Here is a 65,022-nt window from a genome sequence, read left to right as displayed (position 1 = left end):
GTCCTGCTAACAAATGGAATAAAAGTAAAAGAAGGCTGAGAACTAATCGCCAACTTTTTTGAGGAATTACCACTCGGAGGTTGTGATTGTTTGCTACTCTCTTTGCTCGTACTCCCACTAACGGGTATCATTTAGATAATAGGTGCTGTACTTTTGCGATTTCCATGCACTGGTACCCCAGTCCATTTAGTAGATTACTGGGCCTACCAACAGTGATGCCATTAGGTTACTTCACAAAACCAGCGGCGAGACGGAAACATACTGGAATCACAAAGTGTGATAGAGATATATATATATCAAATCGAAAGCGACACAAGCATGTCTAACAAGTCAAAAAGCTTCCAAATATTCCAAATATGCGTCAGCGCCTCGAGGAGAACGGAGTCACTTATTCTAGGTGGACCGACAAACATTTGTCGAATAAAACATGGAATGGATCAGAAATACAGTGTAGATGTTGTTAATGTTGTTAAAAAACGACTGTAGCTGAAAACAGCTAATTAATAGAACGTCTTCCTAGACGTACAGAGGCCCGTCATTCCCATCAGTCCTGTGTTCCAAAGATGTGTCAGCTTAGCCAAGTTTATATTTAAAAGGCTAATTGATCATTAGAATACCCTTTTGGAATTATGTTAGCACAGCTAGAAAAGTAGTACGGTAGTGTGTGTGATATATAATTATACACACACTTTGTTCTAAATTTGACCTTGCTTGAAATGACATACTTGTCCAGTCTTGCATATGTAGGCCTTTTTGCCATCATAATTTCATTGTCCACAGCCATAATGGACGAGTGCCTCTCAATGCAATTGATTTACTAAAACCACAAAGGATATCTCAAAAAAATGGGCCTCAGGCGACAAGAGCATCAAATTGAATGGGTTCAAGCACTCAAAGTGTGATAGGAGGTAGTCTGCTTGGCTCATTCAATAAACAGGCCCTGGCTTCCCAGTGCTCAGTAGTAGCAGGATACAGTTTCCCAGTTTTACTGGTTTCCCAGGAGAAGAATATGATGCTCAGGATACAAAATAGCATGACAATGATTTATTTAGGACCATACGAGAATGGCACAATTGCAGTTGCGTCGCACCATAAATTAGAAGTATAGGAGATTACAGTCTACAGAGAATTTGGCATCCTTTTTACACGATTCATTTGATGCTTAGCAATGAGAAATCGGTAACATCAGAATCTAAACATAAACATGCATGGGATGGGCATATAGTTAGCCTGAATCACATTAGACCAACGACTGAATCTTATCAGGAGAAACGGGCAGACTAGATGGGCGAATGGTTCTTATCGGTCGAATTCTGTTTCTAATTCCATATAGATTGTTTGGGGCTGTGGATGTATTAAAAGCATCACTAGAAAAGTTCAGAAAAAACCATGCGCTACTTTGTTTTGTTTTTGTTTGTTTTTTTAAACAGAACTTGGAGACTGTGCCAGAAGCTACAAAGGAACCTCATTGCTTAACAGGGCAAATCACATGAGGCATTGAATACGGCCATCTCTTTAATGGGTGCATTCATTCTCTATTAGTTCTGTTGATAAGTTTGGAACACAAAAATCACAGGATAAAAACAAGTGATATAGAGGAGGCATATGCGCATTTCGCTGCTTCTGTTACTACAAAACCACCCCCTCTGGGGCAAAAAACAGAACAGATTAAATAATAACAGCTAGAAGCACATGCTCCGTAAACAGGGAACTTAGCTTTCGTTCATTATAGGGCTGCAACAACTAATCGATAGAGAAAATCGCTGCCAATGAATTTCATTATCGATTAGTTGATGCGATTTTATCAATTAGAAGATGAGGGTTTTTTCAGATGAAAAATACCCGTTGTTTTGAGGTCGGATAATAGCACTGCAGTGGACCCGGATTCTCCTCTGACAGTCGGTGGGGGGTTGTCTGTGTGATGCGCGCAGACATCCTCCGCTACTGTTCTCCACTTCCGCCGGAGCTTCTACGATGGAGCACCAGCGTGATGTTACCTTCCGGTGCTCCACCATAGAAGCCCGGCAGAAGTATCAGCCAGCACAGCGGCAGGCGTCTGTGCGATGCGCACAGACATCCTCCGCTACTGCTGTCACTTCCATTGAGGCTTCTATGATGGAGCACCGGTGTCACATGACCTTCCGGTGCTCAGTCATAGAAGATCCAGCAAAAGTGCCAGTCAGAAGCAGAGGTTTTCTACGCACATCGCGCAGACGCTTACCGGCTGCCCCTACTAGACACCAAGGAGTCTGGAGCACGGGGGGCATATCAAGAGCACAGTTGTATATAGGGGGTTATAAGGCATATTTGGAGTGGCACATAGAGGGTATAAGGCATATCAGGGGGGCTGAGTGGCATATCAGGGGGTACAAGGCATATCTGGGGAGGGCTGAATGGCATACCAGGGGGCATAAGGCATATCTGGGGAGGGCTGAATGGCATATCAGGGGGCATAAGGCATATCTGGGGAGGGCTAAATGGCATGTCAGGGGGTATAAAACAAGAAATGCATTTGTATTAAAGTTTTGTTTATTCTGCTGTTTGTTTATAAAATTACTTTAAATAAATGAAAAATTGTGATTTATTTTTTATCCGATTAATAGAAAAAAAATCGGCCAACTAATCGATTATGAAAATAATTGTTTGTTGCAGCACTAGTTCATTAGTAAACATCAACGAGAAACTATGCTGCCTCAGTTTACTAAAATCAGGTACACAGTGTGCATTTAAACAACTTTTCCTCTTGCATGACATAGCAATGTTATGACATCATAACATACACAAGCAGGGCACACATGATTCACTGATTTGCACAGAAGGCTAAGCATGGAGGGGAAACGTAAAAATGTCCTTCACTGTCCCAATTAAATGTCAGATTATATCACAGGCGAGTTCATTAACAAATGTTCTAAATATAACCTATTTATGTGATATGTTTAGCCAAAGAAACTACAATGTAACTCACAGGCTCTCATCAAGAACATATAAAAGAACATGATTTGAGGAACATTGCAATTAAAACATTACTTCCAGCATTTAAAGGAGCCAAATACTCAGCGACTGTTTAAAGATAATATTGAACCTTTATATAGATGTATTGATCCAAGAGAAGCTCTTTAGGTCTCTTCCTTCCATTGGGCCAATATAGAAAGTGCTGTGGTGGCGCAAGCTTTTGGAGCCTGAGAGGTCTCTTGAGCAGGAAGGTCCCAAAGACTACATCTTGTTGTAGGTGTGACCGATAAAAAGTACCAATGTCAACACTCCATGTTATACAGAACATCTATCTAAATAATGTCACTGAACTATAAAGTTACTCAGAACCCGGCCTAGCGGAAACAATGCAGGGGACGGCAGACAGATGACAGCCTAATACAGGTAAAAGGTGGCTGTTTCGGTGAATTCAGATTAACATGATGGCGCGACAGCAATCAATGAACATACAGAAACAGCTTTATTCACAACCGATCTCAAATCCAGCATACGAGTCCCACCGAGCTCTACACACAGTGGGGACAGCACCACACGTCGGGTGTGCGCAGGATATAAAGCTGTGGCCGTACTGCCACCCCTCCATGTCCCGTACACTTTCCTGTGTACTGCAAAAGTTCACTGCGGCTAGGAGCCGTTAGGAGGCCTCCGTGGACCCCGAGGAAGGTCGCGTAGTCCACACACCACAACCCGAGGACCTAGCGCCACATACTTGCCTTTAGCCGGCTTGCAGCAACCGACGAGCTCCGGGGTGGAGGGCAGGTATGTTCGCAACGTAAACGAAAAACAAAAAAGCGGGAGAAACCGTGCAGAGCGAGCCAGCGGTCTGCGAGAACAAGTCACTCGCCAAGCTCTAAGAGAGGGGGCGGAGCCAGGCTAAAGATGGTAGGCGGTGCAAGCAGTACAAACTTAGAAGCCCGCGTCATACACTTAACTCTCAGCTGAGAGCGAAGGGGCGGGGTCAGGAATATAAAAAGCAGCTCGTCATGAGGCAGAGCCATAGAGGTCAATTACTGAAAACAGAGCTCAAAACGCAAGAGCTACAACGCATATTTGTACGCGTCATTACGACCCCTTCATACGAGTGGCAGAACTAGCTCATGTGTTTTGTTCTTTTTCAGAATGCTCGGGTGGCGCTACAGTTGGTGCCGTCACAAGGGGCGTGACTTTAATCTGGGATTTAACCGCGGACGCGCGCACCTTTTAACGGTTAAGTAAAGGTAGCGTACACGGGGGAGCGCCTTGATTACATTACATTACATTACATGATACATTATACATTATAAAAAGCCAACCCCAAGTAGTTTCTGCTGCAAAAACGTTTGGCAGGCCCTGCATAATGGTTAAATTAGTTCGTTTTCACCCTTTAAATTATGTTATATAGGGCCAGCTCTGTCTTTTGCTGAAGCAACTTGCCTTAATGAATAGTGAATAAATACATTAGCTTTGCTATAGAGTCAGCTCAGTGTGATGTATGAGCAGAGAAAGGCACACCCGAAAGCAATCGCATCCTCCAGGTCTGCAGATTTATTGGAACAAAATCAAATAAAAAGGAAACATTTTCTTTACCATTAACCCACATTACAGCACTGTATATTTTTGGTCTTCCTTTTATTATTACCATTTATTTATTAAGTGCCAACAAATTACGCAGCACTGTACAATTTAAGTGGAGCGGTTTACCTTAATGCACACGGACACATCAGGAGTTGAGAACCCTACCATGAGCTTGCCATCGAGCCTTATGACACTTTCATACAAAGTTCCAGTCAGGAATGGTGGGCTTTTGAGGGCCCTGCCCATGAGCTTGGCATCAAGTCTTGTGGTACTCTTATACAAAGTTCCAGTCAGAAATGGTGGGCCCCAAGGGCCCTACTCAAGAGCTTCACATTAGAGCCCATAGTGGGCTTTCACTCTGGAAAAGCTAAAGCTTGGGTCTTTTAAGTATGAAAAGGCCCTTGGTTTTCTATCTCTGCTTTTAAGAATCCAATTGCTAGAAAGGATGAGTCCACATAAAACCAATGAGGAAGCCATGAGAGCACCTATGAGCCCAGCTGCATATTCTCATGCTGAATTGTTTATCTTTCTTTCCTCTGTTAATTCATTTCTGCAAGGAATGTATACTTGTGGTTCCATATCCCGACAGTATCAGTGTTTAAAGCAAATTCTTAATTTTAGAGAACATTATGGTGTCATTAGATTGAAGAATGGAGATGGGATCCAGTGAGGAAGCCGATTGCTATTATGGACTCAAGAAGGAATTCTTCCACTTTTTTTGAGGCATGATTGCTTCAGTGTGAGAGTTTTGCCTTCTTCTGCATCAACAGCAGGGTTGAACTTTCTGAGTGTTTTGTTTTTTTAATTCTATGTGAATTACTATGTTAGGTCTTTTTGTTTTTGTATATCGCTCCCACCACAGGTGTGCCCGCCGTTTTAGTCCCAAGCTCTTGCGTTTTGAGTGACACCTCCATCCAGAGGCATTAAACATCAAACCTCGCACAAAGACGAGAAAGAGAATTGTTCTCTTGTGGTTTTGTGTGTAACATCTAATATATAAATGTTAAAATATATAAACATAATAATAAATAATGTAAACACATACTCATGCAGCATTTGCAATCAAAATGTGAGAAAGCAGCTGTGTGTCATATCTATTTTATTCAATTAGTATTTTAGAGGGGACTTTATGCACTTAACCTGCGAGCTACTACTCAGCATTGTACATAAACCAGCATGTAAATTGTTTCATAAACTAAAAATATAATATATATATGTATATATATATAAAAAAGCGTATGAGATTAAGAATGCTCCGATTTCAATAATCTGCCCTTTGTACTACAAAAACATCACAGAACCTGCTTTCAGGTTAGCTATTTTTTATGATTATACAAACTGAATAAACACTTAAATAAGATTTTATAATTCAACAATGCTTCAGATGACATCTCGTTGCAGTACACACAGGAATACAATTTAACAATTGTGATTAAATCCCAAATTTGTTACATAGAATATGGCGCTCTATCTTCTAATTTGAAAATTATTTGAGAAGAGTTCATCTAACCAAAACAATCTCTTTTCGATTTTTCACATCATAGCAGAAGATTGGCTCTTTGCAGTAGACACTCAATATCAAAAGTAACCTCTGCTTATTTCATTGAATACCCTGTTAAGTATCTTTTGGAACGAAGACCTCTTAGGAACAAATATCAGGGATTTCCGACTATAGTATAAGCATGTTGGGAATATTACTTGCAATATGAGACATCTCAGCTGATGCCAACAGGAGATCCCAATCTGAGCCTGTAAATTAGTGATCAACTCGGGTTAAGAGATGGATGGCAGCCTATAACCGGAAAGGGCAGGTTCATTTCTATAATCTTCCATGGGGTTCCTAAGAAAAATGCTTCTTCCAAATGAAGTTGGTTTTAACATGCAGTCCAAACAGAATTGAAAGAGGAAACAGAAAAAAAGGATAAAAAGGTAGCATGTATGAATAATAGGAGACGCTTTAAGGCAGTTTTTCATAGATGTAACTATACACCTTGATTTTCAAGTAAGGTTTTAAGAGGTGGGGGTCTGTATCGTCTGTGAGGGTGTATAGACGATGGACTTGGGTCTGCATCACAAGGGTGCTCAACCAGAGGAGGTGGAGAAATAAAGTGTGCATGACTGGACCATCTTGATCCAGGCTTTGTGCTGTCCAGTGGGGGAAAGATACACCTGGAACAAGGGAAAGGAACAAAAACACCAAAAAAAAACGAGAAGGGGGGGGGGGGGGAAAGTATAGTAAATGAAAAGTACTGAAGGGTAGTATACAGACATGCAGAGAAACTTTAAAATCATGCCAAAACAGAACAAATAGAACAACCATGGGACACGCGCCTGCTACATCGATTTAGAAAATCATACAGCCCCTTTGTATTAGGAGATCAGGGCAAAAACCTAGTGATAAGTATAATAATACGTTCACAATCACTTTATAATACATTCTAACATTTCCACATCATTTAATATGACATTCCAGATCTCCATACTAAAACATATACAAACAGAACAAGGCAATATTTCCAATACCATTCAAGTGGCTGCCCCATCTTAAAAAAAGAATGCTCTGTGCAGATTTAAACTGTATTCATTGAGCACTAAAACTGGCTAAAATAGTTTTATTTTATTAATTGCGCCACTAATAGACCAGGAATTTTGTACATCATTACATGAAAAAAAGATTGAATCAATTGTTAGCATTTCGATCGAGCAGCCAGTGCTCAAGCCCAAATATTCAACACCCCTGATCTATCTGCAGCCTTTGGGACCTGGAACACTGCAAAGCACATGCTACGCTGAATACAAATTTGGTCCTAAATGATCACATATACAATAATTGAGTTCAGTCACACAGTTCATGTTGTATTCTAGGTACATACTAAGCACACAATTTATTAGATGGTCTTCCCACTACATCTGCTGAATGGGATACACAAAGGGAACCTGGTAACTCAAGATACATTTTATTTTCACTCCTGGAAGGCAAAATAGAGTACACATACACAGAATGGGCTTAGATTTGTATTTAGTAGTAAGCAGGCTGCCCGTGTATCTTTGTAGAACTCAAACTGCGCTGGGGAGGGGGAAAAGATCGCCATCCATTCCTGTGTGCATGCAACAAGCAGCAAAACAGCTAAGTTACTCCAGTTAGCTTGGAATCAGCTGTGCTTTCTGTTAAGGACATAATACAAACGGAAAAGGGAAAAACATATGCATCATCCATAGAAACAGTGTTATTGTCACAAGCAAAACGTGGATCTTTTTTTTTTTTAATCGTACATAATATTAGATATCAAAACTGAAAACTAATAACACAGCAGCTGTGCCCAGATGAATAAAGAATGCCATTAACAGTCACGTGGGCAAAAATAAAGTTCCTTTTAATATGCTAAGAATAAGGGCAGTCAAGGGATGCAAACTGAAGTATAATATATATATATATATATATATATATTCATATATATAAATATAAAAGCAGTGCATGTGGGCTCAGGTATGTTATATCTGTGCAGCACAATGCAGACAACACAACCAAATATATTTCCATTGTTATCCATCATTAAGGGCTCTCTATTTAAAATTATATATATATATATTTTTTTTTATTAAAAAAGGAACAATTTACGCATTGATGATTCATCGAATCCTGTCTATGCTATTACAGAATTAACACACCCTGTATGCAATTTAAGTGATTTTTATTCACTACAATTGTCCATCATCCCGCAATGTGTTAATTACCATCCAACCACAACCAAGTCACCGTACCGAAAGGGTTAAAAGGAAAGGGGGCAGATTAATATAACAAAGGGACAGAGAGGAATCTCTCTTTCGTAAACAATTAAGAGGAAATGAATATGGCACACGACATTTAAAAATGAATATGTGCTGTTATTCAACACAGGGTTAGCATACGGGACATAAGTCTACTACATTTGGGGGATAGGAAATCTGTTGCCTTTCAGCAGTTCAATGGAAAATGTCATCAACTCCAATGTGGATTAGTATGGTGACAAATGAAATTTTTTTTTTTAAATATATAAATAGGAGATTTCTTATTCATAAAGGTTTTGTTTATCGTTCTCCCAGTGGATTCCCGTGTTAGTAAGGAGTTGAATTAATGTGGTGTGATAGTGGATGGGGGTTTTCTTAAATAACATTGATGAGCAAACACTACTCATCTACTAGACTGATCGCTTCCGAAAACATTTTGCCATTTCCATGATATACTGAATAACCAAAATATGCTGAAACTAGTACCCCTTGGATTGACTCCTACAAGGATGTAGGTTCCCCAATTATCAGAAGAGGTTAGGAAATTAAATGGCAAGAACTGTACACCGCCCCAAGCTCATCCTGACATCTTACCTGCTGGCAGAGGAGCCATTGACGGAGTTCTGCAGGCTCTGATTGGTCGATCCAAAGGACGAAACAAAGAATCCTTGCTGGGTAGAGTTCACCGGGTTCCCATCGCCCTTCAGAACCCCACTGCACTTCCAATTGTCCATGTAGTTTGCTAAAGAAAATGAATACGATGACATAAAAAGACAGAATTAAGCTTGTAATACTAATGAGAACTTTACGTCAACCATTCTGTCTTTAGCTAAAATGCATGACCTCTGGAAACTACAACATATGTTTTATTCACCCCTATAACAAAAGTTATATAGAGTAAAACAAGCATATTTTAACATTCCATTAGAGGATCTCACTTTATATCCCACTGGGCTTGGGCGCCTAAACCAAGCTACACAACAGGTGGATCATAAAATACCACCAGATAATTGGTGCTACATGTAAAGGGGAGAGTAGGAAACAGACCTGTTTACATTTTCATTAAACAGGCTTCCCTATCACCAAAGAACAACATTACATGATTTATTAAAACACTGCTGCTGCAGGATAAATTTTCGCTGTATATTTATTTTTCACGTTTTGTTACTTCGAGAATCTCTTCTATCATTTTATCATAATGGGTTCTCTATTAACGAGCTGATCAGGAGAGAATGCTGTATAAATGAATCATAGCTTTTATTAAAAAAAAAAAATTGTTCACATAGTTTACATAAATTAACATTTACTGGTAAAACTTTTTTCCTATAGGGTCATCTTATATTCAGGCTTTTTCTTTTTTTCATAAATTAATATTCAGATTTTGGGGGGTCGTCTTATAATCGAGCAAATACGGTAATTTAAAAGCCGCTAACCATTCTAATGGGATTGCTACACAATGCTAAAGCTTATTCAAAATAATTTGCATCATATTTTTATGCACAAACTGATTTTTCATTTATCACAGACAGAATACTTATCCTAATATTTTAGACAAACTTTATAGCAGACACATGTGGAGGTTTACCTTTCCAGAGGCGAACGCTTCCATCGTCTCCTGAAGATGCCAGCACCGTACCAGTGATGTTCCAGCTGACTCTCCACACCTGGGAGTTATGGTTATCAAACTGAGCTACCGTGTGGATTTCAAACTTTGTCACCGCTCCAGATGCAGAACTCAGCTCCTTTCTGCGTTAAAAGAAAACGAGTGCGTTTATTATTATTATTATTATTATCCTTTATTTATATAGCGCCAACAGTTTACGCAGCGCTTAATACAATACATAAATTCAAGGGATATGACAAGACAAGAATTGACAGACTAAGACAAACCGATACATTTGGTGGAGAGAGCCCTGCTCGCAAGCTTACAATCTTGAGGGAATGGGGTGACAAACATAAGGCATAGAGAAAGGATGAGAGGTAGTGTGGGGGTTGTATCGATGACAAGGAAGTTCTAGCAGCTAAGATGGTATGCTTCTCTGAAGAAGTGGGTTTTTAGATGTTTCTTGAAAGTTGGGAGGGAGAATGCTGAAGGTTCGGTGGAAGTAGATTCCAGAGATATGGGGCAGCTCGAGTGAAATCTTGTAGACGGGAAAAGGAAGAGGTGATGAGTGAGGAGGAGAGCCTTAGCCCATGGGAGGAACGTAGGGATCGAGTAGGAGAGTATTTGCTAATGAGGTCAGAAATGTACGGAGGAGCAGTATTATGGATGGCCTTATATGTCAGTACCAGGATCTTAAATTTAATTCTAAAGGTAATTGGGAGCCAGTGGAGGGTTTCACAGAGGGGGGAAGCAGAAGAGGAGCGACGTGCAAGGAAGATGAGCCTAGCAGCGGCATTTAGGATAGACTGTAAAGGAGAGAGTCGAGACAGTGGAGTGCCAACCAGAAGAGTGTTGCAGTAGTCAAGACGGGAAATGATAAGGGAATGAACGAGGGTTTTTGTGGATTCTTGGGTGAGGAATGGGCGGATACGAGAGATGTTTTTTAGGTGCAAGCGGCAGGATTTGGCGAGGGACTGAATGTGAGGGATGAAGGAGAGGTTTGAGTCAAGGATGACCCCAAGGCATCGGGCCTGGTTAGTAGGAGAGATAGTCGTGTTGTTAATGGTGATAGAGAATTCAGGTAGTGGAGTGGAGATGGAGGGAGGGAAGATAATGAGTTCAGTTTTAGAAAGATTAAGTTTCAGGTAGTGTTGTGACATCCATGAAGAAATAGCAGACAAGCAATTGGTAATACGGGACAGGAGAGATGGAGAGAGATCAGGAGAAGACAGGTAGATTTGGGTATCATCTGCATATAGGTGATACTGGAGGCCAAATGAGTTGATTAGTTTGCCAAGAGAGGAAGTATAAAGAGAGAACAGCAGAGGGCCAAGGACTGAACCTTGGGGGACACCAACCGAAAGTGGAAGGGGTGATGATGTCTTGCCAGAGAAGTTGACAGAGAAGGAACGGTTAGACAGATATGAGGAGATCCAGGAGAGAGCTGTATCTCGAATGCCTATAGAAGCAAGTGAGTGTAGAAGAAGGTGGTGATCAACAGTATTAAAAGCAGCAGAGAGATCCAGTAGAATTAGAATAGAGAAGTGACCTTTTGCTTTGGCAGAGAGCAAGTCATTGGAGACTTTTGTTAGAGCTGTTTCAGTAGAGTGAAGGGGTTTGAAACCAGACTGTAGAGGGTCAAGGAGGGAGGAGAGGAAGTTAATGAGGCGGTTGTACACAATCCGTTCAAGCAGCTTAGAGATAAAAGGAAGCAGAGAGATAGGGCGGTAGTTAGTCAAACAGACGGGATCTGAGGAAGGATGCAATCAAAGAAAATCAAAGCAAGACTTGGCTTTCCTACCTACAAAAACTTTCTGCCAGCCCTAGCAGTAAGCGGACATTAGGTTATCAGCATTGTGCTGCATTTCTGGGCAGGATATCTGCCAGTGACTACAGAAACTGTCAAATGTGTTATCCTGTGCTTGTTAATGGACTGAAGTAGATCATATGTATCAATGGGAATTACGCAAAGATATAATAATGACAAGCACAGGGATGGTGCCTTAGATCATTAAATATTACACAGGCATACATCTTATGCCTGGTGGTTGGAGTCAATGAGCTGTTGGGAAGTATTAAGGTGCCTTAGAATTAAATTCACTATTTATTATTGTAAATTTATTATTATAAATAGGGTTGACAATGGCGTACGATATGATGGTTCTGGGCCACGAGTGAAAACAGTCAGCTTGGCCCAAGTATGTACGGACAACCATGAAACATTACCCCACGGTCTATTTCTGGAACCAAATCTTTTGCTGTGCCAAGCTCCCTTTAAATTTTACTCCTGCCATAGTATCCATCGATAGTACCGTTCTGCTGTAAGCAGGTAACGTGTTCCAGCAATAAGTTAATGTATAGTATCCTTATATCAACCAGGGCTATTCCTCAGATGCCGTCCATAGACCTTGAAGCAGCTAATGTAATCTTTTCTCTGATGGATGAATAGCCATTTGCCTCGAAAGATCCGTTTTAAGACTTAAACACATATTGGGGTCTGTTCACTAAAAAAAGGTGAAGGGCAAACATTGAGCTTCTCATGCAACAAGGGCTGAGCTGGCCCTGCGCAATGCAAAGCTAAATCACAGGAGAGCTTTAAGGAATCTGCTGTTTACTTGCTGGAGAAGCTCATTGGGGTTTCCACTTCATAAAGTTGAAGATTTCAACTCCCTGATATCACTTTCTACTTTCATGAAACTTCTTTAGGGAATAGACCCTAGCGACTCATTTAGCGACCCCCCCTCCCCCCCACTCACCTTAAGGGTTTCATGGTAAAAATTCGGACATCTTTCGATGCCACAGCAAGAATGTGAAAAGATCGACCCAGATTTGGAGCAAAGGCAATGTCGTGAACAGGGTCTGTAACAGTCATGAAGGTTTCTGCTTTCACATATTTTCTGCAAAACAGAAATTAAAAAGAAAAAAAAAAATGTATAGATTTAAACACTTACAGTATAACGCAAAGTACTATACACAGACGCTGGCACAATGCGTCAGATGGCTCACATGCTGTTGAACTTCCAGCAAGTTAAGGTTGGTAATCATCATTATAGTTGAATATATGAACGGACGCATCCAAAGAATTGGACCGCAATTCATATAAACCATCCGGGAGCTTATAAAATGAAGCAACCCTGTGCCCTTTCTACACTTTATATATGCCTAGCAAATGTATAGATAAACCCATTAAATGTATCCAAAGTTAATACTGCAGCACATAAGATTGCTTTACTCCAGTAACTTTCTTCAGTGAGTGTATTTATGCTCACAAAAAAGTAATGCCTATTTTTCATTATGGATTTAACAAATAATTGAATATTCCTACGCTCCCTGCTAAAACAGCATAATCTTTAAGAAAGACGATTCTCTCTCAATAGAAATACTATCCATTACCCAGATCATCTATTTCTAAAACCTATTTACCGGCAGCTTAATAAATCCTGAACAAACACATCGCAGCGTGAATTTACTTGAAAATATTGTATAACCTGCCCTGATCCGGGCTAAAATGTAAATGGATTTGCTTACCTTGTATTTTCATTATATTCATATATCTGAACTTTTCCCATTATATTTGGGCTGCTGTCATCACTACCTACTGCAATCATAGGAGAATGGGCACGCGAGCTGAAACAAAAGAATGCGCTCTTAGTTGAATTCAGATGTACCATATCCGTGTTTTTTTTTGTTTGTTTTAACTTAAATAAAACAGCGACATGTAACACAAGGAATATATATGTCTTAAGAAATTGTGGCACCAAGACTTAAGTTACTCTGTTAAAAGGGACTAAATAAACAGTGGGTGGGTGAAAAAAAAATGTAGGTGGCCAAAACACAGGAAAAATGAAGGCACCGTCATGGTCTCCAGATCAGACGGCATGACTAACCTGGATGGATTCCAAGAGATGCAGCTACAGCTCAATTTGCAAGAGATTTCATGCTGTAGAGACCACTGGCTCAGGTTCATAACATCTGGGGCCTCATACACTCTCACCACCCCATCCGCAGAACAGGTGGCCAACATCAAACCCATGTGTTTCGGAGCAAATTTCACATCAGTCACAGAGGTCCGGCTGTCCACAAGAGTTGTCCTCTTAACCTAAATGTCAAAAGGAGAAATATATACAGTTTACATATTACAACCATACATACACATATACACACAGTGTACTGAGCCAAAGTTTTAGACAGGTGTGAAAGAATGCCGTCATTTAAGGACAACTTTGCAAATAGACTTGTTTGTTTATTTTTATCATTTAACAAAATGAGTGAAGAGAAGAAAAATCTAAATCAATATTTGGTGTGATGTCATTTTGCAAACCACCATCAGAGAGCCAAACTCACTAACAAGGTAAAGTTGCTGACTACAGTTTAAAGTCAAAGGTTATACACCTGTAGAGGACCATAGACACAGTGATTGGCCAAGGAAACTTAGTGCAGCGGATGAGAGACACTTCATGCTTACTTCCCTTCGTAAATGGGAGATGTGCAGCAGGGCCATCAGCAAAAACAAAACAAAACAAACAAAAAAAGTGGGACGCTGGTACACCCATCTACAGTGCCAAAGCCACACCGCCGACATGAAAATAAACTATTTATGAAAACACAGGAACTGGGGTTCAGAAAAAATGGCAGCAGGCGCTCTGTAATCAAGAGTCGACATTAGAAATATTGGCTGTAGCAGAAGGCAGTTTGTTGGTCGAAGGAATGGGGAGCGGTACAAGAATGATTGTTTGCAGGTTACAGTGAAGTATGGTGGAGGTTCATTGCAAGTTTGGGACTACATTTCTGCAAATGGAGTTGGGGATTTGGTCAGTTAATGGTCTCCAACGTGCAGGCAGATACTTAGCCATCATGCAATACCACCAGGAAGACATCTGATTGTGGTCAAATTTATTCCGCAGCATGACAACGGCCCCAAGCATAACATCATTATGAACTATCTTCAGCTTAAAGAAGAACAAGGTCTCCTGGAGTGATATTACGGCCCCACAGAGCCCTCATCGCAACATAATCAAGTCTCTCTTGGATTACATGAAGACAGAGAAGCAATTTAGGCTGCCTAAATCCAGAGAAGAACTGTGGTTAGTTCTCCAGGATGTTTGGAACAACCTCCCTGCCAAGTTCCTTAAGAATCTGTGTGCGAGTGTTTCTAAAAGAATTGATGAGGTTTTGAAGGAAAAGGGTTCTCACACTAAATATCGATTGGATTTAGATTTCTTCTCTTGTACTTACAACACATGCCACCTTTTTCTAATGGATCAATAAATCGGAATCTATTAATAATTCAAACAGCTTTTTATTTTTAGACCCGTTTCAAACCCTTGTTGGATATTTTCTCATTTCTTTTATATGTATAAATCACATAACCAAAAATAATTTTATATATTAAAGGATCATGAAAACAATTCAGTCTGATCACAAAATATTGATGTGTGCTTTGGGGGGAAAAGAATATAATTTCTTATATTTAGTATATCTGAAGATATTAACCCCTTCACAGTTTGACAACTGAAATTGGGTTACAGAATATCCACCATGTTTTTATTCTTCAAATAATTTCAGCCATTTTCTAATAGTGTTGGTAATACTGAATACAGTGAATATTTATTTTAACATAGAATATGGCATCCATAACATTAAAATGTGCGAGTTTGGGTTTGTGAGGCATAGTATTCCCGCGAGTAAAGTTCGTATTCATTCTAAATCTTGATTTCATAACGGCGAGCTATCTTACCCAGTGACTTTGTCCTCGTAATTTATCATTTGATTCGCCAACAATCTCTTCCCACACAGCAGCTGTTCTGTCGAATGAACATGATGCCAAAACCTGGCCAAATTCTGGATGAGCCCAAGTGACCCTCCACACAGATCCACTATGTGTCTGAAAAGAGTAATATACAAGAGACCAATTATCTGGAAAGTATTTCATACTTTTGGCTCCAGTGGTCAATGCATTCAGTGGAATAAACAATATGGCATAGCAGAGTATAAAATGTTTCAGATACTGGCAACATCACGTGAGTGCAGGTCCCATTTATTCCTTTCAGCTACCTAATTGCCAAAGGGACAGTCTAATGTCCCATCCTGCCCCAGCGATGCAGAACACATATGAAATTGATGGATGCCATTTCTGCGCCCATCACATCTCCTTCAAGCTAAGGCACCAGGGGCCATGGAAACTCAGATTCTGACAAATCTCCAAGCATTTGCACTCAAAAATACCGACACTCAGCGATCAGCCCTATATACAAACAGAAGGCCGTGAGAACCAGTTTGATCCGATGCTTGTACCACTAAAAAGAATACGATTCTTACCTTCCAACTGGCAGTACAGTGCCAATCGCCATTCTCACTTTTGTCCCAAACCTTAACAAAAGAAAAGATTTTCAGAGCAACGTAATCAAGATAAAGTCCAATTTCTGCCTTTATTTTATATCTGACCAATACATAAACACCCAATATAATGTATGTCATTACATCATACCATAATCCAGAGTGAAATGTATTAAGCGTAATTAGCTACACATGCAGTTCCTGGAGCAATGGGTCCAAGTTGATTTATATAGCACCATCATATTCCATAGAGCTGTACAATGGACAAAGAGGTTATAACAAGTAACATTTCACATAATTTGTACAACTGAGAAGGTGGTGAGGGATCATTACACAGGGGGTGTTTGACGTGGCCCAGACACACAGGTGTATCCTAACATAGACTAAACACGTGAAAGTACTGGACACGTGTATGTAGACTTACTGAAGAGCACACTGTACAAGAGCGAGAGTAGGACAGATGGGGTGATGGGACAGAACTGGTCAGCTCCCCAAAGTGATGGGTCTTAAAAACACATTTTTAAAGGACTGAATACCAGGGGAGACAACGAAAAGCTGGGGTCGGGCATTCTATACGATAGGGCTACTGAGTGTATGAGTGGCAGAGATGACCTCAAAGCAAAATGATGTCACTAATGCAGTCACTCACTAGAAAGCTGAGACACCTGCTACAACTCAAGCAAATATTAAGCTGTGTCAGGACTCAGGAGCCAAAAGGGCAATAGTTACACAAACATACAGTAACAGCCATCTGGCCGCCCATTGCCCCAGATGTAAAGTATATATATATATATATATAAATAAATACACACACACACACACACACACACACACAATACAGTATACAGTGCTAGAAATTATCTCGCTGCCAGTTAGGACACTAGTATAAAATAATTTTATTGTATTGTATTTTATTTTTGTTGCACATTCTTCGCTCAGGTAAGCACAAGCAATTTATTTATTACTACCACTGCTGCACCATTATCACCGGACAGTCTAGTAATCATTAGTTTTGCCCCATTCCCGGATAACCATAGAGAAGGACAGAGAACACCGATAGGGCACTGAGCAGCGTGCGCCCCGTGCGCCGCCCTCGCCCTCACTCACTTTCACGCTCTGATCGCTAGAGCAGGTCGCCATCCTCCTGCCATGAAAGTCAAAAGACACATCGTGGATAAGGTCTTTGTGATCGGCCGCGATGCTCCTCGCCACGAACATGCTGCAGTCTAAACGATAGCAACACAATTCGAACTCCTCCGGCGCCCCGCTTGCTACGTCACTCAAGCGCTGCCACAAAACTCCAATTCGCTCCTTTGCGGGCTTGAGACGTCATTATGCTCCGCGCATGCGTACAATGCAACGCGGGGCCTGGTCACGTGATGTTGTTATGGTAGCGTCGCTTTGTGTACGCGGAAGCGCGACTTATGTACAAAAGCAGCGCGACGCAAGGTGGCGATATGTACAAACAGACTGGCACGGTTATGTGATTGGTGATCAAACTGCTAGGTAAAGCATGGGCTTTATAGAGCCCTGTACTGAAACTGCGCTTTTAAAGCAGTGCAGGGGAGGGACAAACGGAAAATGTTTCTGTAAAGCAGCTATTTGTTTACACCGTGCGGTATACTCACCGTGCGGTATACGCTTTGTGTATCCGGTATAAGATCACCGTACGGTATACTCTTATATATCTGGTATAAGATCACCGTGCGGTATACTCTTATATATTTGGTATAAGATCACCGTGCGGTATACTCTTATATATCGAGTATAAGATCGCCATGCGCTATGCTCTTATATATCTGGTATAAGATCACCGTGCGGTATACTCCTTATATATCTGGTATAAGATCACCGTGCGGTATACTCTTATATATCTGGTATAAGATCACCATGCGCTATGCTCTTATATATCTGGTATAAGATCACCGTGCGGTATACTCCTTATATATCTGGTATAAGATCACCATGCGGTATACTCTTCTATATCTGGTATAAGATCACCGTGCGGTATACTCCTTATATATCTGGTATAAGATCACCGTGCGGTATACTCCTTATATATCTGGTATAAGATCACCGTGCGGTATACTCTTATATATCTGGTATAAGATCGCTGTGCGGTATACTCTTATATATCTGGTATAAGATCACCATGCGGTATACTCCTTATATATCTGGTATAAGATCACCATGCGGTATACTCTTATATATCTGGTATAAGATCGCCGTGCGGTATACTCTTATATATCTGGTATAAGATCACCGTGCGGTATACTCCTTATATATCTGCTATAAGATCACCATGCGGTATACTCTTATATATCTGGTATAGGATCGCCGTGCGGTATACTCTTATATATCTGGTATAAGATCGCCGTGCGGTATACTCCTTATGTATCTGGTATAAGATCACCGTGCGGTATACTCTTATATATCTGGTATAAGATCACCGTGCGGTATACTCCTTATATATCTGGTATAAGATCACCGTGCGGTATACTCTTATATATCTGGTATAAGATCACCGTGCGGTATACTCCTTATATATCTGGTATAAGATCACCGTGCGGTATACTCTTATATATCTGGAATAAAATCACCGTGCGGTATACTCTTATATATCCGGCATAAGATCACCGTGCGGTATACTCTTATATATCCGGCATAAGATCACTGTGCGGTATACTCTTATATATCTGGTATAAGATCGCCATGCGGTATACTCTTATATATCTGGTATAAGATCACCGTGCGGTATACTCTTATATATCTGGTATAAGATCGCCGTGCGTTATACTCTTATATATCTGGTATAAGATCACCGTTAACTTTTAACGTTAACTTAGCCTCTGTCTACACTCACTGGCCACTCTATTAGGTACACCTTGCTAGTACCGGCTTGGACCCCCTTTTGCCTTCAGAACTGCCTTCATTCTTCGTGGTATACTTTCTACAAGGTGCTGGAAACATTCCTCAGAGATTTTGATCTATATGGACCTGATGGCATAACGCAGTTGCTGCAGATTTGTCGGCTGCATGTCCATGATGCAAATCTCCTGCTCCACCACATCTCAAAGCTGCTCTATTGGATTGAGATCTGGTGACTGTGGAGGCCATTGGAGTACAGTGAACTCATTGTCATGTACAAGAAACCAGTTTGAGATGATGTGAGCTTTGTGACATGGTGCATTATCCTGCTGGAAGTAGCCATCAGAAGATGGGTACACTGTGGTCATAAAGGGATGGACTTGGTCAGCAACAATACTCAGGTAGGATGTCGCGCTTAAACAGGGCCCAAAGTTGTCCCCCACACCATTACACCACCAGCCTGAACCCTTGATACAAGGCAGGATGGATCCATGCTTTCATATTGTTTACGCCAAAGTCTGACCCTGCTCTCTGAATGTTGCAGCTGGAATCGAGACTCATCAGACCAGGCAACATACTGCTAGTCTTCCATTGTCCAATTTTGGTGAGCCTGTGCGAATTGTAGCCTCAGTTTCCTGTTCTTAGCTGATAGGAGTGGAACCCGGTGTGGTCTGCTGCTGTAGCCCATCTGCTTCAAGGTTCAACGTCTTGTGCATTCAGAGATGGTATTCCGCGTACCTTGGTTGTAACGAGGGGTTATTTGAGTTACTGTTGCATTTCTGTCATCTCGACCTAGTCTGCCCATTCTCCTCTGACATCAACAAGGCATTTTTTCATCCAGACAAATGTTCTCTCTCTTTTTCGGACCATTCTCTGTAAACCCTAGAGATGATTGTGCGTGAAAATCTCAGTAGATCAGCAATTTCTGAAGTATTCAGACCATATTTTTTGTCCTATTTTGCTGTGTCACTTATTTAAATAAAAATGTAAGATTTTTTTTTATGGTAGGGGGGTCATATTTGGTTTTGGACAGGCAAATGCTGGATTTTCGGTTTCAGTCCAGAATTTTTGTTTCAGTGCATCCCTAAGCCAGACAATGAAGTGATAGGCCTACACCACATCAATGTTTGGGTTAGTATATAGTGATAGGAGTTATGCTGCACTATTATCAGTGTCTGGCTCAATGTATAGTGTTAGGTGTTATGCTGAACCCCCGTCAATGACGGCCTCAGTGTCACAGTCCCGGCCGGCACAGGCAAGTGATTGCCTGTGAACGCCGGGCTCTGGGATCGCGTGTCACTGACTCGGATCCCGGCAGACACAGGCAAGCTGATGCCTGTGAACGCCGGGCGCCGGAGTCAAGTGTCGCAGACTCGGATCCCGGCAGACACAGGCAAGCTGATGCCTGTGATCCACCGAGCTCCGGGTCGTATAGGGCTTCCTCGGGGGGTCATTCTACCACGTTGCAGCAGCCTGCCTGCAGCAGTGGAGACCCCCGGAGTCACAGACTTACCCGAACTCGGTCCCTTCCTCACGGCAGGAGCGTTTCGTTGCCACGCAACTGGAGGCGTGGTTTGGACGGCTGACTGGAGCTTCAGTGGTGATGTCATCTTGGGGCGGGGTTAGGTTCTGGCGCCAGATTTAAAAGTCAGGAAGTGCTCTAGCCAGTTACCGTGTTGTGGTATTTGCGCTCAGTTGTGGTTCCAGTTTCTTCCAGTTATTTTTTGACCCTTTGCTTGCCTGACCTCTCTTTGCCTGCCGATTTTGTACTGTTGCCTTGCTGATCCTATTGCTGAACCTTGATTGTCTGACTACCCTCTCTGGATCTCGACTACGGCTTACCTGACTACCCTCTCTGGATCTCGACCACGGCTTGCCTGACTACCCTCTCTGGATCTCGTCCTCGGCTTGTATTGTTCCTGTGTTCGTGTCCTGATTCGGCTATCCAGTCTTTGCTAAGCCTTTCACCTTGTACTGCCAACTCCGTTCCTACTACCTATACCTACCTTATCTGGCCTCCTTGCTGTTGGGATCATCTAAATCCTGGGGTGCTGCTGCCAGGGGCTCCTCCTTTGGTTGTAGTAGTCCAGGTGGAATAACTTGCGCGGTAAGTGCCAGTGTAAGGGAGGTTGTGACACTCAGTATATAGTGATAGGTGTTATGTTGTACCCCCATCAATGCCTGCCTCATTATATAGTGATAGGTGTAATGCTGTACCACCGTCAATGTCTGGCTCAGTATATAGTGGTAGGTGTTATGCTGTACCACCATCAATGTCTGCCTCAGTATATAATGATAACAGTAATGCTGTACCACCTTCAATGTCTACGCCAGTAGGGGATATCCTGTCCTCCGATGACCTTCCGGGTTACGTCAGCAGTGACGCAACCCGGAAGGGAATGCCCGATTGCGCGTTTGAAACTGCGCGATCAGGCAGTTTACAGTGTAACAGCTTACCGGCTTTCATGCCGGAAGCTGTTACAGGAGATCGGACAGCAGAAAGCCGGCAATGCCGGCTTCTGCTGTCAGTGGGGAGTCCAGGCTGTCGTTTGACAGCCTGGACTCCCGTGCAGCGGCAGGGATGTGTCCCTGACGCTGCACGAAGGGCTGGACGTACCGGGACGTCCATAGGGGATTCTTAATAGGCCTTTTTTGGACGTCCCGGTACGTCTATAGGGGAATGAAGGGGTTAAGCAGCAAGTGGACATTTCATTCTCAAAGCGTATTAGAAGCAGGAAAAATGGGCAAGCGTAAGGATCTGAGCGACAACCGGATCAGAGTATCTCCAAAACTGCAGCTCCAGGGGTCCATACCTATCAAAAGTGGTCAAAGGAAGGAAAATCGTTGAACTGATTACAGGGTCATGGGCGGCCAAGGCTTATTGATGCACATGGGGTGGAATGCTGGCCAGCGTGATCAAATCCAACAGACGAGCTACTGTAGCTCAAATTGCTGACAAAGTTAATGCTGGTTCTGATAGAAAGGTGTCAGAACACACAGTGCATCACAGTTTGTTGAGTATGGGGCTGTGTAACCGCAGACCAGTCAGGGCACCCATGCCCTGTCCACTGCTGAAAGCGCCTAAAGTGGGCATGTGAGCATAAGAACTGGACCACGAGCAATGGCTGGCCCGATGAATCACATTTTCTTTTACATCACGTGGATGGCCGGAAGCCCCACCTCGCAGTTTACAGAACTTAAAGGATCTGCTGCTGACATCTTGGTGCCAGATACAACAGCACATCTTCGACGGGTCAGGCTGATTGGTCTATATATATGCTGAACGATCTGTCTGTTCCATACATACAACATAAATTATCACATCAATGTATGTGTATCTTCAGAATGACCATCTTGTCCTCATTAGCCATAATCCCTTCTGATGACTAGCTTACTGTGGTGACAGCGAGGCATGTTAAACCACCGAGTCCGCCTTTGTCGGTTACTGGGGTAGTAATCTTATTATGTTCCAGAGCTGCTCCATATTATGGTGTCTTTGAACAAAAAACTGTCAGGAAATGAAACCTGTTTCTGAGTGACTGTTCAGTTAGTTCTGTAGCATGTGGCGTGGGGGTAAATGGGGGTTATATTAATATGGTAAAGTGATTTTGGTAAAGTGCTCAGTTCCGGGGACTGAAGTGGTTTGAGTTCTCAGATGTGCTACATGAGCTCAGTATGAAGAAGCCTGCTTCCAGGAATACTTTCTGCACCGAAAAGGCACCTGTTTCATTTTCATTACATTCACTATGTTCTGCTTGATTAATAAACTGGTTATGGTCAGGCGAGAACATCGGGCCAACATAAAAAAGATATAAAGTTACAAAAGAGAATGCATGTTACTTTGTAATTGTTTAAATCTGTTAAAAAAAAAAAAAAGATTATTGGGGAGAAGCTGCAGCGAAACACCTCTTCCGCGGTCCGATGTTTTGCTCCACTGGGTACTTGAATGGGTTAGTGGTACAAATATGCTCTCTTTTTAACCAATGGGAGCTCTTTTTGCATTGGGGGTCTCTATAGACCCTCCCCAAGAAATGCTTATAGCTCCAAATCTGGAGCCACTATTGCCGAGTATATTCTGGGGGGATATTTGCAGGAAACGCACAGCGATTTAAATAGGCCTCAGCTCTGATACGCATGAAGAGTTTATACGGGTTTGGGAGGAGGCTGTCAGGATGCTATCACACTTTGCATTATAGGAGCCCAAGTGCCCGGACACATCTGCAGTCACACCTGCGGATTATTCAGCATGAGCCGGAGGTCATCGCGGTTTGTAAAGGGTGCGTTCTTTACCCCCTGTTGCCCACAGTCATAATGGCCGCACGGGTTTTTATACGTGTGTACCTTATTCCCGTGGATGTCCGAAGAGGAGGGGTTATGAGTATTATCCAGGAACCACAGTGGCAGCTCGCTGTTGGTTGGGGCGTTGCTTATATACACCAGTTACAGCATTGATTGCAAGCAAATAAGATCGTTGGGGGGCGGGGCGATAACCGGAAAGGGGTGTGGTTAGGGAGGCTGATTCCGTGGTTTGTGTCGCAGATTAGTGCCGTCGGCTGTTTCTTTTCTCTTCCCGTAGCTGCGGATGTAGTATGGGGAGTTAGCGCGGAAGGAGATGTGGAGTGTATGGTGAGATAGGTGAGCGAGACGAGGTAAGGAGACATGGAGAAGGCGTTCAGCAAGATAGACGAGGAGAACCGCTGGAGTCCGCTCTATGCTGTAAGTATGGCTGTTCCCTGGCACTGTGTGACTGAGGAGTTGCTGGTATTTCTCCTAGCGTGTCATAATGCGGGCTGAAGGAGGTGCTGACATGGAAAGGTGATCTGTTTTACACAGTCGTGTGTGTTAGTGTTAAAGTGTGTGTGTGTGTGTATATATATATATATATATATATATATATATATTTATTACTATTAGTGTGTGATGTGACTAATGAACACCATGGGAATAATTGTGCATATACAGGTGTTTGTGTGTATGTAAGCTCAAGTGGTGGTAATGCTCCTGTGCTGTCATTGTAATACATTCATCAGCTGGCTCTCCTCTCCAGCTATACTGAAGATCTAGGTGATATTTATACTGTAGGTATGATGTCATCAGCATGTGTAAATAACTCTTCCGTTTACGTTATAGTTTGAAAAAGTGTATGGTAAGAGCAGTAAGCATCAAGCTGTCACAGCAGTCCTTATTGCAGGCGTATAGAACATCAGTATATATATATAGTATGGCTGTTATGACATATAGCAATAGAGTGAAGGCATATCATTCTAATGTAGGCTTAAATAAAGTAACTGTTACAATGCATTTTTATGTGCATTGTGTAATTCTGCGCTTCTCTGGTTAGTAAAATATTGTGTATATATTTTATTATTATTATGGATTGACCAATAATATAGTGAATTTTCTCCCCTGTTCTGTAATGGTCCACTTTTTCCTCCTCTGAATTCATTCATTGCGTTTGTGTACCAGCTTTTCTCCGTTGACCTAGTTTAACCTTTAAGGATCTCAGGATATATACTTTTTATTTACGTCAGTTCCGAGGAAATTCTAATGTTTGACTTGTACGAGTCGCTGGACTAGTAGTTATTGTCTTATTTGATAAGAATCTGCGTTATAATATAGAATTCTATATTGCTGCTTACATGTATATGTTTAATGGGCACAGTTTTTTATATATATTCTGGGCTTTCTTAAACAGTGGTAGACGGTTCAGATGATTAGAGTTGCAATGCTGGTTTAAGTGGCATTAAAGAGGTTAACGTAAGCTATAGGTACGTATATGTAGTAGTGAACTGGTGGTTATCTCCTTGTAGAAGAGAAGCCGTATATAAAGTATGGTTACTGTATATGTGAGAGCGACATAATGTTAGTTGCTAATCTAAGGTCTTGTAGCGGGATGGGTTGCGTGGCTGGTCCAACTCAAACATTTTCCCTGGGACCTCTTCTTTGTAATAAATATGTCCTCACCTCGTTGTCGCGTAAGCTCCTTCGCGCAGAGCCCTCCTTACCTTTTAGAAGTCCGATTTATGTGATGCATTGCTCGTAATGCCTGCTTACCCATTGTACAGCGCTGCAGAACATGATGGTCCTATTATAAATTATTAAATCATGAGAAACTAGTGTTTGCTTTTTAGAAGAAGTGTTACGCTGTACATGACCATGTGAATAGTCCATTACAAAACCATCTGGCATATTAAAATAATGGGTTTACCGGAACACAGGTTATTATACTCCAATGTGAAGTGTTTTTATTGGATCTGCAGGGGGTGAGTGACCTGGGGTTACTTTTTCAACTGTAAACACATCCAATCTTGCCAGTGATGATAATTACATCCCATGGTAGTGCTTTGGGACAAACATTATAATCCCGAAGTACATTGTTTTTATGGTAGCCGTGGTAACCAAACATTTGTAATTTTAACTGTCCTAATTGAATTGATATGTATGCTATTTTGTAGATGCTAATGTTAAAACCTCTAACATTATGAGGACCGCAGTTTCCAGGAGTGTACTTAGAAGGGCATCCCCCTTAGTCTGTCCTACTGAGGTAGTAACTGCATCCCCCTGCGCAGGCGCCATGCATGATATGTTAGGGTGCACGGCGAAGGTACACGCGCTATGGTGGTCCGCACGGTCCTTTATTGTATAACTGAGCAGGGGGGGGGAGGGTCTGCTGCCCTAAGCCTAGGTCTAGACCACTCTACAACGTTGACAAAAATTCTTTCTAAACTCTTCTAGTTGGAATAATGTGGCTGCCCTAAACAACTTAACACCTATTAGTTTTGCTGCTTGCAAGCAGAGCCGCTGTCGATTTATTGGTGAGGTTGAAAAGAAGTTTGATATACCCAAACGTCAGTTCCTTTTTTTTAAAGATTAATTTATTCACTGTGTGCAGTAACCTCTTGGTGATCTATTTGTATACCTCTGTTTTATCGCACCCTGGTCCATCTGTGTGGTTTTCGGATCTCATTGCATGTACATACGTTCTGCTTTAACCGAAGGTTCCTCTAGACTGGGGATAGGCTTTGTGTGAACGATATCAATATTGCTAATTATCAGAACAGGGCTGCAGGGAACTTCCGTCATGTTTTTCTGGAGAACTCCCAAGGGCTTGGGTTTCTGATAAACATAATTGCATTTTACAATGAGTGCTAACTACTGTAATTCCTTTAAACACTTTGAGGGGAATTTTATTATATCTGCACTTCCCTTTTAAACATTACCTTAAGGTGTTCGGTGTAAGTCTTGGTTTTATATTGTTACCAGATTGTGTAACACTCAATGTGTTGAATGTCCTTAATTTGGAGAGTTCCACTTCTTGGCACCGATTTGCTTTTATTTCCATGCGCTGCGAATGCTTGTGTTGCATTCAGGTATTTTGTGGCGGAGGCAGTTTTCACGGTGAGGGCAGCTACAAGTAAAATGATTAATGAAGCCCGTAATGTAAACCATTGTTTGTATTAATTCCCAGGTCAACAAAAGGGATCAGGGTTCAATAAACTCCTGAATCCAGATAGCCAAGCAGGCTCTGAATTGTCTGTGTTGTTCCCAAGTTTCTCCATTGTTTTATCCAGCCCTGAAACTGACTGTAGATGCTCTGCCAGTCTAGTGGAGTTTAGACAGGATTTGGCTCTCAAAAGCTTTTCCGTTTTGCTGCATTATGTCTGTTTACTGTCTGTGACAGCAATGTGGCCATGTTATATTTGATAATTGAACATGTTGCGTAGGTTCCACGTGTGGGGGAAATGGCCTTCAGATAGACTGGTAGGTGGTCTGGAGACTCCACACATTTCCATTACTTAGCATTTCATTGCTTACTCGCTTTCTCTCCGTCTCTCCTACCTTCTCTGCCAATGTCTGTCTTTTCCCCCAGCTTCTTCATCCGCTTCTCTCCAGAATTGGTTCCTTTACCCAGACCTCTGGAGTGCTTCCTCAAAAGGGCCAGGCCTATGAGCACACCCTTCCACTGCTTAGAGCAACAGGGGAGAGGCTGTCCCCATGGGAAGTGCTCCAAGAGGCCAGAATATGGCAGATGGGTTTGCAGGGAAGGAGTGTTTCTCCAAAAGAGCGGGGACATTCTCTCCCCTGTTTATCCATTTGGAGGAGTGGGTGGAAGTGCTCCTAGAGGTCTGGTTAACGGAGCTCATACTGCAAAGAAGCAAATGATGAAAGTGGAAGTGACTTGTGATCCCTCATTTCAGCTCTATGATTTTACAGCGACCCACCGTGCATCAGGGATATATACGTCAGACAGGCGGGGGAAACGGCTGCGTTCCCGGGAGTCTTGGCACCTCTGATGTTGGATGTCTACAGGAGCAGTGTTAGTCGCAACATCATATGTGCCTCAACATTGTACTCCCCTTTATACCTGAAAATGTTGGATAATAAGGTGGTTTGGTTCTGTTAGTGGCCATTTCTTATGTATGAGAGCCATCTTTATAAAGTGCTTTGTAGAAAGAGTTGCATTACTATTTTTAAATTTTTTGGCAGGCGTCCCTTATTATCAGACCTGTCCTGCATATAAATCTTATAGGACTGGTACATATCATACGTATCTTTTTTTTTTTTTTTTTTTTTTTTTTTGGTAATCATTAAATGGATACTCATCATATGCCCTTTAATGTGGTGTGCATGGTCCCATAAGATTTTCGTGTTGTCTGTTTTACAAATGCATGGCGACTATTTTGAAGAATCACTCTATATACATTTACCCAGCTCCCTGATAAATGCCACGCAGGACGCGTGTTCAGCGCATCTCCCTGAGCGATATATTCTCTTCCGGTCAGCTCCAGCACTGGCTCAGTGAACACTGCCGGTAGAGACCCCCTGCACACATGCATGGATACTATTCCCATTGGTTTCAGTGGCAGAGTATTCATGTCACTGCTTGGATAGTCTGACCATAGAAGAGGAGGACGTCTGCTTCTTCTGTGTCAGGGAAGAATGTGTATCCTTTAGTGAAGAAACAGATTTAATGCATTACTGCTGTGGATGTTTCCATGTGGACAGACTATATAGAGGTTGAATGTTTATCTACCGTGACCTCCTCTAAGCATTCCTATAAATTGGGGGTTATGGGTTTCTTAGCACACCGGGAGTTATCAGTTCTGAAATATGCTGGTTTAACAATACTCGAGTACAGTGTTCATTGTACCATCTAAATTATGTATTGGTGCAACTGGCACAGTTTTTTTTAATTTCTTTTTAACATGATTTAAGGAGAGTTTTATATTAGTTGGGTTCAAAGCCTGGAATTCATTATCTTCTACTGGAAGTTTTCTCTTTTGGGTTTACAAATAGAGATGTTAGGGACAGACTGGGAGTTAAAAATTGTCCTGCAGCTTTTATGGCCAGCGGCCACTCCAGTGACATGTATGCTTTGCAGCGTGCACACATAAGGACAGGATCTTATGCACAAACTGCAATGCGATGATGTAGAAGGTGCCATCGGTCGCTAGCCCATCTGGCATTTGCCAGGCTGTACTGATGGCTAGACTAGTCTTGAGTGGGAGGATGTTACCCCAACGGTAGACTATTTTGTGACGTTGACCTGCTGACGCATGCTCAACCCAGTGATGCTAACTTAGCCGCAATGACAAAGCTGTTTCATGGATATTGAGCGGAGAGTTACTCGAGACATGGGATCAGCTGCCATTATGTGCAGAACTCACGCTTTTTTTAATGGCTGGCGTGTGTGTGTGTGTGTGTGTGTGTGTGTTGGCCTTCAGTGATGTGCATTGCTCCATCCCCTACACGATTAAATCATTGAGTCCCACATGCATGGTAAAGCATTTGTTTAAAGAGACAGACCATCTGGTTTTATTCAGCGATGAATATCCAGGAAGTATGGTTGCTTTCGCTTTCCTCTTCTTGTTTGCTCTGCTTCGTCAGCAGACATGTTATTTCTCAGCATACTTTGTGTCCGTATTTACGGTCACATTCCATATTTTGATATCTCTGTTTTTAAAGATGCTGTTGACCAGGACATACCATTTTTGATGTAAATATCTGATCCTCAATTCATACACAACTGCAATGTGAAGCCCTTCTATTTGTGAGCAATATTATCCACCAATATCGGTACCTAACAATAGTAAATTCACTTCCATATTATTAATGCCCACAAATTTAGGAAACAAAAAATGAAAACTGCAAGTTATTCCCATAAAACTGATTTTGATAAAACATGAAATGACTGTAAAATCGCCGGTTGTGCCAGAGCAATACAGCCAGGTAAATCTGGGGCTGCCATGTTTGGTGACAAACTGTAGCTCCTTGGAATTGGCACGATTGTCAAATCAAGCTACCTCGGTGTGATCTGCTCTTCCGGTTTTCAGTTAACAAGGAAAAACAGACATTTTTAACTGGAGTAGGGCAGGAAACTATACTGTCCCACAATTACTGGCCCTGTACGGATTGTGATTAATCATTAATTTCCCACGCAGCCCACAAAGTGGAGTCATGTCTAATTTGTATTAATCCTAAATCTTCTGTAGAAAATAAAGGTAGACTTGCCATCAGCCCCACACGTGTGTGTGTGTGTGTGTGTCTCTTTCTGCATTTTTACCCTGAATTGGCATTATTTTGCCATAGTCTTTAGAGGATTGGAAGTGGAATAAACTGGTTTTAGTGTTTTCAGGGTTTTGTCAACCAAATGATTTTCTGTTAATGGATATTACACAGTCCCTTAATATTCCCTTGTGTATAATATATGTATATAATCTGTAATGTGTATGATAGCTATGTGTTCCTTTTCAATTTATAGTGTGGTCCATTTTGCAAATAAGTTCTACAGAATTTTCCCCGCATATTTGGACCCAGCTAAATATCATACATGAGATCTGTTCTGCTAAACACACCTCTGTGCAAGTCCTATGCGGTCCTCCGGCACTGGCTCGGTTCTTCATACGGCCAGTCAGTGGCAACAAATAGGTGAAATCCAGGCAGGGAACACTAGGAAGTTCCCAGGTATGCCCTCTCAGGTACATCTCTGGACGCAGCTGCTAGCAATGTCTGTTCCCTGTTCAGAAACTAGTCTTGTGTCGAGTTTGTGATATCTTACTTTTCTTCAGGTGTGGACAGATTCCAAGAGCCGGGTGGGAACCTGCCATCTGGCACACTGGGCAAAGCCTGGTCAGCCAATGGCCAATAGCAGCAGATCAGGTGGCTTGGCATATGCAGCCAACGGCCAAAGTCTGTCCCTGCAGGAAGCCATTGTTACTTTATGTACTTAGCCTGGTATGTTGTTTTTATGGCGGGTCCTAAAAGTACTGAACCATGCTCTCAATTCTACAGATCCTGTGTGCTATACACCATTGATCTTCTGATCAGACCTGTTTGATCTTTTTTTTTTTTTTCTTTTTTCGTCATCATTGCATCAATATATATGAGTCTTTTCCTTTTTTATTTTAGGAAATAAAGTGTAAATCGCCTGTTTCATCCAATAAAATAGCAAAGAATCCTGAAAACAAAAATCGGAACAGATACAGAGATGTTAGTCCATGTAAGTACATTATGTTTCAAATGCATGATTGAAGCAAGCGCATAGAAATGCTTTGTACGCCTACGTAAAAGAACAGTGTTTACTGCTGATTAAAAATGACGTTTTTGTATATTACATAAGATCAAAAATATTCATTCCGAGGAGGAGGTCAAATACCCACCTGTCTGAAGCCATCCTAGCATAATGTATTTATTACGATTTATGCATTTGAAATCCCAACAGTGTTAATTCTGTAACATTGGTTTCTAAAATTAGAATTTGTTGGCAATAAGTGCAGAATACTTATATACTGTGATCTACTTCTGCTTGGTGTGTATTGTTTTATGTTTTTCACAGTGGGTCTTCATAAACAAAAATTGTGTAAGGCAGGAATTAGCTTCCTCCATAATGAGCATAGCTTGATTCATGCGCCTTAACGTTTCCTGACAATTGAATGACACGGTTTCTCAGAAATACACAAAATAAAATGAATTGGTCCCAACTGAATCATGCTGAAAACCAAAATGTGCAAGCCACAAGCGAGGAAACGGTTTGTGCGAAGCACTTTCATTTGAAATCATGGAGGTCCCAGGAGACGGTGGCATCACATTTCTAAAGCATTAATTAAGTGACCCGCAGGGATTCCGCTTGTGTTTTTAAAGCCCTGCCTTAATCTGCCTGATTATTCCCCGGTTTTCTTCCCGTTTTAGAATTCAGTTCGCTAAGGGTCAAGCCAATCTAGATAACGGCTGCCAACAGGCTATTTAACTAGCTCTCTTATACAGAGCACCTCATTAAATGATGGTGCGGTCTGTGGCTGTTCAGAAGGCATCGCTTGGCACAGATTACAGCTGCAATAAGACTCAATGTGATTAAGATTGAGTGTAGTACGCTACATCCTATTAATGACTCGGGGTTTAATAAGATCAATGTATATGTTAATTAGCCTTATGGTGTCTAAACAGTGTTGCGAAATACTAATGTCTACTTGGATAGATGAGTCTGTGATGAAAACATAATGTGAAGCCATCTAATTATAAGGAATATGCTTTTTAACCTTCCAAGTAATCCTGTTCCAAGAAATCATTTGTTTTTCTTGGGGGCTGAGTCAGAGCTGCTTAAGAAACGTATTTTATCTGGTCGTTTGTTCGTAGATGAGCAGATGGGGCTACTTTTGCCTTTCATTTACTGTTCTTTTTGACGGTAACCCTATGCTATCCTTGGCCTCCTTGTGGACATGTCTATCCCATGGTTAATTCAGGAGGTCACACCATGTTGCATAGAAACTAAAGTTCCCTCTTGGATTACCCTTTTTGCTGTTTTAATGCTTTTACCAGAGAGTAATAGGTTGACTCACTAAAACCTCTAGGACACTTGTTTGTTTTGTTCATTTTAAGTAGAATAGTTCAAATAAAGACTTGTGGTTTCAAGTGCCTGACCTTGCTATTTATTACACAGTGCAATCCCTGATGAATGTCTCTGAGATGGCTGAATAACGCATACTTCACACAAGGTGGTCTGTGATTTGCATATGCTTTATACAGGGCCGGTCCAGGTATTCTTGGAGCAGGAGCTCACTGGGTTGGCACTTAATAATGTAAAGTAAGGTCTGGGAGAGGAAACTCCAGCTTTACCCTTTTAAGTGTTTGGTTAAGCTGTAATTCTGAACTTTTGAGTACTGCCATGTACCACCAGTACTCCATCTGCCTTCTCTCCCGGTTTCACAGTTGACCCCTGCCAACACCTTTCTAATGCTGGGGCGCGCTGGCAGTCACTGAAAGGGGCACAAGTCAGGCACCCGGGGCATGTTTCACAGAAAAACACACTTCTAGTTAAAAGGAGGTTGGGTGGAAGCTGTTTGAAGAGTAAACAAAAACTTTTCATTCCTTTTTAATGAACCGATGACAGATAATACAGCATACGTCCAGTTCATGAGTTTTTCAACTGAATAGGATGGCTATCTTTGACACCATGTGAATCCTGACGACAAAATGCTTTTACTTCATTCACTTAAGGATGTAGTCCCTTATTTCATGTAATGTTCACTCTGTCAGCCTTGGCTGTAAAGAGCACCTGACAAGTAAACCGTTTTTCCTAATGTCTGCCTGAGGGGAAGAGGGTAGTTGACATCTTAAATCGTTCCATACTTTCTATGAACTAAAAAGGAATGATCGGCCTGGATTTCAGAAAGGATAACTGAACGTCCAACTATGATGTTTAACCCACATGCCTCTCGGCCTTAGGATCTTACTCGATCAGTTGCTCTAGTAAAGAATTTTCCAACCTTTTTATGCCTAATATCAAATAAAATAAAAAAATGCATTAGGCAAATTTGCATTGGCAAAGCAAAATCATTACTTGCTAACCCAAAGGAACAATGAATTTCCCAGTGCTTTTCTTGGAGGCAAGTCAGAGCCTGCTTGAGACTGGCAGGCTCCTGTAGGAAATGTATCGCTTCTCTCCGTTCCCCTGGTTCTGATCGGGTTCATTGCTTGGGAATATGAGTCATAAGAACAAAAATGCTTTTTTGGGGTGGAAAGCTGGTGCTTTTTATTCGTTTCCAGCTTGTTTTTGAAGGCTGAATATGTCTGAAGGACTGCGTGAACCTCCTAGAGACTTTGGCTTATACTGTGTAAAAGACTTGTTGGCTATAAGCCAGCAGCTTGTACTGGTGATAGCGTGAAGAAATAAGATTAGTTTATTGTCAGTATATTAAATATTCTAGATATAATCACAACTGGACAGGTGATCTGGTTCCCATTTACAGTAAAAAAAAACAAACAAAAAAAACCCAGGGTATATGAAAACTGTAACACAGTATGTTTTTTCTGAGGATTCCATGACCATCTTCTCTGACCCCCAGTCACAAGCACAAAATAATAAGAAATATGTGGCAATCTAGTGATTCAGGCGCCTTCCCGAAAACGTGCAGTAAGTGTACTTTCCATCAATTCCAAAAACTTTGATCAATAAGTGGAAAAATGCGTTGAGCATAGAAAGTAGACTTTTTGGGAAAAACTCATCTTTGTGCATAACGTACGTAAGAAAAAAAAAATAAATATATATACTGCTCCCCTTGGGAATACACTCACATTTGGGTGAGCCTACAAATACCGGGTCAAGTATAAGTAGTGTTTAGAACTTTCATTCCAAGAAATCCAAATTCGAGGTCAGATTGTACATTATAAAAGCGAGTGTTTTTAAATCTTGCAGATGTATACACCCACTATGGCAAATGCAGATCTCATACAGCTTGTGTCTATCTCACACACACAGATCCAGGGCTAGGTTCCGTTACTTGTGATGCCTTTTATTCCGAACACATAATATATAATTATGTGTTAGGAAATGCTAAAATATTCCAGTTGGATTCTATGGAGAACTACCAGTATTTCCTTATTACCAGGACTACGTTGGATCTAACCTGCCATGTCCTTTAAAGACGGTGAATGCTTGCTGGTTGGAACACTGCAGCGTTAATATATATCAAAGTAAACACTTGAATCCATCACCCCCACCAGTGCATCCTAAATCATTCTTTTTTAATTGAGCTTGAAAAATGAGACTTCTGCCCTGTATTCCTCCTCCTCTGCTAGGAATATCAGAAATGTAGATAGCCCCTATTTTATATGTTTATACAAATACAGCTTCCTGGAATATACGCTACTAAAAATAATCCTGTTATGTCTGTAATTAGAAGTGTGTGTGTGATACCTTTTTTGAGGAAGTTGGCTCATTTTGCTTCATTCTTGGGTTTTCTTCTAGTCCTGATTACATACTTAATAAGCCCGAAAGGTACTTTCCAGACTAGAGGAGGAAAAAATATTTTAGCAGGGCAATAAATTAGCCTCCCGTTACGTTGTTTAGCTCATTTAGAAGGTTGGCACTGAAGTCCTTGAACTCATGTTCTGCATATATATAGACGTGTTTTAAGTAATTACAATCAGACTTAAAATACTCCATTAAAACCGCATAGTTGAATGTATAACATTCCAGTTTCTGTTAATTTCAAACAAGTGAAAACTATACCCACATTAAAGCCATTTCCATCCTGCTTGTTAAATTGTGAATTTATGTTGAATTGAGTGAAATGCACATTGTACGCAGTAAATTTGAATACTAGTTCTTAATGGACCATTGCTTTGTTAGTTTCATTAGCCCCCCCACCCCTATATGTGTAGCACTTGTGTGCACTTAATTGTATTTTATACGTTTGTGCCAGAAGGTGCAGTCTCGGTCCCAATGCCTGCCTCGACCCGTCTGCTTTGGAGACCGGAAGCGAGCCAGAGGTCTAAAGCAGGCATTGTGTTTCCTCTATTGGGTCCTCGTTTGCTTCCTTCAAATCATCATTGAGCAGGGCTCTCTTTATCATACACTTGTCATATCCTTTTATATTAACAGAGCATGACATTTAATGTATAGTCCAGAGGCTGGGTTGGCTTAGCTTGGGTCTATACACAGTCTATGCACTATAGCACAGATTAGGAACGTATAGGAAGATAATTGAGCTAAAGACACAAACTCTAGTTTGAAAACGCCTCTATCTGCGAGTATGCCAAAATGATTACACCGTTTGGCACACTTTTTGAGGTGGACAACTCTCATAACCATCATCGGTATTCTAGGTGAGAGTGATGGATGCCAACAAAAGCTTACCAGTCCTATTTCTATTTGTTTGACGGCTGGTTCTATTTTTATTTTTCTTATTATAGCACTGAATCGGTTAATACTTTGATCCCTGTATTATACGGACAGTGACTCGAATACTGGGACGTGGAATAGTTTAATATAAGACCAGTAGGAAAAATATTTATTGGACTGCATGGTTCTTATTTGTTTCTACTGAACAACCCAATGTTTAGACAGCTGCACTCAACCATGGAAGGTGTGATTTTAGGATTAAGGAGACACTCTACACTTTAACCCCTTCGCGACCTTTGCCGGTTCAGGACCGTCATGACATGAAGGTCACTAAATGACCTTTGACGGTCCTGAACCGTCAAAAAGTAAAATAAGCTTAGATCAGGAGGCATCCAGCAACACCAAACACTTACCTCTGGGTGGGCTGTGACTGCTCCGGAGAGCGGTCACAGCCGCAGCTGCCGGTGCTCTTCGCCATCAGCAAGATGGCGGCCGCCCTGTAAAAGAAACGAACAAGTTTTTAAAGTTCGCTAGATGGTCTAGAGAACTCTGGCTCCACTTGCAGGTTGAATACAGGTACTGCATTCAACCATGCAAGTCAATGGAGCCCAGCTTTCTAATCACAATGTGATTAGTAAAATATATAAAAAAAAAAAATATGGAAAAAATTAAAAGTGCTAACATTTAAAAATAATTATGCAGTGATGTCACTAGATGAACCATCCAGTACCAGCAAAATGTGTAAAAAAAAAAAATAAATAATTAAAAAAATAAAGTTTATTATTTTGAGCAAGTGCTAAAATTTCTCAAAAATCTCAACAAAGAGTTAAAATAAAAGCACTTCAAATACCCAAGGGGTGTCTAATATAAAAAAAAATGGCTGATGGGGTAAATTGGAGTGGCTGAGCTCAAAGATAGGGCATAGGTACAGACTTTCCAAAATGGACAAAAAAAAGCGCACTTCCCAAATGTGGCATTTTAAATCTCAAACAACCCGACAAACCCATGCATGTCGGGTATCACTGCACTCAGGAGATGTTCCTGAACACACATTGGGGTGTTGTTTGACAGTGGCATATACCAGAACCTGTATATCTATAACTAAAGTACAATTTGTGTGAAAAAAAAAATTACTATTACAAAGTTTGACAAAGTGTAGTTGTATAATTGGTGCATGGAAAGGGTTAAAATAACAGCATTTGGAATACCCTGGGGTGTCTAGTTTTTGGAAATCATAAAACGCTGCTTGTACTTATTGCCCTATAACTTACAAAAAACAGCAAAAAAACATAAAAACATTGGGTATTTCTAAACTCAGGACAAGTAGTAGAATCTATTTAGCTAGTTTTTTTTTACTTGCTTTTTTAGGTGAGTAAAAGATTTTTCAAATAAGTCATAAAATGTGTTTTTTTTTCAATTTTTCACCATGTTTTTTTTATTTTTTTTATAGTAAATAAGATGATACGATCAAAATAATGGTATCTGAAGAAAGCCCATCTTGTCCTGAAAAAAACAATATATAACTTATGTGGGTACACTAAATGGGTGAGGAGAAAATTACAGCTGAACACAAGCACCACAAAAGTATTAAAACAGCCTCGGTCCCACAGGGTACAAAACGAAAAATGAGCCCGGTCCTTAAGGGGTTAAGGCATATATGATAGCTGTGCACATTGAATTTTTGTTGTCCCTTTTGCAAATGAATTGGGGATTTCCACAGAACCTCCCCATATGCCCCTGCTAGTTGCTGTGCAGGAGATGTGTTGGCTGCACCTAATATTGATTTCAATTGAATCGCTTTTCTGTTGCTAAATGGCTCCTTCAATCAGCCAGACCTTGCCAAGTGCTTCTTCTTTAGATGGGATGTCTGAGACTGTAAAATGTCCTTTAATCGCATGCTAGGAGGGCCTTGCACTAGAGCCCCGTGCGAGACTGTTTTCTTAATCCAGCTCCCACTGAATTTCTGACCATTACTGCCCACTCCTGTTCGCGACATGTGTCCAATCCCGCCCGCTCCAGCAACGTGTCCAATCCTGCCTGCTCCCGCAAACGTTCGGTCACAGCTTTTAGAGATAGTGAAGAATTTAATTCCCTCCTTCAGATACTCATTCATTCCCTCAATCACGCATACTCGTTCATGCAAACTCCCCCACCCCCTTACCTGAACCGCAGATCTCCCTCGCACCCCCGCAAGGGTGCCTTTGCGTTGCTACCACACAGCGTCTCTTCTCTTGTCCTGCCCAGGAGAAGCAGGAACGGAGCAGAGACATGTGAAGTCACGTTACTTCACGTGACTCTGCTGGGTTCCTGGGCGGAACGAGAAGAGAAGCTGTGTGCGAGCAACGCGAAGGCAGCCTTGCGGGAGTGCAAGGGATTACTGGGACTGGCAGGTACATTGTCTGACCGCCCGCAACACCCAACAAATCGCCCGCAAGTTTATTTTTTACGGGACCCACATACCGATGCAGTCCTCTACCTTGTACTTCCTGCGTTCACATGAATTAATCGGTTAGTGTGCATGTATGTGTGTATGTAAATATTGTAGTGACTGCTGTATCGATTACAGTCATATTTAGTGTATCAATTTTATTGGCTTCTGTGATCATAAAGCCCTGAGATATATCCAAGCCCTTTCCTTGAATCTCTGAGTTTGTAGTAAGTTGGCAGTGACTTTCACTATAGACTTTATTTTCTATCCAAATAGACCTTTTATTTAAGTACAGTAAAGCGTATTTCATATTCACTACCTTTTTTACATTGTGAATATTCTATCTAACAGATGCATTGTAAGCCCTATATAGCTATAGATTGGTTCATCTTCTTTCTGCCAGAAAGTGCTCATTAATAATTATAGCTGTATTAACTGGTCAGGCACTGATCGGGAAGAAATGTAGAAACCCTTTGTTATCTTAATTTTATTATCTTTACATTGTGATGGCCAATGTAATATGCACTCTTTTAAAAAAATGCATTTTTTAATGCTGTAAGTATAATATATGTATATGGAGCGTGTGTTTTATTTTTAATTAAAAAGCCATATGGCCCCGGATGAGAATGCTGTACATAGATTTAGGAATGAGGATATAAAAGTATGACTGTATATGTAATGCAGAATTTCGATAACCCTTCTGCGTTTACTTGAACATTGGTTTTCAGGAGGGTCGCACTTCTGTAGCTGGGGCAGTCATTCAGTGCTTGTATTCTGTCTGTGGAATCCCATGGACCGTACCTGTACATTTCCCATTTCTCTTAGAAGGTCCCGTTTTATTTGTGAAGGCTTTCCTGTAAGCCCGTGGAAATAGCTGATGAGTGAATCATGGGTCTTTGTGGTTTTCCGGTAAGAATTGAATGTGATTTTGCTCCCTCGGTGAATAGAATGCCAGGCCAACTCATGGGAAAATAGAACAAAGAAGCCTGTCTCGCTGGCATTGAGGCAACTAGCAAACACATAGCAACTACTGACAACAAAGCGCTGAATAATTAAGACGATCAATATATTGAATTATTCAATCTTAACATTTCATAGAAGTGATGTAATTATCTGAGCGTCTGTAAAGGCAGGAAAACCAGTTTATTCACTGAAGAAAGTTGTTTTAACTCTCATTTCACTATAAAGGGGAACTACTGGTTTCTCTGTTAAGGGCTGAGCTGGCCCTGTATACTGCATAATTCAGTGAGGAGACTCACTGACTAACCTATACATTATACAAGGCCAGCCAGGCTCTTTCTGCAGCAGAAGCTCACTGTGCTGGCCCTTCATAATGTATAGTGAAATCAAGCATCGGAACCTCTTCCAATTCTCCCTTTAGTGAATAGCCCCAATGAGTGGTATGGTGTCATTATGTGGGTCGCAATGTAGAATTAGCGTGTCAGTAGTCTGTGCATTGTTTTTACACCCTGGTTATAGTATAGCTTGAAATCACGCCCATGTTTCATTCTACATTATTCACATGCATTTGGTTGGTTGCATTGATTATACAACATGCCAAAGGAGAGTACTCTTTTGAACAATTTGCGGACCTGCACTCCTTCCAAATATGTGGTGTTTTTTGTTTTTGGTGTTTTTTTTTTCTTCAACAAGTGTAAATATGATTGCTTACTGAGGAGCTCCTGGCAATACATACTCATTCTCGCACAGCAACTCTAAAACGTACCCTCCAACTTAACATACCCTTATCTCTCCCTAATGGCTGTTCGAGCAGCCATGCTTTATGGGTTGTACCTCTTTGTGATTCCTAAAAGCTAGGAAGTTTCTAGCCCTGGGTCAAGCAAAGGAAAAAAATGGATGGAGTAGATGGCTTATCTGTCATTGTATTCTGTTTTTCTACATAATAGGCCTTGAAGCTTCTAACCAATGGGGATTACATGATGCAGCTAATTCATGTGCAGGGCTATGTATCGCTCAAACTGATAATTGCTTATAAACAATGTGGTTAGCCAGTTATTTTTATTTTGGTTTCCCTTTTTATTTGCTTAGCTGGTTCTCATGAATTTTTGTGTCGTCGGTATCACCCGTAGTTCATCGACTTTACTTTTAAGTTGTGATCTGTTTTTCAGATGACCATAGCCGTGTTAAGCTTCAGAATGTGGAAAATGATTATATCAACGCCAGTTTTGTTGTTGTTGAGGAAGCTGAAAGAAATTACATTCTAACCCAGGTAAGAGCAATTGCAGTATAACATAGCCTTGGTCAGTTCCTGCCTTTATCCATGTGACGTGACTTTATTCGACGCCTTTTTCGGTTACCTACCACCCTCTCAGTAATTAGATAACACGTGAGATTGTATTCAGTTTTTCTTTATATCAGTTATTTAACCCCTTCATGACACATGATGTATAATTACGTCATCCAAAACATGCTCTAGATCAGGGTTTTCCAAACTGCATCTATGTAGACCCTGCTGAAACCTCTGAGCTCAGCAGCACAAGTGATCAAAATAAAAAGAGGGAGCTGACTTTCTGTGCAGTCTAGTTGCCCATGCATGCGGGGTATTTCTGTACTCTGGGGGTGTTGCTCAATATAAATCATAAATTGTTTTGGTACTTGCACATAACTTGGATATACATAACTATGAAGATATTCCATTCAAATTAGCCGTTTCCAGCTACAATAGTCATTTTCAACATGAACAACGTCTGCACTTTATTTCTCATCCATTTCATGTTTTAATGGATAAACTAGACTTTCGTTCCAAAACAAGGCAATCTTTAGGTGGCCCCAAACTTTTTAATGGTAGGTTATGTGTGTATATAATTTGGGGGGGTAAGCTAAACAACTTGGTGGGAAATCACAGTTGAATGAAGACCGCATAGGTGCTAAAAATGCTCTGGTCCTTGAGTATAAAAACATGCAAAGACTTTCCAAAGGTGTGTTAAGGTCACTCTTGCTTAGCTGGGCTTTCCACATGGGCCAAAATTTACCTGGCCTCCCTTTTTAAGCACAAGAATAGGGTCATGAGCATTAGTGGTGCTCCTCCACGGGGTTAATGGGGCAAAAGGTTTAAAGAGACCTGAGGTAAGGGACATCCATTATCTTTATCAAAAACATAGCAGATGAAGGGCAGTCTAAAAATTATTGAAGCAGTGCGAGCCAGCGACGGATATAGACAGGCGCTTCTTGATATGATAATGCTACAGAATGCTGGCTAAACACCAATATATTTTTATGATGGTGTCCCATTTAAAGCCCTTCACTAGAAAAAGGCTGTCCCCGAGAGACTGCTTTACATTTACAAATGTAACCGGTTCAACTGGCAGGATTAGTACCTTTTTAATATGCAGGGAGCCAAAATGATTTCTGCATTAACATGTCTTGATATGAAACGCTGATCTCGTGTGGACGGCATACTGATTTGTAAGTTACATGCAAACAAGTCCAAGCCGTGTTTACAGAATAGACACGTGTGCAAATTTCCGACCCACTTCTGCAATACCCAAACTTCCTAGGAATATTCAGTTTGTTCTTTCCTCTGGCCTGTAATAGCTTTGCATATTTCAGTGCTTGGCGAACGTTATGTTTATGTAGCAGGAATTACCAGTAAATACAAGGGAATATGGGTATTTCGGGCTTTTTTTTTTTTTTTGGTAGGAATATAGCTGCACATTTTAATCATTTTAGTTGTTTGGTTTTTTTTACGCATTGAAGCCCAAAACGATTACGTGACTGCAAGACAGAACTGATATGTAGAAATAGAAACGATCTATAATTTGACGTAACTTCGGAGTCATGTCAACGGCTGCGGGCTTTCAAATTTATTATGCTAGATTTTCAATAGAAAAGCATGGACTGTGCCTCCTGGGTGTCATAAATATTAATATATGTCTGTGAACATCACATTTGATGCTTACATTGGAGAGAAATGTGTATGTAATCATACGTATTCATAAGTGTTAATATACATAAAGCATATACTGTACATTACGCTCGCCCTTTGAGCTTATTGATCTCCGAGCATCACAAGGCATGATAAAATCAAGTGCGTCTAGTGCCGAGTGATCTCTATCCGTGCTCTTAGCGTTTCCTTGGTATTTTCTGTTAGTGTGGTTTATTTTCGTGTGGATATTTTGTGTTCCAAGAAAATGTAATCCACTGTGTTGAGTGCTGTGCCTTCATCTTTCTTGAAGCTCGAGGTATTCTTAAGAACCCATCAGTATTTCATCCATGTTTGCTTCACCAATATTTTCTTATAGTGATATTATTTAGATTGATGCTAGCACAATCATTATTTTACACTCAAAGTATACTGATGAGGAATGTAACAATCATTAATGGTCGTTCTGGCTCTGTTATAGGATATTTTTATTGTGAAGTATGTTATCTTTACAGTCTTCCTACCAGGCCGTTCGGGAGATACGCTTAAACAATATTTAATACATAGTCCCGGGATGGCTTGGTCTTGCCATGCTGACGAGCGAGCCTATGTTTAAACGGCAATTCGGCAGAATTAATGTGTGATTCTATTTACGGTTACAGCAGAACTGATGTGAATGTACGTCCACCTGTCTGTTCACTCACACAGGGCCCGCTTCCCAATACCTGCTGTCATTTCTGGTTAATGGTCTGGCAACAAAAGAGTAAAGCAATCGTAATGCTGAACCGAGTCATTGAAAAGGATGCGGTAAGTGTAATGTTCCGTGTGTTTTCTCAGAAGTATCTGCACGCTGCCAGAAATAATCAGTTTCAGATCTCCATCTGGGGAAAAGCTGCATCTGTGATCTGCCTAGCAGCAGCGTGCAGGATTTCCTGGCCTTGACGGCATTCAAATCGTGTCGCCAATTACAGTCATTTCTACTCAGCTGCAAATTGGCCACCACGTTGGTTTCAACCACAACTCGCTGCCTACATATGGCTCACGGGTTTCCTGATATTCCTGGCTGAACAGAATCTGAAAATCCCTCAACAGGTGTTGGGTGTCCGAGAACCATCTATCTGTCATTCATCCATCCTTCCATCTCTCTAATCCATCTCACCAGCAGAGTCTGTAGTGCTGTCAAAATAAGGGAGATGGAAGAAGAACCAAAACAAAGGGTTTTCATCATGGATAACTGACCCTTTAATGTGTTTTGGTTTTTTGACATTAATGTTTCATGTATATATAAATAATAAGTGGCCATAACAAGGGTAATAAAACAGATGCAAAAGTATGGCCACCCTAGCCATAGATAAGTTCCTTGGGTTGTATGAGCATTATAGTTCCACGAAAGCTGTAGAGCTATTGGTTGGCCAGTAGAGAACGATAAAGGCATTTATATGAACTAGTTTAGTGATCCAAATCCTGTCTGTCTTGCTTATATTGTCCCCTTGCGTCTTCCAGGGAAGGTGACGGTCGCTTTTGTTGTTGCAGGTAAAGTGTGCACAGTACTGGCCTGCTCCGGAGGAAGAGGTTTTACTCTTCAAGGAAACGGGGCTTTGTGTCAAGTTATTGTCGGAAGACATCAAATCCTACTACACCGTTCGAGTGCTACAGTTACAGAATATTAACGTGAGCTACCTTTATTATCTTCTGCTTGTGACATGCCCCCCCCGACACCTTACATTTTACTTATTCCAGGTTTTTGGTTTTTTCTCACCCTACTAAAATGTCATTAAAATAAAATTTTACAAAAAAATACCACTAAAGGAATTGGCAAGGTGTTTTTCAATGAGTTTGAGGTTGTTTGTTTTCTGTTTCAGACTTCTGAAGTAAGAGAAATTTACCATTTCCATTATACTACCTGGCCGGACTTTGGAGTCCCCGAGTCCCCAGCCTCTTTCCTAAACTTCCTGTTTAAAGTGCGAGATTCGGGCTCCTTGGGCCCCGCGTACGGACCCTGTCTTGTACACTGCAGTGCCGGGATAGGACGCTCCGGAACGTTCTCGTTGGTTGACACGTGTCTTGTACTGGTAGGTTGTTTTTAGACATTATTTTTGGCTATATCTATCCCCAATACTGTATTTTTTGTGATATTATAATCCAGATTTATTTTTAAAAAAGCATACTGGTTGCACCAAATATTCCAGATTTTAATATACATTATTTTGATAGTATGCTGTTTTCTATTAGTCTGCATCACCGTAGGGGGATTTTTAAATGAAGTGAGAAATGTTCTAGTTTAAAATAACTTTTTGTGCCGTTCCTCTTTTTGTTGTGTTCGCTTCATCACATGCCTGACTTGACAGCTGTTGGTTATCTCTGTTGGAAAAACACATGACTGATTACATAGGCTGAGCCCTTCCTCCAAATGATTTAATGCTTTGAAAATCCTGCTGTGTGGGTTTTTTTTCAATCATGTCATCATCATCGAAAACTAACATTGCAATAAAAGAACAGATTTTTGTTTAGACGTGGTTAACCGTTTGTTGCTTTGATTTGTACCATACCAAAAAGGCAATTGAAACTAAACAAAATCGGCCTGTACAGCACGTAGAAACACGTTCGGTGGCAGTACCTATTCTTGTTCTACACGATTGTCGTGTGCATTCGGGATATGGCGTCCACAGACTTCATCTTTCGCTTGGACATCATTTCCTAATTTACTGGCTTCTGACGGTGCCTTTTGTGTTCTTGATAGATGGAAAAACGAAAGGATCCATCTTCTGTAGATATAAAGGAAGTGTTGCTGAATATGAGACACTATCGGATGGGACTAATTCAGACCCCGGGCCAGCTCCGATTCTCCTACATGGCTGTCATCGAGGGGGCAAAGTACATAATGGGCGATTCAAGTCTACAGGTGGGTGTGCAATAAAACATGTATTGGGAGTATCCTAGTAGAGCCCTGCACGGGACTGCTTTTTTAATCCCGCTCCCGCTGTTTTTAATCCCGCTCCCGCAATGAGGGTGTTCCGCTCCCGCCACATTTGTGGCCAATCCTGCCTGCTCCCGCCACATTTGTGGCCAATCACGCCCGCCTCCTTACCTGATTTCCCGCGCAGTCCCGCAAGGCTGCCCTCGAGTTGTTCCCTCACAGCGTCTCTTCTCTTGCTCCGCCCAGGAACAAGGCGGAGTCACAGGAAGTGACGTCACATCACGTGACTCCTCCTTGTTCATGGGCGGAGCAAGATAGGAGACACTGTAATGCAGCGAGAAGGCATCCTTGCGGGACTGCGCGGGATTACCGGGACCCGCAGGTACAGTGCCTGACCGCCCGCAGCCCCAGCAAGGCCGTCCGCAAGTTTTTGGGCGGGACCCACCTCCCAATGCAGTCCCCTATATCATAGCACTTCGGAGTAGGGGGTTTAAAGATGCTTTGTGTGTTTAACAAAAGTGGTTTAAATTATAGCCAAAAATACACTGGATGTTACTAAACTGCTTATTGGGGGTGTGACGTTACAACTTCACAATCTCTCTCTGGATAGATCATGTAGTTTACGTTCCATATGAAATGCATATAAAAGCTTGTAGATGGGTGGCTATTTTTGGAGGTCTTTGTTTCGGTTTCCTTCATTCCGAGTCAGAGTGATTTTGTGAAGGATATGCGTTTAGCTGCCTGTAACCACAACCTGACCCTTATTTAAATGAGTTTCTGTGAGTGTATCATTTTCATCCTTCACGTAAACGAAATCCACGTCCGTCTATAGCAGGGGTGGAGTTGGTTAGAATCACATCTAATTGGTTTCAATCATGATTGAAACATCATTTTAAATTGTCAAATTAAATAGCATTAGAGGTACACACTCAAATAAAATAATGATGCTAAAACAATATTAAACCATACATTATTGCTCTTGGTTAACTCCATTATCCCTGTTATGATGCATGTTGCTTCATCTGTAACAAATGCAAAGCCAACGAAGGATGAAGTCTCCAGGTGCAGAATTGCTCCTCAAGCCTGACATTGCATATCGCCTCTCCCTTGGATTCCGAAGCAGATCCGATGTCCGCACATGTACCCTACAGAGAATTCAAAGAAGCTGCGTGTAACACACATGCAACGTGAACCGCTGTACCTTCTTCACATACAGCTTAATTCGGGGAGGCAGGGTCTCCAGCGACACTTTTGTTTGGGCTCTGTGTGTCTTGGTAGACTTCATGGTATTCACACGGTTTGAGACAAGGATCAGCCAAGTTTTAGGAGAAAATGTCATTGGACGGCCAGTTAAACTGGACAAAGTTTTTGATTGCGGATTATTAGTCTTGATCAGCATTAATAACACTCTCGCCCGGTTTTCCTGTTAAATGCGTGTTGGAGTTGAGTGGAATTTACTGCATGCAAATAGGAATAGGCATTCACTAGTTATGGGAGTTTGAAAATAAGACTGCTGTAGCACTGGTGCCGGCGGTTTAAAACTTTCTGATCTCAAATAATGTGATTCTTTCTATACCTAAAACTATGCTGCTATGTGACGGTCCGGGGCAGACACTTGGACCTTCTTTTGTAGTCTTTGTATGATTTTTGGCTTTTCATAGTGCTTTTGTTTCCGTAAATGACCCAAGTCTGCATAAGTATCTGTTTTGTATGCTAATCACCGTTTCTTATGATTTGCAACCCAGAATGAGTGGCGAGAACTTTCCAAAGAAGATCAATCTCCCAAAGCAGACAGCTACCCCTCACTTCAAAGACAGGCTGGGGAGAGGTTCAATGGGAACAGGCTTTCAACGGAAGAGCAAGGACCAACGGCGAAAAACTCTGAGCCGTGCTTGAAACCTCAGGCTGGTGTCGATGGAGATCCAGACAGGTAAAATGAATGTATTCCTATTGTTACCCCCCTACACACCAAGGGTACTTTTGTCTTTTATATGAGTGTTTAATGTTGAGAAGATTAGAGCTTCTAGCAGCTCCATAGTGCCATTCATGACTCTGCTTAGGGCCTCCCTACTTCATAGTTTATGCACTTAGACCTTTAACGACTTCAATGCATATGATCCCTTCTGATAGCACTCACTTGCACTATAGTAAGTACTTCTATGTCTGTTTTCCTACACCCTTTATGTATTTCAATTTCTTCATGTCAATGATACAATTTTGGTCTTCTATTATCTGCTACCCCCGACAAAACTGTCTACCACTGCATCGTTTGTGTGTGTGTGTGTGTGTGTGTACGTATATCATATAATATACTTTTATTTACTTTAAATACACAGTAAGCTCCGAAAAAGGCAGCGTGACGACCGGAAAGCAAACACAGCACAGAAGGTGCAGCAGATAAAGCAGAAGTTGAATGAAGTGGAACGGAAAAGAAAAAGGTGGTTATACTGGCAAGCTTTTGTCATTCCAATTGGGTTGGCTTCCGTTGTGTTAACAGGAGCATATGTCTGTTGGAAAGTGTATTCTCCTTGACTAATTGGTGCTAGTATGGGTGTGCGGAGCACCCGTTCCCTAGGTGCTGTGACTGGTGCAGAGACTCTCCTGTGAGTGGGGTGCGTGCTTACAAACGGGGCGCACTCTGTCTGATGTCTTTTCCATCTCAGGACGTCTTGGAGTCGCCCTGTTCCCAATTGAAGCTGCTGCTTTTTGTACAGTCGACAAATGGTACATTTTTATGTCTTTCTGTACTTGTTTATTCCACCTCATTTGGTCAAATATTGTCAGTGTGTTGAGGTTTGAAAAGGTTGCCTCGCGTGTCTATGTGAAATTCGTGTATGTGCTCACTGTTCACGAGGGTTTCACTGCAGATCATTGTCCACCGGCAGGATGTTCATCAGGATGTATCCGCCGTGTCTCGGTCAATAAATCCAGTCAAGAGCCTGGAAAATGAGAGTTCCAATTCCTCTTGGTGTCGCTTGGCACACACTGCTAATTTCTTGCTGTATTTGACTCAGACTTTTTCATATCCAACACAAAGTGTTCAAGGGCCTGCATTCTTAGTAATGATGGAGCGGAGTGACTTCTTCACCATTGACTCCCTTAAAATCCCTTCGCGGTAGATGCACACAAGGACATATCCTAAGGGTTTAGGAAAACAAACTCGACTCTAGAACCTGTTCAGACCTTGTACTCGTCATAAGTTTAAAAAAAAAAAAAAAAAAAGTTGAACAAATGTAAATTTTTGTGTAATCCAGACCCGATTTACATTCCAATGTGTGTTCTAGTCAACTTACTGACAACGTGACCCATTCAAGTAAACAAGAAATATGACAAAGGCCCGTGCTTGTTCCATACATGGCATCCGTAGTCTGCTGGGATGCAGTTATTCCATATTTTGCTTTCTGTTTGGGGGGGGGGGTTGATTACATCATATAAATGCCATATGGCAGCAGCTGTTTATAGCATTTTGTTCCATGAGTAAGAACTGAAGTGGAAATTCTGTTGAACTATGATGATGCAGTTGACTTATTTGTGTGACCAAGAACTTGGCACTGCTGGGCTTTTGATTTTGGGTTAACTAGCAAGAGTCCTCATTAGAAGTGGCTACCTTGTTATTGGGCCAATATAGAAAAAAGGAGCGTTTTACACTAAAGGTATCTTCTTCATCTGCAATTTCCCCTAAAAGACTTCTGTGGTCCCGAAAGCTTAATTTTTGAAATATTGCAATTTTTCTTATGCTGGCCTAATAAATGATTACAAAACTGTTCTTATTTAAATAAATGAGCTTAAACAAAGGGCGACTTGGTGTGCCTGGTGGATAGTTTTGGAGATAATAGGGTGTATAGAAAACATCAGATGTGTTGATTGCATGCATCTCATAGCGATGAGGAATGTATCACATCTAAATGTGGTTATCACATTTCAGCGCCTCTAGAGCAAACTCTTCAGTGGGTGTGAGCTTTAATATGGCTGACAGTGACGATAAAGAAGAATGCATATTAACCATAATTGGTTATTTCCACTGATTGGCTGCTTGAAACAACCAATCAGTGTCGGGGAAACCCTGAAATCAATGGGAGTGTTTTCTACATGGGGGGTCTGAATTGACCACTGCTTGCTGGAGCTGACTTGGGGTAAGCATCTCATGTGGATGGAGATGGGTTCGGAAGCATCTCCTACACAGACAATAGCAGGGGGGGGAGGCATTTGCTAGGGGGCACTGTGAAAATTTAAAGGGATCTCTGTTGTATACATTAAAGTGCATATGATGGCTGGGATGTCTCAAGTTCTATAAAATGGTTTGGATAAGGAGAGATTATCTATTAAGTTCACTTTTTGTAGGTGAATTTCTAGGAGAGATTCTTTAATGAGTTGATTTAACTATCAATACTACCTGCAAACCGCATGTACACTGTCTGAGAGGACAGCTGTACCAGGAGCGGACCTATTCATCCAGTCACTTTCTATAAGCAGATCTCTATTTTTGGCTTTTTCTCTTATTCACCTGTGTTTGCGTATCTGTATCGGTAGACAGAAATGTACCTTTTAGCAGCTATATAATATGATTTCTTAAAAGCCCGATCCATAAACCTTATAGCCAAACTGAGTCAGCAGCCAACTTAATGAGACCTTTTGGTAATCTTTAGAAAACATGCTGCCGGCACTGGCTCACTGATTGAGAACCAAAAAAAGCACGAGCTATATGTTTCAATAGTTGGATATAATTAAGCTAAAATCAGGGTCGGTGACTTCTGATCATTCACCTGAGTTCAGAATATTTCCATCTTGGCCTCTGAGAATGTAGCTTTCATTGGGCATCCTATGGATTTCTTATGTGATTGTATTGCGTATGAGCCCGGCCTGAAATGCAGCGCCACAAGCTTTACTAGGATGCTTTTTTTGGGGGGGTTTTGCTAAAATGTATGACCTATTCCAGGATTACATTGGACATTAAGGAGTTTTAAATATAGCATTGATGCCTAAAATGAATATGTGGGATGGTGTCAGTGGCCCCAATGCCAATCCTCCAAGAACACAACAGAATAACTCCTGGTGGTCCTTGAGTCATCACATCAGGCTATCGATACCCCCCCAATGATTACAGTATTGACTATATGCACCTAGGTGATTCCTACCCCTGTCGTTGAGCTTTGGGGAGTAGAAACCTGTGTACATTCCAGCTTTTAAGCACACGTTCTGTTTAATGTGGTGCTTTTATCAGAATTTGCTTGGGATACCCGCGAGTAGACCCTTACCAAAACCTTCACAACTACTGACAATAACTTGGAACTAATGGGAGTGCCGAAGATGAAAAGCAACCCTCACCCGATTTAATTTGCCAAAGTGTATTATTGCAGCGGTAAAGTACATGTACGCCGTATCCGGATTGTATAGCTGTGCAGATTGTGCCTTTAGAATTCAGAATGTAGACAGTGCTGCGTAGCACCTTTGGTTTTGTCAATGTACTTTGTCACGATAACACTAATTGGGATGATTTAAGTGATTGCATATAAACTATAAGCGTAGCACTATCGGTCATGCTTACCCCGAAGCAGTTCCGGTCTGTTAAAGAGCACTTAAGTTATTAAGCCAGCCCACAGGGCACGATTATATTGTAGTGTTTTTATCACTGTGGACTGTCGCCAGTAAATCTCTGGTTGCAAGGGTTTTGAGGAATTTCCATTGCTTCATTCTAATTTAGTCTAGTGAAAGAATCCGCAGGTATTCTGGCCATCCGAAAACGGCATTAAAGAGAGAGGACATGTGGCTGTGTGGCAGTGACCATTATCACGCCGTAGCAATGCCTAGCACATTTAATAAAGGGCGTTTTCTATCCTTTTTCAAGATTAAGTCAGTCTCATGGCAATATATCTGCAATAGTCTTCCTGTATGTCTACTATGGAAAGTGTAGTTAATGGTATACTTTTACTATGTCTTTTGTATACAGGACAACAATAATAAATATGTTACAAACACTCGCTCTGTCTGTGTGTTTATTTTTGGGTTGGTGCAAAGTTATGTGGATACTGGCGTACTGGTACAGACACCAAAACGTGGAAGACACTGTATTGACTGATTTGGACGCTAAGCGTATGGTTTTAGGGTTTTCATCAGTTGTAGTTGATGCGTCCGTTAATAAGTCTGTGAATACTAAACATTTCAACCTTTAAAAGAAAAAGAAAAAAAAATCTTCCTGCAGCAGCAGTTGGATTTAGTGCTGGCGTTATGGAGAGCTGACGTTCAGTTGACTTGGGTGAGGCCGTGTTGGTAGTTGGTTTCTGAGCTTCTCCTATTCTTACGGTGACCAGGTAATCTAGTCTGTAGAACGCTGCAGGATCTCTGAGCATCTTGGAGAGCAGAAAAATGCATCTCTTGACAGCTCACTGCATTCAGCTGAGTTGAAGCCAAGTACAAGGTATTTGTTAGAGAACCATGAGATGGGTATGGGCTAGTAGGGCTTAATCAATAACCTTGTGACTCAAAATCATTTGATTATGGCAAGACTGTCTGAAGGATAAATGTTTCCCGGACTCTGTGCCATGGGGTAAATACCTTGGGAATGACCAAACTGGGGCACGATTGCTCCTTTTGCCACACATCATGATGGATGGTGGTAAATCTGTTGCAGTGGGACTATGACTGTTCAGTCAGCTTACACAACCTCACAACAGCCAACACACAAGATGGACAACCTGTTTCCAACAACACAGCTATGACATAACTAATACTTGCTGCCACATGAAACCTTACTGTATGAGGATACGTTTAAAGGTAAATCAGAGTACTCATACTTCAGAAACCTATGTGATCCGCTACCCAATACTGTAGATTAGCAAATCTTTCCTATTTGGAAGACAGGAGGGGTCGTTATCTCTTAACTCTGCCATTGGCTTTTTTTTTGGGGGGGGGGTGTCCTTTTGAAATTTTACTGAATTGGTCATTTTGTTTTGCATTGTGTCATAGGCCGAGGCTCCTCGACACCTAAACCTTCACGGCTTGTGATTACTCTACAACTGTTACACTGCGAAACCATTGATATGCAAAGCAAGAACCCTCCAGGAACAATTGTGAGGTTTACTATTGAGCTGACCTCCTTTATGTGTTTACCAGGTAAACTACTCCAGCCAGGAGGGTGAAGACCATCACCAGCACGAGAATTTGCGGAACAAGCTCGCATCGTTTGGTGTTCATTTTTTCTTAATGCATGTAATGTAGAAATATTATGTAAGATACATTAGAGTACTTTCTATCATTCTGCCATTCACATTGTATTTTTATACTTTTGGGCAGCATTAAATATTTTTTTAAAGTGTTAATTTGCTTTATTTTTTTTTTAACTTGTTTTACAACCATCAAGACAGCAGAACAGATGCTACAAAGCTGCATTTTCTCCTTCCAGCAGATAGCCCTGGTGGACTATATCAAGTATCGATGTCACAGTACGGTTTGGTGTATGTGAATGGGATCAAAGCTGACATTTAATAGATATAGACGATCTAGATATAGAACAGAATAGCTATTTGATGTATGTTCCCCATTACTGTCTTCTAAATAAGCAGTTTTGGTTTATATTTTAACAATTCTTTATGGGAAGCCATGTTTTGTTTAGCCTGATCTTTCTTACTGAACTACAACATTCAATCTCCAGTCTCTGCGAGCCAGGATGATGGCCCGTGTGATCTGCCCATTCTCAGGCCTAAAATACACCCGCACTTTACATGTAATAAGTCACTGGAATATAGTATGCTTTTAGAATTTAACATACCAGCACTGTGCAAGGTGTTAGCTTATAAAGTTACCAGTGAAATTGTAAAGATATTCAGCTTTTATTAAATTACAGTAATTCTGAAAAGATGTTTGGTAGTTTATACAATAACTGCAAAATATGGTTAACAAACATCTTCTAGAAAGTATAGACTGAAAAATCTAAAAGAGTTAAGTGGTTTGATGTGTTTTTGGCCCAGTACATGTTGGTTATATGCACACAGGGTCCCATTTATATACCTTTTTATATAGTTATACAGAAACGTGTAAAATTATATACAGTTGTGTGCATACAAACATTGCATACTTATTAGCCCACTTACCTGCAAACATGTCTAATTTTGTTTTGTACCAAGGACACAAGGCTAGTGCCATTCATATCAAGTGCATGCCATCTAAACTCTAGGACTTGCACAGATCAGTCACTAAAATCAAGTGAGCAAGATTGGCCATTATGCCCGTAACAATACTTTTTACATCAGTAGCAGATGTGAAGCAGTCAATGGGGTGGGGTGGGAGGTGGGTTGCTTCCAATAAGTATCTCCCAAGAGATAGATAGATAGATAGATAGATATAGAGATATATATATATATATATATATTCATGTGATATGTGCTCCACCACCATGCCCTGCACCAACCCAGCCCTGTAACAGTTTCTATTGACATGACAATATAAATTACAAAAATCTCCATTTCCACATCCAAGTTCTCCAGGGTCAGAGTGAGCAAAGCCCCAAAGATGTTAAACCTGTGTTGGCAGTACCAAATACTGAAGTTAGTGGCACACATCTCCCTCCTGTTGTGATTACCCTGTTATTTTCAAAATGCAAGTTTTTGCCAACTAGACCACAGGACAGGATGACTGAGTACATGAAACTGACCATGGAGGGTATTCGTATAATAATCTGTGTTAAAATTCAGACCTTTGCTTTAACCGTTCCCTCCACACCTTTTATCTAAACCTAATGCTGCCTGATTTGTGCCAGAAGGGTGACTGACAGCAACTGCACCCTGTGATATGGATAAAGGCAGGTCCATCAACTGACCCCAAGGCTTCAGTATACACCACCAGATTTGACGTGGGAACACAGGAGCAAACAATAAGGCTGTGATCTCATAACTGTCATTTAAATTTATACCTCCAATTACACTGCGTTGCCTCACAAATCATTCAGAGAAAGCAGTCAAGGCCCACAGGTGCCAAATTACCAGGGGCTTCAGATTTTTTCTTCATTAAAAGAGAGTGGGTGGCAGACCACTACCAAACAACAATCTCCATGAGCTCGGTATCTTCCACTTAACAGACAAATCCCCATCCTACAAAAAACAAAGGAAAAATACTGAGATTAGGTGACACCAGCGCTACAAAAGCCAGGATCGTGGGGAACATTTCTGCATACGCTTGTGTAGAATTTCCATCAACAGTATGCATATTGATATTTAAGGCACAAAAATATAAAGGAATAGTTGCTGTTGATTAGGTTATAGTACTGCTTACAGTTATGCCATCTTACAAACAACCTTATAATTTCTTAGCCAATGATATACTCTGGTTACACATCACACCGGCCCAATATCAGCTCAAGTAAATGCTTTGAGTCACTGCAGATGAGCATGCAGGGTACACGAGGACAAACAATTGGAATTACAGGCTCAGGCACAAACTATTAATCCAAAACAAATGCTTTTAGATACATCTGACTTGTACACACCCACCCTAATGCATTTGATGTGATTCAGAGACATGGTTTCTTTATTATTATTGTCTTATTGATAGAGCGCCGACAATCTACTTACAGAGTGTTCCACCAGTTTGAGCCACTCGTTCACATGGTTGAGAAGCGCAAAGGCGTCAGGGATGTTATCACCTTCTGAACAGAACTTTAGCACAACAGCAAGCTGTATTTCTTCTAAACAACTGCAAATGGAAAACCGATTACATTGGTGGCAGGATATGTGATTTCTGAAATTAAACCTTCACTAGCGCAGCAATTATTTTAAATACAAAACATTTCATAGTAAAAGAATAGACTCTTAAAACTGGAAACACATGATGGTCATAAAAAAAAAAAAAAACCTAAAAAAAAAAATCAATCACAAGGAGCAGGAAAGAGAATGGCAGGAACCGTATTGTTCCATATAATGTACAGCTTGGGCTGTTTTCTATTCACCACTGCTCCGTACATCAAAGGGAAAGTAGAGATCAGCCTTATTAAAAAGCATCACGTCCCCTGAAACAGCGGACACCCCGATGGTTCAAGAAATGACTATTATAACGGGAGACAAAAAAAAATACTGAAAAACTTCCTTCTAATCAGGAAGCACATTGTGTGCTTAATTCTATTAATTATACAGTCATTGACCGTTTGTATTCAAACATACGACAACTCACCAGTCGTCAAACAAGTGCTTTGTAAAACCACCACCAGGGACAGAAATTTTTTTCTCGTCGTCATTTATTCCCGGATAAGAAGACACCTTTTCCATTTCCTTCCACTCTAGCTCCTGTACAACATCTGCCACAGACCTTTGTAAGACTGGAGTCAACAGGTAGCGGAATGGAGCTCTGTAAGGTGACAGATCAGAACCAATACGTCATTGTGCTTTGAACTACCTTGATCACATTTGAATGTAGTTAACTGAAATCACATTCATGATTTTAATAAGTGGAAAATTCATCATTAGGGTCACAATTAGAACAGAAGGAGTAATAAAAATAATTGCAAAATAAGAAATTATGAAAGCCACCAGGGTCACATATCAGAAATGAAGGTGCAGACTTCCTGGACTATATTTTTCTTTTCTAAATGTATTTCCATGGGGTTAGGAACTGCTGGAACATGTTCAGGCAGGACTGTGACAGTGAGCCTTTTAATAGAGAACACTCACAAACCAAAGGCTTCAACAAAAAAGGGAACTGCTCAGAAAAAAAGTCTACTATAAATACAACTCTGGCTCTTAAATACAGTAAACTGGATTTGATTACATATTGCTTACCCAAATAGTTGCTGGTCAACTCTCTGGTAGGCGTGGCTGCTTGATAGGAGAACCACTTTGGTGAAGGAACACCTTTTAATCCAGCAAATCAGAGCCTGGCGAAATGATTTCGATTTTTTCTTTAAACAAACAAAAGAAAAGATACATCAATTAGACAGAAAATCAAAGATATAGAATACATTCTGAATAGTATTACAGGAAATGTTTATTTTATAGGAAAAAAGCACCACCTGCTCTTCTCTCAAACCAGATAAGATTAAGGACAACTGCAAGAAGGTATATAACTAAGAAATCACACTGTCTATGAAGCTGCCATTACTTATAAAACCAAAGCTGGAATAAGGTTATGTCATATATGCTGCTCAATTAGAGGATGGGGCTTAAGTATTTTATGTTAAGTGAAAGGCAAATTGACTTTGTGTGTCTACAGATGAGCAGCCACCTCCATGCCCTGTTGTCAGATCTGTTACGCCTCACTTTCTGCTCCCCTCTGGTGGGAAGTCTCTGCTTCTCACAAACTTTAAAAGGGTGGAACAAGAGATCAGAGGACTGGAATATACCACAGATCCCTGCTCTCTTTGCTTAAAATTGTCTTTTGTAATGTAAGTAACTTCAGAACAATTCATACCGAATGATAAACCAGAAAGCTTTGTGTGTAGCAGTTCCCCTTTTAACTGCTTTTTAGTTGTGTGCCAACAATGTCTGGATGCTACATGTTTCCAGATAGGCGTTACACATTAACTTAGGGAAATTATGCCTTATTCTTTTTATCATAGCTATAATAATTTTTTAATACTAACCAACAGCTTGTAAACATTGTTTGTTAAGTGTAATTGCTGGGGTATATTAAGTTTAGGTCTAACAATGTGTAGTGTGGCACCAACAGCTGTATTTCCTCCCTTCTCACCCATCATTACAATCAACAAATAGGGGAGGTAATTTAAGGTAGCTGCTGCTATGGTATTCAGATAGGATGTATTTCTAATACACACATGCATATACCATTACACAACTTTACGTATTGCATCGAATTGTAAAATGTAGGATTTCTTAGCAGCAGATATGCTAATATGAATAATTGAGCCACAGACCAGTGCAAATGTTGGGCTTTCCATAATACACATACCTTTATGATTGGTGATCTGAGCTGAAGGACAACAAGTTTTCTGGTCGGCAAAGCATACACTGTAAAAACACCTGAAATTACTTGCATGCACTAAAGAAACACAAAGGCGCAAGCAACAACAGAGTTACTTGTGACAAACTAGTAGCATTTCTTGTTTTATATAGTATCGTCAGTCTCCCGAATACATGCGTACACAAATAAAACCAACAACCCAAACACATTTAAGAGATACCCAGGCGTGGGGGGGACATCCAGCAAAAGGCGATGACGAAATGCATATTCAGCTAGAAAGCCGCACGCAGCCGGTGCGCGAGTAGATCCAATGCACATGCCAGCAACGTGGTAGATTTTAGAATTAAACATTAGTACCCCTGTAAGAAAAACAATTCACGTGACTCACCTTCAGCATTTGTACTAAGCTCCTTTGCATTTTCCTCGTTGGTTGCGTAAGGGTTATTTCCCACCATGGGCACGAGGCAGTCTGTGTAAAAATAGCCGACCTTTGGCATATTCAGTGTGGAGATGACCAAATCGATGGATAGCTGGCCTAAATTTCCCACAGATACAGCTGGCTAAAACAGAAGGGTATATGTTTTATTAATACCCAGACGGTGTCAAGCCGGGATATTTAAGGCGAGTGCCACAAGAGCGGTATTACGGCGTATTTTTAACGACATTTTTACATTTCCCAGTCACCGAAAGCGGCCGCGACCCGTATACCTGTTTGTACGGAGCTCTAGCATTGTTATACGGGCAGCATGGAGGTGGTTGCTTCCTCTTTACTATGAGAAGGTTTCACTTAATTATAAAGAAATCACGTGTTAAACAGTAAAACTTAAACAGAACCGGTTAATCCGCGTAGGCTTTCATTTTCAGCAGAACATTGCCGTACAACGGTGACAGGAACCACAAGTTTCCATTTTTTGTACATGTAAATGATAAAATGCCATGGCGAGCGTCAAGCACAAATGTGTCTTTTGGGTATTTAGGAGCATCATAATTAAACTTACAAAAGGAAAGCACACAAAATCCACATACCTGTAACAAGTCTTAAGTATAATGAAAAATTAGTCACAATAAATAAAATCGTAAAAAGCAATCCTTTGCACGCAATTCACTAAATGGAGAGCTGTCAGGCAGGAATCAACTCCCTGACTTCACTGTTTACTATGAAAGACAAATGTCGCCGATTTAACTATACATTATACGGGGCCAGCCAAGCTGCAGAAACTCACTGGGGTTGACCCTTCATGATGTGTGAAGGCAAAGAAACACAGCTCCCCTTTAGTGAATAACCCCGCTTGAGTGCATACTTTGTTATAGGCATAGAGCAGCATGTGCTACTCCCGGTTCCCGGGGACCCGTGATTATCAGCAGCGTTCAGCAAGAGTTCGCTCGTTCTTACCAGCAAAAGGGTACATTCCGCCGGGATATCCCGCTCTGATTCCACCGGCACGAGCATGACTGACTGAAACCAAAAGCGCAACGTCAATATCGTGCGACGGCGCTCAGTGGAAACGTCACGCAAGGTCCTCGTCTGCCATGAGGTGCCCTGCCTGCTGCTGGATTAATGTGATCAGGCAGTGCCAAAGACAGCTTCCCGCTGGTCCTCCCGCCACTCACAAGTTAGGAGCCGGTTGGGTTGTCAGGGGATGCGCGTAACAGGCTATGGAGAACGGGTAACAGCTGAGGTTTTTAGTAGCTAGTCATGGCCCGAGCGATGCGGGGACGCGTGTATATGTAGCTTTATTATTGAGAGCGCATGTATATGTAACTATTTTATTGAGAGCGCGTGTAAATGGAACTATATTGTTGACATACAACCTGAAGGAAAATGACTCTGTCTCCAGAGAAAGCCATCGAACTGAAGCATATGATCCACGAGCAGCTGACCCGGGTAAGTGTAAGCTCTTAGGAACGCTGTGTAGGCTGTTTCTGCCCACACCGTAGATATAACAACTTGTGCTTTAATATTAAGGGGGTATTTCTCACTCCCCTCCTCTCTCACGTATTTAATGCTATATATATATATATATATATATACACACACACACACACACGATTTGATGACCGAGACCCTCAAAGAGAGACTCACCTGCCATCACATGTACTTTAATGCATATACAATTTATCCCCCTTGCAAACACAAGGAGGTTTGTGCAGAATCCCCCCATACCCAACTCCCACTTAGGGACACGAATGAGGCGTCTTCAGATAAACATGTCTTCTGACACACGATGTACTGCATATCAATTGGGGTGTCAGACCCCATGTGTGCATGCGCCAAAAGTGCTCCCATCTTTTTAAAGTTGCCAATCAGTCTTTTAAAAAAGTCTTATTTTTCCCCCGCATTATTGAATACAACTTAATAATAATAAAAACGTACTGTCATATCTATTCTTTAAAGGGACTGGAGGGACTTGCAGTGAATGTTAATCAGAAGTGTTTTGTAAACAGCGGTATAGTTTATACATAACTTTACAAGCACTTTTATTCCAGAGGTGGGCAAAAATATTGTATTGAAATTTCTAACTGGTTCCTTAATAAAACAAAAATCTATATTTATTGAATAATATTTATGTAATATCCATAACCTCATATAAGATATATATTGAAGTGCAGAATATGATACATCCACTGATCTTAATAAGGATATTTCTTCCCCAGATGGATGTAGCTGGTAAAATACGCGAGGTCTTGGCCGACTCTTTGAAACAAGACGCAAGGGCAGAAAGCCAACAGCTGTCAGAACGGGATATCATGAAAGCCTTGAGACAGCGAGGTGTGATTGACGATGCCTTCAAGGAACTGAGGTTCTCCGAGGGATATGTGGTACAGGTGAGAAAATAGCAGGTTTTAACCAATTCAAACACCTATTTTGAGCGCCGTAATAAAGAATAGTTTCATTTCTTGTGTCATTTACAAGAGTAGATATCCACAAAAGGTGGATATAAAAGAAATGATTGTTGATGCCCAAGCTTTGTTATTGGTATTAAAGCTGACATTTTTAAAAATAAGAGGCATATTTTAAAGAAAATATAGATAGAGAAAAAAAGCTGTAGCATGCTATAAGTAAATAAGTAAAATGATTTATTATTATTATTGTTTTTGAATGGAAAAACTCCCACTGTACTGATATACAAAAACAGCTGATTCTTTATTATTCTTTCTGGTTAATGCTGCTTTTGTCCCTGGAAGGATAACTCGGGAGGTATCACCGGGTGTACATAGGGATTCTTTAGTGTAGCAGAAGGAAAAAATAAAAGTTAAACATACCCTGGTTCTGTTCTCTTAAAGGTGATTTTATATATATATATATATATATATATATATATAATGTGTGTGTGTGTTTATGTATATTTATGTATGTTAGTTAGGCCGAGACATGCGTCCATCAGGTTCAGCCTTTCCCATATCTGTTTGTTTCTTGCTGTTGATCCATGTACATATCTGTGATGTTCCTTCTTGGTAGGGATGATGTGCCTCTATTAAGAGTATATATATATTTGCATTAAAATAGGGATCTGACAACTAAACTAAGACCTTTTTCTTCGTCTTTGAATTTGATTCATCGTTTGTGCATAACTGTCTTTTGTTTTAAGGATCACGGTGCAAGGGACCTTACTTCTACTCCAAAACCAGCAACACATTTTATAGATAAAGAACCAAGACCATTGAAAAAACGTAAGCAAAGAACACATACGTTTCCTTTTGTTTTTGGGGAAAAACAACGTTATTAGTAACTAACATTTGTTTAATGACATAACTCTTTATGTAAAACTGTAGAATAATTCAGTGACGTCTCCTGAACGAGGCCTAGGGCGGCAGGTTCAGCGGGGCAGTCCCCTGGTACAAAACGGGCGATCAAAGCTTCCTGGTGTCCTGTTGCTAATTGGGCCGGTTCCAGGGGAGATATTTGATCATCTCCCCAATCAAGCCTATGGAAGCTGTGCAGACACTGTACTGCCTCCATAGGCGACTGGGAGCGCTGCCGTAGGTCAGGTCCCAAAGGTAAATACATCACCGGAATAATTCCTTTATGAGTTTTGTAGGGGGGGGGGGGATACTTATTTTAATCCTCCTGCCTATTCCTGATATGTCTTCTGCACGTCTATACAGAAGCTGATCTCTGACCATACAGGGGCCAACAGTGTCCATGCCTCAGAGAAAGTGTCTTAATGCTTTTGCTCCAGTGCTGTGTGTATATTTGTATATGTCCTTACTGGTTGGTTACATGCCCAGGTGCAAAAAAAACAGAACATGCTGTGTGTCTGGTGTCTCATTGTGTCACGTTAGTCAGTTTACCAATCTGCTTCTTTAGTCATGCTGGTTTTCCCTTAACTTGGTTAGTTGGTTAGTTTCCTGATAGGAAAACACAACAGTCTGGAATGCCGCAATTCTTTAAAACTCTCACGTTTAATATTTTCACTCTTTCCAAATCCACGGTATGTCTTCTTGTACATGCTATCACAATGTCATATTTGTCTTCATTACACCGCATATTGTTCAAGCTACATCTTATTTTATAATTCATTTTTTGCAGCTAACATTGATCCGGCAAGACGGTATCTTCACCTTCAGGTCCTTGGGGGCAAAGCTTTCCTGGAACACCTGCAAGAACCCGAGCCTCTCCCAGGACAGGTCTGCTCCACCTTCACCCTTTTTTTACATTTTAGAAACCAGCGTTTTCGCTCTAAACCAGTTCCATGTGCCTGCGAACCAGACTTTCAAGATGGCTTCTTGCTAGAACTGCATAAAGACAGTTTGGGTATGTTCACTTATATCTTGGTAATTGATTTAACAGCTGAAAAGGCATGTACCTGGTGTTGGGAAATTGGGATGTGTAAGGTTTGCAGTTTGGAAGTTAGTGGTTTTCCTTTCTTGCTGGTCTGCTTCTTTTTCTTTAGTTTGGATCGCTGCTGCTCTTTTATAGCAACAGGGTTTTATTTATAATGAGCCATAGCATTGCCCGTGTACATAAAGCTTTGTGTCTATGATGATCACATCAATACAAACAGCTGGCGTGTGTGTAAGTATGTATGATATCTTAGTCATATTGATTCCCCCCCACACACACTCACACCCATTCTGTTTAAACCACTCCAACATGCACAGGCCTTATAAAACAGACCTAAATTTGATTTGAGCTACAGTATGTCTGGTAATTGTTGATCCCTTGCTTGTGACAGGTGTTAACCCACTTAAACGTATTTTTCGTAACAGGTGATGGGAACAAAATGGCCGACGCAACCACCATGTTGTCTATTTGTGATCCAGTGCAATTGGTTCTGATCAGGATGGACACAGCTGGTGAAAGCACTTTAGTAGCATCGCACTTTCTAGAGTGGCGCTCGGTCTTGGCAGCAGAGAAAGGGGTGACTAGCCTTGCTGTGGAACTCTTGGGAGTAGGTGAGAGTCGGAGGCCCTCTGCTCAAAACTAAGCGGATGATTAGTGGCAGAGAGCGCTTTACTTTCTGTAAAGTTCTAATAAACCATATTTAAGTGTATATGTGTATAATATATGTATGTATTTAATTTTGTAGATATTGTAGATTTTTACTTTTTAATGAAAGCAGCAAAATAAGCGTTTACTGAATAGAAGAAAGTTTTCATGTTTAACTAGTGGTTCACGAGCTCCCTCAGACCATATTTAAAATAAATCTCCTTTTATTGGGAAGCTCTAACACTGTCCATGCAGTCATTAATCAGTCTTTGTTGGCACCAGGGGCAGATCATATATATAATGTCTGCAGTAACACACGTTTTTGTCCGCAGGCGCTGAATGCAAAGTATCTCTGGGTATTTTAAACATTAAACTTGAGATGTACCCCCCACTGAACCAGATTCTGTCTCAGGAAATTGTTAAAACTCAGGTAAAGTCTTCTGTCTTTATGTAAATAAATAATACGGTGAACCATGATGCATTAAAAAACTGTCTCTGTGGGAAAAAAAGTCAATAATTTATTGGCTACACCATGTACAGCAAAATAACGTATCATTAATACCTCTGAATTATCTGTTGAGTCTGCACTGTTTGAGTGGATACTCGGTCTATCCTGTACTACATTTCATTAATCAAACAAATAAGATGTTAACCCTTTCTTTTCCTGGCAGCTTACCCTAGAGCGGCAGAAGACCGCAGAGAAGGAACGCCTGTTCCTGGTGTACGCAAAACAGTGGTGGAGCGAATATCTACAGATCCGGCCCTCGCACAACTCCAGGCTTGTCAAGATTTTTGCACAAGTTTGTGTTTTTTGTTGTTTACTCACCCCAACTGGTATTGTGACAAGCTTGTATTGTTAAATTGTTTGTACACACGGGAACGTGTCTGTTTTCCTCATAACTTCTCATCGATGGAACCTGTCCCTTTATAAGAAGTGGTTTTGTGTTTCTTAGGACGAGAATTGGATAAATCGCCCTGTGTGTTCCTTTGTCCGTCCTCTTCGGGCAGGGCGTCTTCTGGACACACCGCGGCAAGCGGCACGCTTCGTTAGCGTTATGGGCTTTGAAAAGGCCCCGGTGGTTGGGGGAGGTGGTAAACAAGAACAGTGGTGCAGCATGTTGTCCTTCCTATGCAGAAATAAGGTATGGCTCATGTTAAATCTATATACGGGGGGGGGGGGGTTGGGGCACAATGCCTATAATATGTATTACTCTATTACATTTGAAGAAGGTGTAAAACGATGTGTAATGAGAGTCGTTCTTATTTTTTAGGGTGACTGTGAAGACCATAGTAATCTCCTGTGCAGCCTCCTTCTTGGGTTTGGGTTGGATGCCTATGTCTGTGTTGGGACGAAGGGAAAGGGTGTAGCGCACACTTGGGTGATGACATATGGCACAGATGGATCGGTCACCTTCTGGGAGAGCTTGACTGGGCACAGGTTGGTGATTTTGTGTATTTAGCAGATTATTTAAAGAACGGACTATTTGACAGCAGTTGTTAAAGTAATATCCTGGTCCTGCAGGTATGTGCACCAGCCAATCAATCCGGATGATCCCCCGATAGTCGAACAGCCTAAACCCCTGTATCCTTACCGAACGATTGGCTGTATCTTCAATCATCAACGCTTCCTGGCCAACTGCCAGCCTTCTGATTCCGTGGAACTTTGCTTGTTTGATCTGAATGATGAGTCCAGATGGAAGCCAATGAGCGAGGAAGCCGTTAAATCAGTCTGTTCTCCGGGGTCCATCACTTCGCTTCCTCCGTTCCCGCCGCTCTGCTGTTCCGTGGTTGATGCCGCAGCAGAGAGTAATGAGATTGAGTTACAGCTCAGAGTTCTTGTATCGGAGCACAGAAAGGTAAAACTATGTGGGTTTGTGCTGCTCTGTAGTTTCTGTTATTATAGAACTTGTATTTTGCAAAAATGCATGACTGAAGATTTGGGGAACATAACAGCTCTTGGAATGCAAAAGAAATCAGTTTAACTCTTTCAGCTTAGCATCTGCACAAACAGACTCAAACCTTAAGCAGTACTTGGTTTCATCTTAGATTCAGGATAGGATTCAATATGCCTATTCCATGCATGTTTAAATTCTCTCACATATTACTAAATGAACCTTTACCACGTCTGCTGGTAAGGTGTTCCAATTATATACTACCTTCTCAATAAAGTAAAAATATTGTTTCTTACATCAATCTCTCCTTTTTAGATAAAGGATTTTCTTTCCATACAAAATGGTGAGCTTAAATAATCGTTAGTTGCAGCCCTAGCTTGGTTTAATCTTGTCTTTTTTTTGATCATGTAGGATTTAGGTCTCACCACAGTGTGGGAGGACAATGTTTCCTACCTCTTGTCCTCTGCGTTGGCCTCGTTTGAGATTGAACGTACCACCGGAATCTGCGCTGGGAACGAAGAGTTTCAGGATGCCATAAGGCGGGCGGTTCCAGACGGCCACACGTTTAAGGGATTCCCCATTCATTTTGTGCACAGAAATGCTCGGAGAGCGTTTGCAACTTGTCTACGGTAAGTGTAACTCGTTGTCCCAACTCCATTCTGTGAACATCATTATATTTAAAGGAGCAGTTGCACAGGGTTTTATTGAGATGCTGCTCACCTGGCGGCTGACACCTTTCGATGCTAAGCAGCAGTTGAGTTAAGTATGGTGTGAGCTCCAGCCTGAGTTGGCGGGTGAAGGAGTACCGGTCTGAGCCAAGCTCCATACTTGTTTTTTTCCTGATTACCTTAAAAGTCTGTCCTGTCAAATGGAAGTTCTGTTAGTCCAGTGATCCATTCCTTCCATGTGCATCTGCTCCTGAGTGGATATTGTCAGTATTGTAGTTTTAGTCTGGGGAGAGGAATTTTTTGATGCTGTTAAAACTGCATTTTTATTTTTTTTGCTTATTTATTTTATTTATTTTTGTTTTCTCCCTCCCAGGTCTCCTTTTTGCGATGAGATTATTAGCTGTCGCGGCGATCAAATCAGACTCGCGGTTCGAGTGCGAGTTTTCACGTACCCAGAATCTGCGTGTGCCGTGTGGATTATGTTTGCATGTAAATATCGCTCTGTTTTATGACACATGCAACAATATCTTTGTCATGGACTGTCAACCCTTGCTCTGATTCAATTTCCAGGGAAAACTTCTTCAATTCATGTGGCGCTTGTCATTATGCAGGGTTTTTATATAAATGATGAATGTGTATATCTGTACAATGTAGAAATTACA

The 65,022-nt window shown here is 41.2% G+C and overlaps 3 protein-coding genes and 1 pseudogene across 4 annotated transcripts; 2 read left to right on the top strand and 2 right to left on the bottom strand.

Annotated features, from left to right (window-relative positions):
- Positions 1-6,527: 6,527 nt before the first annotated feature.
- On the bottom strand, positions 6,528-17,470 carry LOC149279571 (nucleoporin SEH1). The gene is made up of 9 exons (XM_089501070.1): positions 17,360-17,470; positions 16,235-16,285; positions 15,654-15,800; positions 13,804-14,015; positions 13,445-13,543; positions 12,673-12,813; positions 9,899-10,059; positions 8,908-9,055; positions 6,528-6,714 (listed from the first exon to the last, which is right to left on the bottom strand). The coding sequence occupies exons 1-9, from the start codon at positions 17,468-17,470 to the stop codon at positions 6,528-6,530; spliced, it is 1,257 nt and encodes a 418-aa protein (XP_089357196.1).
- A 6,309-nt stretch (positions 17,471-23,779) lies between these two features.
- On the top strand, positions 23,780-47,000 carry LOC149279570 (tyrosine-protein phosphatase non-receptor type 2-like; annotated as a pseudogene).
- Positions 47,001-53,467: 6,467 nt separating this feature from the next.
- LOC149279569 (proteasome assembly chaperone 2-like) lies at positions 53,468-57,819 on the bottom strand. Its single transcript, XM_089501069.1, has 7 exons — positions 57,763-57,819; positions 56,758-56,929; positions 56,358-56,416; positions 55,232-55,350; positions 54,627-54,800; positions 54,032-54,152; positions 53,468-53,551 (listed from the first exon to the last, which is right to left on the bottom strand). Exons 1-7 carry the CDS (start codon positions 57,817-57,819, stop codon positions 53,468-53,470), a joined length of 786 nt encoding a protein of 261 aa, XP_089357195.1.
- A 372-nt stretch (positions 57,820-58,191) lies between these two features.
- Positions 58,192-64,872, top strand: LOC149279568 (centrosomal protein of 76 kDa). 2 transcript variants are annotated; one of them, XM_089501065.1, is made up of 12 exons: positions 58,192-58,254; positions 59,025-59,186; positions 59,960-60,041; positions 60,901-61,125; positions 61,581-61,766; positions 62,133-62,230; positions 62,472-62,600; positions 62,754-62,942; positions 63,072-63,238; positions 63,323-63,656; positions 64,104-64,321; positions 64,734-64,872. In XM_089501065.1, exons 1-12 carry the CDS (start codon positions 58,192-58,194, stop codon positions 64,870-64,872), a joined length of 1,992 nt encoding a protein of 663 aa, XP_089357191.1. The 2 variants fall into 2 exon arrangements, with proteins under 2 accessions (XP_089357191.1, XP_089357190.1); XM_089501064.1 differs by having other exon boundaries at positions 59,025-59,195.
- Positions 64,873-65,022: the final 150 nt, after the last annotated feature.

This window comes from Sceloporus occidentalis, unplaced genomic scaffold, assembly GCF_023333645.1.
Source record: "Sceloporus occidentalis isolate IW3139 unplaced genomic scaffold, rSceOcc1.0.p SCAF_162, whole genome shotgun sequence".
NCBI lineage: Eukaryota > Metazoa > Chordata > Lepidosauria > Squamata > Phrynosomatidae > Sceloporus > Sceloporus occidentalis.
This window is presented reverse-complemented; position numbering and strand designations above follow the sequence as displayed.

Coding starts and splice junctions, on each gene's coding strand:
- LOC149279571 (XM_089501070.1), bottom strand. CDS start 17,470: ATGTTCGTGGCGAGGAGCATCGCGGCCGATCACAAAGACCTTATCCAC. Junction 14,016..15,653: donor TACGAGGACAAAGTCACTGG/GTAAGATAGCTC, acceptor TTTGACATTTAG/GTTAAGAGGACAACTCTTGT. Junction 13,544..13,803: donor ATCTCTTGGAATCCATCCAG/GTTAGTCATGCC, acceptor CTTTTGTTTCAG/CTCGCGTGCCCATTCTCCTA.
- LOC149279569 (XM_089501069.1), bottom strand. CDS start 57,819: ATGCTCGTGCCGGTGGAATCAGAGCGGGATATCCCGGCGGAATGTACC. Junction 56,417..56,757: donor GCTTAGTACAAATGCTGAAG/GTGAGTCACGTG, acceptor GTGTTTTTACAG/TGTATGCTTTGCCGACCAGA. Junction 54,801..55,231: donor GTTGACCAGCAACTATTTGG/GTAAGCAATATG, acceptor GTCACCTTACAG/AGCTCCATTCCGCTACCTGT.
- LOC149279568 (XM_089501064.1), top strand. CDS start 58,192: ATGACTCTGTCTCCAGAGAAAGCCATCGAACTGAAGCATATGATCCAC. Junction 58,255..59,024: donor TCCACGAGCAGCTGACCCGG/GTAAGTGTAAGC, acceptor TTTCTTCCCCAG/ATGGATGTAGCTGGTAAAAT. Junction 60,042..60,900: donor ACCAAGACCATTGAAAAAAC/GTAAGCAAAGAA, acceptor CATTTTTTGCAG/CTAACATTGATCCGGCAAGA.